The 72,089-nt window shown below is 49.1% G+C and overlaps 1 long non-coding RNA gene across 1 annotated transcript; it reads left to right on the top strand.

Annotated features, from left to right (window-relative positions):
* Nucleotides 1-28,634: 28,634 nt before the first annotated feature.
* LOC141042289 (uncharacterized) lies at nt 28,635-32,220 on the top strand. Its single transcript, XR_012204382.1, has 3 exons — nt 28,635-28,956; nt 30,286-30,360; nt 31,946-32,220. It is a non-coding gene; the product is annotated as an uncharacterized lncRNA (long non-coding RNA).
* Nucleotides 32,221-72,089: the final 39,869 nt, after the last annotated feature.

The following is a 72,089-nucleotide window of genomic DNA, read 5'->3' on the forward strand; positions in this document are numbered from 1 at the left end:
TCTTGTCTGGTACCGGGTTCGACTAATCGGCCCGGGGACTGGCCGCCTCGAGCTATATTGAAAGTTCTACCTGAAGTCAGCAAAGTAGTGCGCCGGCTCCCGAGTCCCCTCTTGTTAAAAGTCGCAGCTCGAAGAAACGACTGTCCGACTAACAAGAGGCAAGGCAGAAAGGATGCCCACACGAAAAATGGCTAAGGAACAACGAACCTATATAGCAAAGAGACGGCCTCCAAACATGCCTGCTGGCTGTCAAAAACAGCCGGCTGGCTGGCTTCCTAAAAACTTAGCTTTAGTCCAGCAAAGCTAAAGTACTTCCCCCCCAATCGGCCAAGCACTCCTCCAGCTTCAGATTGCGGAGCAACTGTTGGACTGGGGAGGCGGCATCCAAGGGAGGGCGGCAAAGGAAACAGCGGAAGGATAAAAAGCAAAGTACAAGGAAAGGCCAAATGCATGCATAAGTTATATATACACATAAAGCCCCCAACGGGTTGGCATCAGACATAAGTTTGAATACACCCAGTGGGTGGAATTGTGCAGACCTAACCAAACATTGTTCCAAAAGAAACTAGACAGGAAAACGAAAGATAACAGACTAAGGCGCGATGCAGAGGCTGAGCTGGTCGGTGAAGGCGGCCTCGCCGGCTGAAGGGGTGGCCGCCTAGCGGGTCTCGGCTAGATCACCTCCTACGGCGGGCGACGCACTCGCACACGACGTGGTGCTGGAGGTGCGGTCAGGCTGAGGCTGGCCGGCTGCTCCACCAGCCGGCTCGGCGTCTTCACCCTCCTCCTCCTCCTCTTCTTCACCCTCGCTGGAGTCAATCTCCTCCGCCGAGTCTTCGCCGTCCGCCGGGTTCAGACCGAACCACTCCTCCGGCTGGGCGACACCGTTGTCGTCCACCTCGGGGGCGAAGACGCTGGTGTCGGTGTAGTCGGCGATTGCCGAAGCCCGCCGGATGATGGCCGGTCGTGCCGGCTCCAGCTCCGTGTCAGCTTGCTGCCGCCAGGTAGCCAGCTGGTCCAGGCTCAGGCCGGGATACCAGGCCTTGACGAACTCCAGCGCCCGCCTGGCACCGGAGCGAGCCGCCGAGGCCTTCCAAGCTTCGAAGCGGCCGACTGCCACCTCCAGCCAGTCGGCAGTCCGACCGGGGGTGCGAGGAACCACTTGGCCGGGCCAGAGGGCGGCCAAGACTTGCGCCCCGGCTCGCTGAAGCCGGCGGAGCAGTCGGTGAACTGGCTGGATACGGGCCTGGATCGCCAGAAGCTGTTCCTCCAGCGAGCGGCCGGCGGTTGGCGAGATTTCAAAGCCAGCCTGCCTTCGCGCTTGACGACGGGCCTCGATGGTCTGGTTGGCGGCAGTAGAATAGCCAGGGAAATACTCTGCGCAAGAAAGAAGAAGAAAGGAAGAAAAGAACACCAAAATCAGAAAACAAGCCAAAGTGGCAGATGGCAAGAAAGGACGAAGAGGTAGGCGGCTTACCGTCAACCAGATCTTCGATCTGGCCATAGCCAGAGATCAGAGTCTGCCTGGCCTCAGCCCAGCCAGCCGCCTCCGTCTCGTACTCGGCCTGGAGGGCGGCTTCGCGGTCCTGCACGGCCTTCAGAGCCGCCTTGTGGCCTTCCTCCTGGTCGGCCAACTTCCTGGCCAGGCTGTCGCGTTCTTGCACCAAGGCGGCGAGCTCGGCGTCCTTGGCACGAAGGGCAGTCTGGGACTCCCCCAGCTGTGCCCTCAGACTGGCGTTGGCCGCTGCAGAGACGGCAGAAGAAGAAAGAACAGTAAGAAGAAGTCGTCAAGGAAGATCCGACCCGACTGCTCAGCAGTCGGCCCGAATCTCGGGGACTACACCCAGTGGGTGCGCTGATGCGCCCCCACGTGAGACAAAGAACTAAGCACGTTCCTCGGCTCTCAGTAAGGTCGGCGGTCTTCTGGGTCAGCTCCCGAGCCTGGGAGTTGAAGGCGGCCGCACGAAGATTGTGGTAGTCCTGCAAGATAGACAGAAGATCGGAGTAAGAACAAGAATAGCAAAGACAAATCCTCCAAGAAGTTCCAAGCCGCCTGCTCAGCAGCCGACTCGGAACTCGGGGACTACACCCAGTGGGTGCGTTGACGTGCCCCCACGGAAGAAATCAAGATCAAGAGAAGCTAGATGGGAAGACTAACCCGGATGGCCGCCCGTGTCGCGAGAAACTCATCGGTGAACTGCCTCAGCGCCGCGGCTTGGCCCTGGAGACGGGTCCGGACATCCTGCGCAGCCACGTTCATCACGGCCGTCCCTCCGCCTGGCGTCCACCCTGAGGTTGCGCTGGCCACCTCCGCATCCTGGGCCGACGAGCTGGAGCCCACGGCTGGCTGTGGCTCCGACGCGGCCTTCTGTGGCTCCGACGCGGCCTTCCCCGCGCGCCGGCTCGGCGGCATCCGGACCGCCAGCTCAGTCCTCACAGCCGGCTCGCCCCCCGCCGACTGTGTAGGCGGCTGATCAGGCCGGCCGCCTTGAGCCGCCCCAGTCGGCGGGGTCGGCACCGGCGCCCTCTCCAGGATGATGACGTCGTCGTCTCTTCCCGGCCCTGGCTGGTCGCCGCTGGCTCCTTCTATCGAGGGCTCCATGGAACCCGGCGCCGCAACGCGCAAAGGGGTGACCATCAAGACCTTCCCCGCCGCTTCTGCAGCTGCAGCCTCCGCTTGGGCCCTGGCAGCGGTGTCGGCGAGTAACTTCGCCGCCTCCTCCTCCAGCGCCGCCTGAGCGGCGGCCGCCTTCCGTGCCTCCGCCTCTCGCGCCTCCCGCGCGTTCCGTTCTGTCGCCTCCTGAAGATCGGCCCGGGGGTCCACACGACGGGTGGTGCTCCCAGACCCCCTCGGCGACTCGACGACGGAGGCAGCAGCCGCCCGCTCAAGCGACAGCGGAGCTCTGATCATTTGAAGAAAGAGACAAGGGTTCAGAAACCACCAAAGAAAAGAAAGAAAAAGAGTATATGAAAGAAAGTGAACTTACGCCGACACGGTCTGCGATTGCTTCACCGCCTTGCGGAAGCGAGCCACCTTCGCGGCCGCCTCCTCCCGCCTGGTGGCGGCCGCCCCGCCCCTGTGTTTTTTCGTCCGACTGCCGAACAGACCCTGGGCGGCGCGACGCTTCTGCCCTCCGCCCCGAGCAGGTGGTGCGGCAGAGGAGCCCGCGCGCCCAGAAGCCGGCTGGCGGCGCGGGGCGACTTCGGCTTCGTCGTCGTCCGGCCAGTCGTCAAAGGTGACTCCGAGCCCGGAGCCGCCTGCTTCGCCGCCGGCTTGGCGGCCACCCGGCTCGATGTTGTCGTCCATGCCGGCCGCCCCCAGGTCGGGGTCCTCCAGATCGTGTTCCGTCCGGTCGGGGACGAATCGACGCTCCGTGTCCTCTTCTCCGGCCGGCCGGAGAAGAGGACTCTGTCAAAAAAACAAGCCGACTAAGTTAGAGTCGGCCAAGAGGAACTCGGCGACGAAGTTAAGAGAAGAAGAAGACACAGGGAGAGCATACCGTGGGCGGTGGATTGGCTCGGCTGTATGGCTCCTTGCCGAACTGCCACTCTTCGGAGAGCTTGCAGTTCGCAAGGTAGTTCACCATATAGGCGACCTCCTCGTGCGGCATGTCCTTGGTGCACATCTGGCTCGGATCGAGTTGGCCGCTCATCTGACAGATCAGATGAGGACGGCTCTGGAGCGGAAGAACCCGGCGCGTGACGAAGGCGGTCAGAAGGTCAGCCCCCGTCAAGCCCTCCGACTGGGTCATCACTCGCACTCGGGCGACGGCTGCGGACCCGGCCGGCGTCAGAGTCACGGCCCGGAAGGACCACTGGGGCCGCCTGCCCGCCGGTGGGCCGGCTACGTAAGCCGGCAGGTTGATGTAGTCGCCTCGTGGGGCGATGTTCCGCACGTAGAAGTATGACTTCTGCCACTTCTTCACCGATTGGATCAGTGGGATGACGGGGAAGGGGTTGTCGGCGACCGACCTCCGCGACGCGATGAAGGCGCCAGTCTGAGCCGGCACGCCCTGCATGCGCGTGCCCAGCTTGGACTGGAAGAACTCCCCCCAGAGCTCGAGGGTGGGGAGGACGCCGAGGTAGCCCTCGCACAGGGTGACGAAGGCCGACAGCAGCACCACCGCATTCGGGGTGAGGTGGTGCGGCTGGAGCTGATAGAATTCAAGCCAGGAGCGGAAGAAGGCGCTCACTGGAAGGCCGATGCCGCCCAAGAAGTGCGAGCGGAAGACCACCCGCTCGCCCTCCTGCGGCTCCGGCGTGATTTCCTTCGCCGGCGCGAGGCGGACCTCCACCTTGTCCGCGCTGGGCAGCCGCCGCGTGTTGCGGAGGAACTCGACGTGATCGTCGTGGACGTTGGAGCCATCCCAATCCCCGCCATGCTGCTCCGTGGCGGGAGGCATGGCGAAAACAAGCGCGGCGGCGGAGGAATGCGTAGTGGAAGAGCTTGGCGGTGAGGCGCTGTCGCAAGAATGGGCGAGCGAAGAAGATGGTGGAGGTAGGAGGAGCGTGCGAGGGCCTGCCGCCCTCCACCTCCCCCTACTTATAGCTTCGCAAGGCAGGACCGGGGAAGCCGAACGTGGGGGGAGTCATGGGATTAACTGCACCAACTCCCCCCACGCCTCGCGATTATTGCGCATAAATGCGAGCCGAAACTGCCGCACGGGACGTGCAGGCGGTTTCGGGATGTAGACAATCCGCGCCTGGGCCAGGGCGCGGACGTGGCGGGCCCCCTCCCTGCGGCGACGTCCCGTCACGCGCGTGGGCTGGCAGGCTTTCCGGCCAAGAAGGGCCACGTGGTTCGCAGATGGCCAGTGGCCGGCCCGCGGCCCGGTGCACGCACTGGCGGGCTCCCGGCCTCCGACTTCGGAAGATTTCGACCCAGGTGGCACGCCTGACCAAGGCCGGCTCCCAGCTGCCGGCTTGCTAAGATGGGAAGCTGATCGAGCTTCTCAACTCCTACTCAACCTCGAAGCCCAATCAGCTTAGGGGACTACTGTCGGAATAAATGGCCATGGGTAGCCTAATCGACTACCCCTGGTTCTTCAGAAAAATTATTAGGCCGTTGGGCCTCCCAACGCTCCAAGCATTGGACCCCCTTCCCTGGCCGGCTACCTCTGAAGCCGACTCACGGAAGGCGGCCCAGCCTCAAGCGACCTCCCTCCCCAAGACAGCCGCGGGGTGGCCGACTCCAAGAAGCCGGCCTCAAAGAGCGCCGACTCCAAGAAGCCGGCCGAGACCACAACCACCCAAGCTACTCCCTCATAACGGTGACAAGACGGGGTGTGGCCACAGTGCGGCCCACTACCCCCGAAGCCCGAGGCGGGCATGGCTACAGGAGGCCGTACGGGACAGCCGCTTCCCGTGCGGCTCGGCACTGTAGCCATGCTGGCCTCAACGTCATCCACGACAGACTCCCGTACGGCCCACGGGCGGCGGGCCCCTTCAGCCAGAGAGAGGCGTGAAGGCGGCCCGGCCTTTCCCAGTCGGCCAAGGGCGTAGCCGGCCCCCAGAAGTCGGCTACTCCCTTCCTCGAAGCAGGAGCCCCATTAAGGAGACAAGACGAGGTGAGGCTACAGTGAGAGCCCCCGAGGCGGCCCACTGTAGCCACGCTTACCTCGACAAAGCCCTCATCATCAGAGGCGAGGCTACAGTAAGCAGCCGCCGACAAGACCCTAGGCGGTGGGGCCGGCCTGTCGACCAAGAAGCCGGCAGCCGGCGGGACCCATCAGTCGGCGGGACCCAACAGCCGGCGGAGAAGCCGGCGAGCGTAGACACTGACGGCTGGGACCAGTACCCAGCCGGATTACCATTGTACCCCCGGGGGGTAGGCCTATATAAACCACCCTGAGCACCCATGCAAAGGGTTGGCTTCTAAGCATAGCACACACACCATAGATAGAGAGAAGAGAGAGCTAGCCTTGTTCTTCTTCTTCCTTGAACCTAACAGCTCTAGGAGCGATTGTAGCTACTTTCACCGATTTAGTGATCATGCGGAGACCCCGCAGAGCAGGACTAGGGGTGTTATCTCCTCGGAGAGCCCCGAACCTGGGTAAGATCCGCCGGCGTGCATGTCTTCGCCTCATCCCGTTTCTAGGCACCGGCGACATTTTATTGGCACCCACAATGATAAGCCTCCCGTTGGCATATGTCGCACCAACCACCCGACAAAGGTCTTACCTTGGCTCACCTCCCCTGCTCTGCTTGGCGTGACCGTAGGCGCGGCTCCGACTGCCCGTGCACAGGTATAGGGGTACAAAAACGCACCCCTCTTTTGGTACACCGACACAACCTTTCAAGTTTAGGGGCATCTTTGATGATGAGCTGCTGTCCTTCAAAACAAATTCCAATGCTTTTAAGGTGAGGCGACTTTATTTGGAGACAACTGATAGGGATTTCTATTCCCAAAACAATCAGCAAGCGCTCCAGGGCAGGGCAACTGGAGTGGATGATGTTGTGCAGTGAGGCCTCCGATAGATAAACCACCACAAGCGAAAGTTTTTTTAGCAGTGGGAGTCGAAGCATTTGTACCAGATCGTCTGGTAGATGGCACCGAGCGAAGGTGGCGGTGTGGAGAGAGGAGGAAAACCGCGAGATGGACAACGGTGGTGTGGGCACGAATTCTTGGTATGTTTGTGGTATGAAACTTTCGTGGTAATGGTAGAACTCAAACTGCTGGAGTTTTCCGAATTCAAGGGATGTCAGCCAAGCGTCCACCGTGCTGGGTATGGATAGCAGGTAGCATGTCAGGATGCAGAGGAGTTGAACGGGGCCCTGCTGGTGAGAGGAGACGATGGCTCTGAGGAGATCAAATTCAGGAAGGACAGATATCTGACGACAGTCGAGATTGAGGACCGCAGTGCACCATAGAGGGCGCCACGGAGTTGACAGGACTTGTGTGCGGCAGCAATCCTTGGTGGGGAGAAGCGGGATCATCTCCTCAAGGATGACGTCCGGGAGATCGCTGATGCGGTCCACCGGAGATTCTACCAGTTCCTCAAATCCGTGGGGGGGGGGGGCTCACCGCTTCTCCCCGCAATGCCGGGTGCGGGATCTACAATCGGCGTCGCCGCTGGCGGGAGCCTCATCTTCTTGGCGCTGGGGCCAGCCGACTCCATTTTCCTTGTGGGTGTCGCGCCGAGCTCACGAGTTTGAGTAGAGTAGCCAGAGACGAGCCTAGTGGCAGTGCGACTGGGGAAGAAGGAGGGCTGGGGTTTTCTGTAGGAGTGGAAGAAGAGGAGCAGGCGTTTTCTGTACGAGTGGAGAAGAAGGTGAGCGGGGTTTTTTGGAAGAGTGAGGAAGATGGGGAGCGGGGTGAATTGGGGCGAGACAGAAGCATAAGTGGAAGCGAGGAGGAAGGAGGGTTTTCCTGGGATCGCCCCCTCTTCAAGAAATATGGGTTTCTCCTCGCAAAAAACAAAAACAAATGGCCTTTAAGATGGATAGGCTTTTGTATCGGCCCAGTCGGCTGCTCGTGTTTCGTACTGGAGGGCCTTGTGCTAGAGGCAGCCCGAGACAGTCTGCAGCTTATTGCCCATTCGAAAGAAAAAAAAGGGACGCCTCCAGCTTATGGATACTCATCGGTAACCTTTTTCAACTTGGCATCCACCAAATTAGAGGATGCGATACTGGATGCAGACACTCACACTGGTCGCGTAGCGCGGCAAAGTGAGGTGTCAAATAACAGGCCTACAATATACTTACTAGATTGTGAAGGTTCACAGGCTAGTCAACATTTACATTAAACTAAGCTTCAAAAGATATGGTATGCATACTAACATTCAGAAGAACAAAAGTTCAGCATGTTTATGCATCTCAATGGTTCACCATACTATAACCAATACAAAGTTGTGAGAAGGTGTGCAAATAAAGAAAATCGGTCGATGCTTCTCTGAGCAAAGGGCCTCCCTGCGCACGCATTAATTTCCTGGGCATGCTTGTTTCTTCTCAATGTTGCGAGCACTTGGAGCATGTTGGCAACTCCACAACTAGCTAGCTGCCTCATCTTGCAATTGATGCTGACACATTTTCAGAAAACACATGAGGCAATAGAGATGACTCAACATGAGTCCATATTGTGTAGTTCCCCTGAAATCATCTTCATTGTCCTGAATCTGAAAAGATAGTAAACAAAAGCTATACTTAAACGGTGTTGCAAAATAGTAGCACATATCAATAGCTCGGCATGACAAAACATGATCATCTGGACGAAGGGGATACTGACCTGCCTGAGGAAGATTATATATAATTTCATAAGTCCTTGGTTGATTTCCACCTTCGGCTGCACTGCTTGTTTGCTAATCCACACATGACAGGATCGTTCCGCACTGCAATCAGTAAGTCAACGTACGAATAAGCTTATTTCATCTTGCGGTGGTGATTGTACCTAGTTATGAATGTAGGAATACCTGGAGCACCATGAGGTTAGCTGACAGCAGGTAGATGCAACATATAAGTTTTGTGCGGTGCTACCAAAATTGAGGTTGGTATCCCTTCCCGTTATGAGAATTCTTCTTGAAGTTGGTAGAATGTGACGGCTTGTTCTTTGCATCAAACTTGCCTTTCCCTTGAGATTTGTTCTTGTTTTTTTGGGGCTGGTTGGGCTAGATGTTCTTCTCCTGTACCATGTGGGCACTAGAAGCTCCCTCAGCGACACAAGCACGTGTGTCTTTTGCTCTCGCCTTCTCTTAAAAATGAAGAGCGCTAATGAGATCCGAAACGGAAAACTCATGTCTCTTGTTTTTCAGAGAAGTAGCAAAATCATTCCACGAAGGTGGAAGCTTGGCAATGATGGTCCCAGCAAAAAAATTGTCTGGCAACACACACTTGAAGTACTCAAGTTCCTTAGCGAGTGACTGTATCTCATGAGTCTGTTGAACAACAGAGCACTCATCAGTCATCTTGTAGTCACAGAATTGCTCCATGACGTACAACTCGTTGCCAGCGCCCGAGGCCCCAAATGTGGCCTCGAGCACAGCCCACATGTCTTTGCTGCTGTCAAACGACATATATGAATCCACAATGGAATCGTCAAGGACACTCAGCAGGGCAGCTTTGAAGAGGGTATCCATGTTCCCAAAAGCTTCCCACTGTGTAGGATTAAGATCACCCTCAGGCTTACCCTTAGTGGCGTCATAGCAGTACATGATCTGAAACCAATATACTGCTCTTGTGCGCCACCTTTTATATTGCACCTCCTTAAAAGCAGGTGGCTTCAAAAGCGCAACAAAACCACTCGGAGTAAATTGCCTATAATTAGGTTTTTGGATTGGATTGTTGAATATATGAGCAATTTACTATGAGATGTAATCCGAATCAAAAGTAAATAGATCATGACGACAATTGCAAAGAAGGATACTATACAGCGGGAGTAGAACCGCTATGGTTGATGTTGTCACTCATGTCGTTGATGAAGAGGTTACCGACGTCGGGGAAGAAGGTTGTCGTTGAGGAAGTCGTCGCTGGCAGCAGTCACAGGAGTGTGCTCCCCAAAAACTTGATCGCCCCTCTCCCGTAAGGGATCACAAAAGGCGGGGTTCGGAGGACTGTTGTCCCTTCTCGCGGTGCACGCCGGAAGGAGGGATGGAGAAGAATTTCGTGGCGGCGCTAAGATCTGGAATGGTGCGAAACCATATGATACATCGGCGGCTAGGGTAGAGCCTGTCAGGTCGGTCGTGCGAGTAAGACCAAGTGCTATAATAGTAGGCCTTTGGCCCAAGCCCCACGTCCAAGTCAATAATAGCCCCACTATCCAAAAGAATCAGAAACGGCTGAGTAATTAAGGTGTCCATTAATTATTAATTAATGACTTAATAAATTTTCCAACTCACACCACACTTAGAGCATGGTTAATAGTATAGCCAACATACGGCTATATGAAGTTGACACATCATCTAGAACCAACCTAATATGTAGCCTGCTTACAATAGTTAGTCCCTTTAGTATAATACTATATCATTAATAATGGACCCACCTTTTGTCTCACAAAGTATGTGTAGTCTGAAATGCCGGGCGTGCAGCGGGCGGTGCCCTTAGTCGGCGTGCCGCTTCAACGGCGGAAGCAGTGAGAGGTCTCGTCGCCCTGACTTGCCATCAATGTGGAGCGGCGGGCGGGAAGGTTCCGATTTTTGATTCAGTTGTTGTGCTACTACCGTCCAATATTCGCGTGTGGTTGTTTCTAGAATAAAAAAAGGAGGTACTCCTACTTATGTTACTCCCACTATGGCTAGCCTTGCGCTTGGCTCTTTGCCCCTTCCGGAAGTCGAACAATAATGGTGGTACTACAGTAGTACTTCTGGCAATCTGACACCAAATGAACTGCTGCACGTCCACCGCTTGTAAGCAAAAGTTTCTCCTCGTGCTGCGAGCCACCGCGCACGCGTTGGCGAGGGAGAAGGCGTAGTAAGCAAGCTTCTCGTCTTCTGCGAGTTGAAGGGACACATCAAAGTTATTTAGTATGTAGTACTCTTTCCAGAAAAGGCCTGACCATGTCATGGCTACAATCCCGTGCTCCGTCGTTGAGTACGTGCACTATTCATGTGCCATCGAGGAGAAAAAATATTGCGTAGTCGGAGTAGGTGCCATCGAAGTGCACGACTCACTTATGCACTGCTTATCTGATTATCTCCATTTTCTTGCATGACACGTGCACCTTGATGCTAGATGTCTCGTGTGTTGCAAAAGGATGAACAAAGCTCACGTAAAAAAAAGAGTGGAAGAACATAGATTCCCGACGACCGAGAAGGAGCAAGGAACCCACTGAAAAAATAGCGTGCTATAGCGCCGCTAATAGCACGCTATAGCATATGCAGAATTGTCTCGCTAAATAAATGAATGTACAATGCCTCGCTAATAGCACGCTATAGCGCGCTATAGCACGCTAATAGCATATTTTCAGGGGCCACGCTATTTTCTATAGCGTGCTATTTTTTTCATTGAAGGAAACTCGCGGTGGAGCGTCTGCAAGGAACCTTGCGCGTTTCCCCCTGTTTTTTGCCGCCTGCCCACCTATAAACAAATAAAAGAACATGAACTCTTCGCTAACCACTAGAGACGATACATCAGGATGCTAAGTTGAAGATATTTTTATTAGTTTATACTCCCTCTGTCTCGGTTTATAGGGCGTGCGCGTAATTCTAGGTCATCAATTTGACTAACTAAATATGAGTTATATGTCACCAAAAGTATATCATTAGATTCTTAAGTGGATGTAGCTTCTAAACATATATTTTTCATCCAATATGATACATATTTAGCTAGTTAAATTGTCAACCAAGAATGACGCGCATGTCTTATAAATCGAGACGGAGGAAGTATTGATAACCATGCAAGAAGCCATGCATGTACAGGACGCATGCAGCGATGCATGTACACACGCCGACGCACTAACTCATGCCGATCCAACTCATGCACAAACGTGCACAGCATGGAGCACACAACGCACGTACACAACACATGCATGCACACACACTCGGCCGCAGAATGCACGTGAATAACACATTCATGCGCACACACGCGGCTGCATGGAGGCATGCGCCATCTGCGGCGACGTCCGGTTCATCGTGCTATGGCAAAGCTCGCACACAACAGCACCTACGCATCTCTTGCAGCACCTCTTTGCCGTCGTTGCTCAACGACTAGCCGGAGACGAAGACGACCGCAGCCTTGGCCTTAGAGCTAGCACCGATGGAAAAGCACGCACGCTGCACGCACACGAGCACGTACGGAATGCCCACGATGTGATGCGTTCCCAGTCGCCTCTATTCCTTCTGCACATGTTGTCTACGAAGGCGGCTGCATGCCTACTGATGATGTGGGTGAGATCTTCTAGGACTCAGATGATGACGGGGGAAATTATGGGGGGGGGGGGTGTGAGGGAGTATTGGATTAGGGGGTCCTCTGGCGTCCGCACTATAGTACGTGGGCTAGACTGATGGGCTGTAAAGATACAAGACCGAAGACTATCTCCCGTGTCCGGATGAAACTCTCCTTGGCGTGGAAGGCAAGCTTGGTGTCCAAATATGAAGATTCCTTTCTCTGTAACCGACTTTGTACAGCCCTAGTCCCCTCCGGTGCCTATATAGACCGAAGGGCTTAGTCCGTAGAGGCGAAGAATCATACTCATAGTCATACAGGCTAGACTCTTAGGATTTTAGCCATTACGATCTCGAGTTAGATCAATCTTGTAATACTCATATTCATCAAGATCAATCAAGCAGGAAGTAGGGTATTACCTCCATAGAGAGGGCCCGAACCTGGGTAAACATCCTGTCCCCCGTCTCCTGTTACCATCGACCTTAGACGCATAGTTCGGGACCCCCTACCCGAGATCCGCCGGTTTTAACACCGACATTGGTGCTTTCATTGAGAGTTCCGCTGTGTCGTCGTCAAGAGGTTCAATGGCCCTGTCAATCATCTACAACAACGCTGTTCAGGGAGAATCCTTCCTCCCCGGACAGATCTTCGTATTCGACGGCTTCGCACTGCGGGCCAACTCGCTTGGCCATCTAGAGCAGATCGATAGCTACGCCCCTAGCCATCAGGTCAGATTCGGAAGCTTGTACTATGTCGCGGACATCCGCGGAGACCTGATCTTTGATGGATTCGAGACCGCGGCAGTAGTCGCTCCCTGTCACCACGATGACCACGACTTAAATCTGTCATCGAACCATACCCAGGAGATAGCGCCTACAACTGCTCCGGCTCTAGATCTGGAGCAGATCACGCCATACGAGGATGGGAGGCTCAACCCCACCACGGAGGCCACAGACTCAGCGGCGTTGGAGCCCCACACAGACCCAACCTCAGTTGAGATATGTGTTACCGGAACCTCAGACACGTTTCAGGCTACAGGTTCCAAAGCATGTGCGTCCACGCACGACGAGCTTGATCGGGCGTCGATCGTCGAATTCAGCTCCGCGGACATCTTCCTGCACTCGCCTTTAGGCGACGTGCTAAACTCATTAAAAACACTCTCCTTAGCGGGGGGCTCACAGCCGAATTATATCTTGTTCAAACTGGAGGCTGATGACGAAGAATTTCGCTTACCACCCGCCGCCCACTTAATAGCCACTATCGAAGACTTAACCGAGAGGCTCGATTACGGCTCCGAAGACATCGACGGTATGGACGACGATGCTAGAGAGGAGCAGGCCGAAAACCCGTTGTTCACCGGACGATGGACAACCACCTCCTCATACAACGTATACATGGTGGATGCACCAAAAGAGAATAGCGGCGATGACAAGGAAGATCCAGTTGAGGATAAGCCTCCTGAGATACAACCAAAGTGCCGGCATCAGCGGCGCCACTCTAAATCACGACGCAGCAAAGACAGCAACACCGACACATGAGAAGATAACACTTCGGACGGTGCCGAAGACAATGAAGACCCCGTTGAAGCAACTTCCGAATAAGATGAACGGGAAGATGGGCAAGTTAGCCCTGATGAACAGGCCACACACACGAAGACTTGGAGGACAGAATTATCTTCCGCTCTCCGAGGATGAGGCAAGCCTCGGCACCGAGGAGTTTATTGTGCCTGAGGAACCTCTCGAGCAGGAGCGCTTTAAGCGCCAGCTAATAGCCACTTCAAGGAGCCTGAAAAAGAAACAACATCTTCAAGATGATCAAGATCTGCTCAATGATAGATGGACTGATGTCCTAGCAGTCGAGGAATACAGCCTAAAGCACCCAGCCAAAAGTTACCCAAAGCGCAAATTGCTACCTCAGTTCGATGATGAGGCGTTGGAGCCCATACCATCATCGCGTAATGCGGGTGACCAACCACCACGTGGTCGGGATAAAGCGGCGACTCTAGCCGAACACTAGCCTGCCCCACCTCACCGTAAAGGCAGAAACAAAACAGCTCGGGGACATCCATATGACATGCGGCAGGACTTGGACAGTAGAGCAGGTCAGAACAGATCGATCTATGGATCACGGGGACGTGCCCCGACACGCGATAACGGCTATCTAGCTGGACGCGATAATCATACTCACGCCCGGGCCGAGAACCGCAGACGGACTCCATCCGAGCTATGTCATGACATGGCTCGATATAGAGGCGTCGCACACCCCCTTTGCTTCACTGACGAGGTAACGGAGCATGAATTCCTAGAAGGGTTTAAACCCGTAAACATCGAATCATACGACGGGACAAGAGACCCCGCGGTATGGATCGAGGATTTTCTTCTTCGCATTCATATGGCCCGTGGCGATGACCTCCATGCCATCAAATACCTCCCACTAAAACTCAAAGGACCAGTCCGGCACCGGTTAAACAGTCTGCCTAAAAACTCCATCGGCAGCTGGCAAGACTTGGAAGAGGCCTTCCTTGACAACGTCCAAGGTACATATGTTCGACCTCCGGACGCCGATGACTTAAGTCACATAATTCAACAGCCCGGAGAGTCAGCTAGGAAACTCTGGACTAGGTTCTTAGCTAAAAAGAACCAGAAAGCCGACTGTCCTGATGCCGAAGCCTTGGCGGCCTTTAAACACAACATCCGGGATGAATGGCTAGCCCGACACCTCGGCCAAGAGAAGCTGAAGTCCATGGCAGCCCTTACGGCACTTATGACCCAGTTTTGCGCGGGCGAAGATAGCTGGCTAGCCCGTAGCAACAACAATGCAAGCGAACCTGGCACTGCGGAAGCCAGAAATAGCAATGACAAGCCCCGACACAACACACACAAGCATCGAAAAAAGGGTGATAATACCGAAGACACGGCGGTCAACGCCGGATTCAGCGGCTCCAAGTCCGGCCAACGGAAGAAGCCGTTCAAAAGGAACAATTCAGGACCATCTAGCTTGGACCGCATACTGGATCGCCCATGCCAGATACACGGCACCCCTGACAAACCAGCCAATCACACCAACAGAGACTGTTGGGTTTTTAAATAGGCCGGCAAGTTAAATGCCGAGAACAAGGAGAAGGGGTCACAAAGCAAGGACGACGACGAGGAGCCCCGGCCACCAAACACTGGGGGACAGAAGAAGTTTCCTCCCAAGTTAAAACGGTGAAAATGATATACGCTACCCACATCCCCAAGAGGGAACACAAGCGCGTGCTGAGGGACATTTATGCGATGGAGCCAGTCGCCCCAAAGTTCAACCCATGGTCTTCCTACCCGATCACTTTTGATCGCAGGGACCATCCGACCAGCATCCGTCATCGTGGCTCAGCCGCACTGGTCCTCGACCCAATCATTGATGGATTCCACCTCATGCGAGTCCTCATGGACGGTGGTAGCAGCCTGGACCTGCTCTATCAGGATACAACGTGCAAAATGGGCATTAATCCATCAAGAATTAAGCCCACAAAGACTACCTTTAAAGGAGTCATACCAGGTGTAGAGGCCCGCTGTACGGGCTCAATCACACTAGAGGTTGTCTTTGGATCTCCGGACAACTTCCGAAGCGAAGAGTTGATCTTTGATATCGTCCCATTTCGCAGTGGCTATCACGCACTGCTTGGACGAACTGTATTTGCGCGCTTCAACGTGGTGCCACACTACGCTTATCTTAAGCTCAAGATGCCCGGGCCACGCGGCATCATAACAGTCAATGGAAACATGGAACGCTCCCTCCGTACCGAGGAGCACACCGCTGCATTAGCAGCAGAAGTACAGAGCGGCCTTCTCAAGCAGAACCTTAGTTCGTCAGCCGAGCTCCCAGACACTGTCAAACGAGTCCGGACTACTCGGCAGCAGGACAACCCATCTCATCAAGAGCTCGACTAGCAATTTGGCCTTCGTCCCAGTCCCAACCAAGTAGCGGCATCCGTACCGCGCGTACACAACTACGCACTCAAAATACCATGGTCATAGACGGAGGCATAACTAGCATGTGATCCATAATACGGCTCGACCGCTCCTGGACACACATACTTTCATTTTTTCTTTTTTATCCTTTTCAGGTCTTTTTTCCGCAGGTTTCTTCTGACGACCTAATCATTGGTCCTCTCGGCAGGATGGATATACCAAGATGGCAAGAAGCACTGGCGTACAAGGGAATTCTTAGATCGTCTCTTTAGCGATCACTATACCTGCTTTCAGGACCCGCACGTGGCTCTCACTTGGTTGTGGCATGTTAAATAGCCCGGTTTCTTATTGCACCACTTGTACAAATACGCTTTGACGTATTAATCAAACTATACTGGAAATAGTTTGCGGCCTAACTTCTGCGGCACTAGCTTACTACCCCTTTTTCCCTGTTCTTTGATAATCTTCTCAAAGTTGCGACCGTACACTTTGGTACGCTTTAATCTGCCAGGGGCTTCATTGCGACCCATAGTATGGCAACAAAGTCCGAACACTTTTTACAACACAGTTCGGCACCCCGAATTTATCATTATATGCATTGGCTCCGAATCATGTCTTTTGTCAATAGTTCGGTTGCCCGGCTCCTGTGCTTACTACCTTATGTTCCGCTATATCGGCTAGGGTAGTAAAGGGAGAACTATTGTGATTGTGTCCTGGTTTATCCGGATGAGCACCTCAGTTGAGAAAGCCGAAAACTGACTGTCATGATGCGGCGAGAGCCGGTCAGCTCTTCGGAGGTTTCAAATCTTTAGTGATTTTTTCCGCATTATGCGATGAATCGGCTCTTACCCGATCAAGCATTTTACAGTACCTTAGTTCGGATACTAGGGGCTGCGCCTAAGTTTTCATTGTAGAAATCCTATGGCTAAGTGAGAGTGATAAAGCCCCATAGTCCGATTGCCTGGTTCGTTGCGCTAAACACCTCCTTTAAGGACCAAACAAATTGGATCAAGAGTGTTTAGATTCCATCCCGAACACCCATGTACTACTTACGTGGGGGCTGAAGCCGACGACTGGCGAACTCTCAAAATTTCATAAAAACGGCCGCTCAGGAGGTAAAATATTAAACAAATATTATATTACATAGCCGAACTTGTTTTTATAATACAGGGCAAGACAATGTAATCGTATTCATTCGAAGATTACATCCTTCGTATACCGCTCCGCCACAATGCGGGATCCCTCCAGGACATCGCTAAAATATCGCTCCGGCGTACGGTGCTCCTTTCCCGCGGGCGGTCCCTCGGTCGCAACCGTGATGGCATTCATCTTCGCCCACTGCATCTTGACACGGGCGAAGGCCATCCGCGCACCTTCGATGCAGACCGACCGCTTGATGGCGGCAAGATGAGGGCTGGCATCGACTAGCCACTTGACGAGACCGAAGTAGCTGCTGGGTATGGCTTTGGCAGGCCACAACCGGATTATTAAGTCCTTCATGGCCAGGTCGGCCACCCTATGCAGTTCGACCAGCTGTTTTAGCTTATCGCTAAAGGGTACCGGATGTTCTGGCGTAAGGTATTGTGACCAGAACAGCTTCTCCGTCGAGCTCCCTTGTTCGGCTCGGAAGAATTCCGCAGCGTCAAAAACACTGCGTGGCAGATCCACAAACGCCCCTGGGGAACTCCAAATCCGGGTTAGTAAGAGGTACCTCTTCTTCACATACTTGCTTTGCATACTAAAGCCTTACCCGCCGCTATTTTCTTGGCCTCCTGGATCTCCTAGAGGGCGCCCTGGGCTTCAACCCGGTACTCTTCCGCGCTTCGGCGGGCCTTGGCGAGTTAGGCCTCTTGTGCAGAAACATCACGCTCCAAGGACTCCCATTTCTTCACGGCATCCTAGAGCTCTTGCTAGATCTCATCAAGCCTGGCCTCGTGCTTCTCACGGGCGGCTTGTTCCTTGGCAGCTTTCTCCTCGGCCTCGTCCAACGCCTTTTTAAGGACCTCAACCTTGGTTGCCACTCCTACAAATATCACGGCACTACGGTCAATACACATCATTCATTCTTTCCGAATATACAGCAAGTCTCCGCATACCTTGCTTGTCCTCCAGCTGCCTGACAGCCTCGTGAACCTCTCCCTGGCCCGGGAAGGTCCTTTGGGATAGCACCTCGTCGTCGCAATGGCCGTGGGAGAGTGTGCGGTCGGCGGCGACTCGCTGGCCATCGCCTTTGAATCCAGCGAACCTCCTGATGAGGATCGCAGGGAGCTGTCGCGGGCCGGACTGCAATTGCAACATATTAAAACTATGAAGAAGAGAGTCCGGATATATGGACGCATCAGGGTTTTTAGTACTTTCGATGCGGCCAGGGGCTTGTTTCGGGGGCGCGGCTCTGGGCTGCTGTCAACATCCCACGCAGAGTTATCCGCGAGGGAACCCTTCCCCCTCTTGGACACTTCTACCTCCAAACTTGTGGAGGCCGCCCTCTTCTTCCTTCCCCCCTCAGGGGGAGAGTTGGTCTCTTCCTCCTCCTCGTTGTCATCTTCGGCGGCGGAGGAGAGAGTCTTGTTGTCTTAGTATGACACGTCCGAAGCTCCCTTACGGCAGAGGCCACTTCTGGCCCCCTTGGCCTTCTTCTCTGGCGCCTGGCAAGGCACCGAGACCAGCATCTTGTTCAACAGCAGGATGGCTGGTTCCTCGGGTAGCGGAGCCGGACACTTAATCCACTCTGCTTTCTCTATCCATACGTGAAAAAATAACCAGTGGAGTTTAGGTATCTCCCTTGAATAAGCAAGTAGAGGATACACCTTGGAACACGGGAGACTTACCACACTGGCGGGATGGGCCAGATCATGCCAGCGGTCCTCGTCCGTCTCCGGTGGCGTCTCGTTGCCCTTGAAGAGCAACTTCCAGATATCTTCGTGCGTGGTTCCGAAGAGCCTTTCCAAGGTCTGGTGCTTCTCCGGATCGAATTCCCATAAAGGGCACGTCTCTCTCTGGCATGGAAGGATCCGGCGAACTAACATCACCTGGATCACGTTGACGAGCTTGATGTTTTTTTCCACCATGCTTTGGATGCGCGTTTGCAGCGCGATCAGCTCGTCCGACGAGGACCAATTCGGGCCCTTCTCTATCCAGGAGGTGAGCCACATTGGAGCTCCGGACATGAATTCGGTAGCCGTGGCCCAGGTGGCGTCGCGGGGCTCTGTGATATAGAACCATAGTTTCTGCCACTCTTTGACGGTCTCCACAAAAGTACCCTTGGGCCATGTGACATTGGGCAGCTTGCTCACCATGGCGCCTCCGCACTCTGCGTGTTGGCCATCCACCACCTTCGGTTTCACGTTGAAGATCTTCATCCACAGTCCGAAGTGGTGGGGAATTCGGGGGAAGGCCTCACACACGACAATGAATGCCGAGATGTTGAGGAAGGAGTTTGGGGCTAGATCATGGAAATCTAGCCCGTAATAGAACATGAGTCCGCGGACGAAAGGGTGAAGAGGAAACCCTAACCCATGGACGAAATGGGGGATGAACACCACCCTCTCATTGGGCTTCGAGGTGGGGACGATTTGCCCCTTGGCCGGAAGCCGGTAGGCGATTTCTTTCGCCAGATACCCGGCCTCCCGAAGCTTGGTGATGTCCTTCTCCTTGACGGAGGAGGCCATCCCACTTGCCTTGCGCTCCAGATCCGGACATGGTCGAGTGCTTTCTTGAGGCGGAAAAGGTGAGGACTTGGGCGCTAGAGCTCGAGAATGGGAGGGCAGAGAGAAAGAGAAGGCGTGGGTGAAAGAAGGGAATCCTTATCTCCTTATGAAGGCATGGGTGAAGCGCCTCCCCACTCGCCTTAAAACTCGCCTGTTCCCAAGGGCTGTGCAAATGGCACGGTTGGACTACCCACGCCCGTATTGATGAGAATCCCGCAATGAGGGGACACGATCTCTTCTTTGAGAAGACGTGCCAATGAGACCGCGTCTCGAAGCGGCAGGCCGAAAAATGGTTCGAAATAATGACCGGGTGATGATGTGGTGTCACAGTACCAAAAGTTGTTAGCGGATTGGACTCGTGAAATATTATAATCTCTGCAGTTGTGTGGGGAATTTGTTTTGCAGATCCGGACATGTCTGTTGCGTTCGAAGACTATGTTGGAATATTCGAAGAAGTAACCCGCCTTGCAATGCCGAAGACAATTTGTGCGCCGGACACCTCGTCATTGAAGCCTGGTTCATGGGCTACTGAGGGAGTCCTAGATTAGGGGGTCCTCGGGCGTCCGGACTATAGTACGTGGGCCGGACTGATGGGCGTCCGGATGGGACTCTCCTTGGCGTGGAAGGCAAGCTTGGTGTCCAAATATGAAGATTCCTTTCTCTGTAACCGACTTTGTACAGCCCTAGTCCCCTCTCCTGTCTATATAAACCGGAAGGCTTAGTCCATGGAGGCAAAGAATCATACTCATAGTCATACAGGATAGACTCTTAGGGTTTCCGCCATTACGATCTCGAGGTAGATCAACTCTTGTAATACTCATATTCATCAAGATCAATCAAGCAGGAAGTAGGGTATTACCTCCATAGAGAGGGCCCGAACCTGGGTAAACATCGCGTCCCCATCTCCTGTTACCATCAACATTAGACGCACAGTTCGGGACTCCCTACCCGAGATCCGCCGGTTTTGACACCGACAGGGTGTCTCCAACAGTGTTCGTCGGCTCGCACCTCTTGCATCACGGTGGTCGAGCTTGGAGTCATTCATCTGGTACACGTGGCATCTCAGATCTGGAGACAAGGTGACGTACACCGTCAAGGTCCATGGTCAAGGGGGTCAGGGCCGACGCGACCTCTCACTGTGTCCGCCATTTGAGCGGCGCGCCGGCCCAGGGCGCCGCCCGCTGCACTCCCAGCTGTGCCCGCCTCCTCGCCGCATTCAAAAACCTACATTTACTAGTATGTATACACGTGCAAGGTACGTCTTAATATAACAGAGTGATTTTGGTAAAAGGGAAAAGAAGTAATATATGTGCTAATAGATTCAAAGAAAAAGAAATTATAGTGATGTATAAATGCTGATCTTAGTTCAATATTGTAAAAGTGGGAAATAGTATTCATGGCATAAAACTGTATGTTCATTTAACAAGAACAACACGTTGCTTCACTTTTTCCACGTGTTCTTTTTTTTTGAGAAATATCCACATTCTCCAACTAAACCATCTCGACTGGGCTCAATCAAACCATCTGGTGGTCATGTGGCAACACAGCCCATTGGAGCTAGTTATGGGCTTCTTTTTATAGATAGGGTACATGATTGTTCTAGAACACATGTGAGGTAGCAGCAGTGTACTCCCTCCATCCAGGTTTATTAGGCCTAAAGACAACTTCTCTTAGACCAAGACCCATAGTAATTTGCTCACATTAATTCTTCCATTCCACTCCCAATGCACTCTTTCACATGCATGCAGCCAATGAAAAATCACGCATGAAGTGTATTAACTTTCCAGCCATGGCACCAACAACAATGGCTTTCAATGCAACCAATGAAATGGTTGCATGCATGCACCTTTCCAAAGCAGGGCCTTATAAAAGGGGACATGCTTGTGATGCTGAGAGGCCTAATAAACCCGGACGGAGGAAGTACCGTTCATGCGAATCCTACTGATATTGGCCATTGGATCTAGAAGATCAATGGTTATGATTGATGTTCTTAGTCCTACTTAAAATTGGTACACTATATATAGAATAGAAGAATAGAAGAAGAAACCCGCGTGGAATGCGAGAAACCAACTCCGGGCACACACATCCGATCAGGAGCACGACGCCGGCAAAGCTACTCCTTCCACCATTTTGTCCACTCTTTTGGCGGCATCCGACGAGCAGGAAGATCAGTTCTCCGGTATAAAAGCCATCTGGGTGGCCCGCTGAGCCCGGCAGCTTGCTTCTCCACCTACTTCGCCTAGCCCGTCGGAGGCAGTTGCCGCACTAAGCCAGCGCGTGGTTCCATAGCTGGCCTCTCCAATACAGCTCGAGGAAGAGTGCCGACTTGCTCCACGCCGGCTTGTTAGGGAGCACGGCGGCACAGGCATCGTCGGTGCCCTCTATGCCGCCGCGTCGTACAGGGCCTCCAGTGTCTGCCACTGAGCCATTCGCCGTCGACGCGCGCGTAACCACGACATGCAGGCAGAGAAAGAAGCCGCCGCAGATGTCGACGAGGTGATGCGGCTACGCGGTTGTGGACGAGGTGACGGGCAGCACATCCCCGCCCGCCGCCATCATCGAGGAAAAGTAGAACACGGGAGGCCACCGCCGATTGTATCCCATGAAGGCCACCGCCGAGGCGACGCCGGTGAATATAGCCGGAGTCTTGCTCGATTCTTCTTCTACCGGATGCTGGAGGAGGACAAAGAGATCCGGCGGCGACCATTTAGATTAGGTATTTTAATTCTACCAAGCTGGTTGTAATGGGAGTATTATAGGTAGTATCATGCATGCCAACTACTCCCTCCGTTCCTAAATATAGGAGTATTATAAGAGCATGGTTAATAGTATAACCAGCTGATGGCTACATGACACTGCCACGACATCTATAGCCAACCTTGTAGCCTTCATGTATAATACACCCTCCGTCTAGGTGTCATCTTACGAAAACCAAATAATCCCAAAATACTAGGCGCGGTGCATTAACTTCTACCTTGTTTCTTGTTTCTTGACATATCAACCAATAAGAGATGTGGGTGTGCATGCTTTTAATGACTTGAGACAAGCAAACACGACATGCATTGCTTAGTTCATTGCATGCAATGCTATTAATTAGCAAATAAACATTAAGTTCTCTTGTTTTCCCCTCCTCCTTGGTCACGGTGCACAACCTAAGATACCAAGATGTGCTTTCATCAATACAGGGCCCACCTTCCACTCTCACATCCTACCTCCGTCTTGGTTTATAGGCCACCTTTGTAGTTCTTGCCAAATTTTGACCAAATATTTAGCTAACAAAATGTTAATGCATGTCAACAAAAATTATATCGCTGGATTCGTATTTCAACATAGTTTTCAATGATATAATTTTTGGTAACATGCACAAACGTTTTGTTAGTTTAATCTATAGTCAAAATTTGACACAATATACAATGGGGACCAATAAACCAGGACGGAGGAATCGATGCCACGTCAATGTACCCACTAGAAACAAGTTAGACTTGTTCGGTTCAACTACCTCCCTAGGTGTTCGGAGAGGAATTGGCCAGCGCGAGGCGGTTCTATAGGTTGGCAGGCGGCTTAAAACAAGGGAAAACGCGCGAACTAGCTAAGACGAGGGATGGAAGCTTCTACATTCGCAGGGTACATGGCATTGGTTATTGGGCGGCAACATGCGAGTAGATGTACACTCTTCACCGGACGGAGGGAGTAAGTCATCTTTGGTTGTGCACCGTAACCAAGGAGGGAAAAACAAGAGAACTTAATGTTTATTTGCTAATTAATAGCATTGCATGCAATGAACTAACCACTGCATGTCGTGTTTGGTAGTCTTGAGTCATTGAAAACATGCACACCCACATCTCTTATTGGTTGATATGTCAAGAAACAAGAAACGAGGTGGGAGTTAATGCACCGCGCCTAAGGGTTTTGGGATTATTTGGGTTTCGTAAAGTGACTTATACACCTAGATGGAGGGAGTACCTTGCTCATGCAAATATTAAATGCTTAGAGCCAACCTAATAGCCATTCTAAGAGCCAACCTATTATATGAGTATTTTTTGAACACATGTTAATCGAAGGTCTATTGTGTTACTTTTTAATAATTTTTATTTTTTGAACACATGCTAATTGACTTGAAAGAAGGTCTATCACTGCATTTCTCTTCACGGCATGCAGTGGTTAGTTCATTGCATGCAATGCTATTAATTAGTAAATAAACATTAAGTTCTCTTGTTTTTCCCTCCTTGGTCACGGTGCACAACCAAAGATGACTTACTCCCTCCATTCGGTGAAGAGTGTACATCTACTCGCATGTTGCCGCCCAATAGCCAATGCCATGCCCCCTACGAATGTAGAAGCTTCCCTCCCTCATCTAGCTAGTTTGCGCATTTTCCCCTATTTTTTGTCGCCTGCCCACCTATAGAACCACCTCGCGCTGGCCAATTCCTCTCCAAACACCTAGGGAGGTGGTTGAACCGAACAAGTATAACTTGTTTCTAGTGGGTACATTGACGTGGCATCGAAAGGGTGTGATAGCTGACTCTTGCAAAATAATTAACTACCACGTTGGCATACATGAGCATTGGGCCCACTTGTCAGTGTGCTGGACGGAGGAAGGAACGCAAGACAAAATGGAGCGTGGAAGGGTGCGAATCGATTGGCTCACGTGTGATGACCACTGGAGCAATACACTCAGGTACTACGTTAAAAAATTAGTGCAAACACGGCCGGTTATACTGTGTGTAGGTGACCGTGCGCTTGGCTCTTCGCCTCTTCCGAAAGTCGAACAATGATGATGGTACTACAGTCGATAGTGTACTACTAGTAAGCAAATCTTCTCCTCGTTTGCGAGTAGACCGGACACATCAAAAGTACAAAAAGGGTTGACCATGTCCATGGCTACCATCCTGTGCTTCATTATTCAGTGTGTGCTTCTCATCATTCTGCGAGTTGACGGGACACATCAAATTTAATACATATTTAGTACTCTCTCTCCAAGAAGGGCCGACCATGTCCATGGCTACCATCCCGTGCTCCGTCATTGAGTACATGCACTATTCACGTGCCATCGAGGAGGAAAAATATTACATAGTACTAGGTGCCCTCGTAGTGCACGACTCACTTACGCACTGCTTATCTCCATTTTCTTGCATGACACGTGCACCTTGATGCTAGATGTCCCGTGTGTTGGCAAAAGGATGAACAAAGCTCATGTCAAAAAAGAGAGTGGAAGAACATAGATTCCCGACGACCGAGAAGGAGCAAGGAACCTCGTGGTGGAGCGTCTGCACTCATAATATTTTACATTATTTAGTGATATAAAATCAACCAATCATCTCCACAGTAGACCGGAAGAGTACGAAACACGGCAGCCCAGTGTAGTTACATCATACTGTACGTGGCCAACCCACGCTATCACCATATTTCTTGGCCTCCGTGCGACACCTAGCTCTAGTAATCCACCAGCCCGTATCGCTTCTCGCTCCTCGTCTCTCTCAAAGTGCGGCAGGCTGGCGTTTTTGCCATCTATTGAGGTCGGTTAACTCATCACATGTTAGTGACATGCCAAGAGCATTCTAAAAAAATTATTGTACTCTATTGTTATTCCGAGAAGAGGAAGCGCTTTGACCGACGGACCAAACGAGACAGGCATGTTGTGCCGTGAGTGGGTCCAGTTTCTTGTTTTGAACTTGTTTGGTGTAGTAGTAACACTTGGTTTTGACTATTGGTAAGATTTTATATACTCCCTCCGTCTAGTGAATAAGTCATCTTAGATTGTGCACCGTGACCAAGGAAGAGGGAAAAACGAGAGAAATTAGTATTTATTTGCTAATTAATAGCATTGCATGCAATGAACTAACCATTGCATGTCGTGTTTAGTAGTTTAAGTCATTGAAAACATGCACGCCCCACATCTCTTATTGGTGGATATGTTAAGAAAGAAGAAACAAGGTGGGAGTTAATGCACCACGCCTAAGTATTTTGGGATTATTTGATTTTCGTAAGGTGACTTATACACCTAGACGGAGGGAGTAGGGCCTAATGTATTCTTCGAGGATGCCTTTGACTATTGATAAGTTTTTATATAATTTGAAAATCATATCATTCGAAGATCCTTTCACATTCTGTTTTCAAAAAGAAAAAAAGATCCTTTAACGTACGAATTTGACTGTATGCTTTGAGCAACTTGCATGTCCTATACTGCTCCCGTTTGGATACTCTAACTTAGCTAGAGGTTAGACTAACCTTGAACTAACTGTAGCCAAAGAGGTGTTTCGGTGACAGGGTTAGATGGACAGTAAATGCACTTGATGGAGAGAGAAAAGTGATTTTTCAGTGGGCCCAAGGAGGTACTTACTGTGGGAATGGTGAAGTGATGGTTGCTTCGCCCGAGCAACTTATTACTCTGGGAATATGGGAGTACCGGCAGATTCAAGGAACAGAGAAATGATGGTTGCTTCATCCGAGCAACTTACTATGGCGAAGGTGGGACTCTATGATTTGACTGCTCACTAGTCATTACTAATGCGGCGCAACGACCAGGGTGAATCTTTCCCTACAGCTGTGCACTCAATATTTCTGCACAGCAGGTGGAGCCGGATGAAGGATGTCCCACATGTTGGAGAAACTAAATTGAATTGTTTCTGGCATTGCTATCAATCCTTCAGGATTTGTTTATATGTACGCATAATTTTAATGAAATTGTACTATGATGATATGAAGGTTTCAACTTTGGTTCCCGCAGGAAAAAAGGTTTCAACTTAGGATTCATGTGTCCTCTTGCCTCAAGATTATCTCATTACAACATTCCATCAAATACAAATGAAACTACCATGGCTGCTAATGCATCTCAATGGTTCGCAGATCAGCGCCAATATTCACATCACAATTGAAGACAAAGTTGTGAGAACGTGTACAAATAAAGAAAAATATATAATTGATCGATGTTGTTCGTAGGCATGGGTCCATTTCCTGGGCACATTGTTCATTACTTGGCAGCTAGTTTCACCCAGCGCTGTAGCCAAAAAGGGGGTGTACGGAGGACACCACAATCCGATCATTTTGTGCAGATCCACTAAAATCGAGCTGACCATCCCTGTTTGCAAAGATATCCAGTCAGCGTGATTACAATAATAGTGGAACTAGATGATGAAACATAACACACACAAATAGAAGTCGATCACCTCTACGATCTCTCTTTAGGACTAACTACTTGTTGGAGAAGATTAGGCACGGAGTTGGATGAGGAGGATAGCAAAACCAATCTCCCTTTCTGCAGTCCCATAGAAATGTAAAAAGTTGCCCGTGTGACATTTTGGCGGAAGTGCACAAAACACTCTTAAGAAAAAAAAGTAATTTGTGCAGTTCACCAAAAGGTCGCAATAGCAACGAGGTGAAATGGATAGCCCTGTTTGCAAAAAAGAGGTAGAAAGGAAACAATTACTGGTGAATAACACGAGTTGAAGACACATACGCCGACAAAAAAAAGCATATTCCATGTAATAAGGGAGAGATACCAGCATGGTGGTTTATCAAAAATGGTTTGAGGACAAGATTGCAAGATGGAAAGTACGCCGGCCGAGATACGTTTTAAGCAAACAACTAAAGAAGATCCACATGCAGCAACGTGGGAAGATGGGCAGTGGAGCAAGGCCAGAGGAAGCTGTACCTGAGGGACGTCGGGATGTTACTAGGAGGGCGCCGGCGGCCGGGATCTGCCCATCCTGCGGCAGCGAGCAAGTGGCGAAGGCCCTACCGCGCCGGAGCTTGGTCAGAGAGAACGTCGGGTACTGCTGATCGGGACGTGCTGCCTCAACGCTGTCGATGGAGAAACGATGCACATCCTCCCTTTCCGCCGGCCGACGGGATGCGGCCGGATCACTAACCAACGGTGAGAGAGAGGCCACCGCCGCCTTGTGTGAGATGGTGTGACGAGAGACTAACCCCGGCAGGCAGGCTCCGTTGTATATAGTGGAGCGGATTTTTCCATTTTCCCCACGGTAATCGTTTTATATTCTGTACTATGCGCCATTGAGGAGGAATATATAACTTTATTTAATACTAACGCGTCAAGTCGAACTTTGTTCCTTCTAGGCGTGGTACCCGACCCTCCTTCGAGTAAACAACTGCTACACGCGTCAAATTATCACGTGGGCTGCCTTTTCGTACAGAAACGAACTCCACCGTGTACCCGCGCGGGTGTGGCCGGGAACGAGTGTGAGTACGCGCGTCCTGTGTGCACCTCTTCTTTTGGTGCAGGTACGTACGTGGGTCGGTGTGAGAGAGATGGTTTGTGCGAAACCGAGGCAATGTCTCAATGATATCTCAAACAAAAAACGTAACATATGCAATGTGTGTGAAACCGAGTCATGGACATATCATATAAAGAGGAAGCGATCCATGAGAAGAGAGTGGAGGGATCATCAGCGTGAGATATTGATAGAATCGGAAATAGGGATGAAGTGTGTGGCTGCGCGATTGATAAAGAGTGACATCAAATTTGTGTTTGCCCACGTCAAATATATAGGGTGGCTGGTGTAACACCCCTAGTGTCATGCTACAGTAACCCTCTGTGATTAAGATAATCACTTTGCTAAGCAGTGCATGATCACCTTTGACTCAAATATCATTTGAAATCCCACTTTGGAATCTAATTCAAATTGCAAGTGAAATTTGAAGTTGCACAAAAGTTGTTGCAAAATAGTTCATCTTTTAGCAAAAATTCCATAACAAATGATTGTTAAGGAAAACAACATCACCTCCTTGCCAAGATGTACTATAGAAATTTAAAATAGTACCAAGTCAGCAAATTAATTGCTTTTCCATTTATGCAAAATTCTAACAACTTCAGTTAGATTCCAAACTTTTTGTGGCAGTGCGCAATATTTCTTTGAATTTGTTTTTGCCAGTGGCATATTTTTGCAAAGTCATTTGTGGCTAAAAGAAAATGCAAAAAACTACTGGCAAAGGAAAAAACAGAAAAGAAAAGACAAAAGGCTAGAATCTACTATGCACTTTAGCCCAGCTAGCCAAAGAAGCCGGCCCAACCCATCTAGGCCCCCTTTCGCCTTCTTCCTGTTCACGAGGGGTCGTGGCAGAGATCCCCCGACCATGGCCCCGCCATGCCGCCGTGGCGGCCATCTGCTGCCTCCCCGCGCGTATAAGGTTCCCCTCTCGTCCCCTGGCAAACCCTAGAACACTCCCCCTCTCTCCGTTCCTCCCTCGACCGCCTCTCTCTCGATCTGGATCGAAGTCGAGCGCCGCGGTCGCCGTGGCTCCGAAATCGTCGTGAACATCCTCCTCCCCGAGTAGTGCCAAGGCATCTAGGAGGTCCGGCGCCCTCGTCCTCATCCGTCTCAAGCACCAGGACGAGCCGGACCGCCCCGCAGCTCACCGTCACCGTCGTCCTTCTCCGCGCACGCTCCTCTGCTTCGCCATCTCCCTCGAAGCTCCCGACGCCCCTGGTCCACCCCGGCCTCCCTGACCTCGTCCCCGGCACCGCTGTGAGCCACTCTTCCCAAACTCCCTCTCCCTGTTGTCGATTTGTTGCCGTAGTCGCCGTCACCGAGCTCGTCCAAGCTCCCGTGTACGCGTATGTACGTGCGTGCGGCTGTAGCGTGTTGTGCTGCTCCGGAGCCGCTGCGGCCTCTCGCTACTTGCTGTTGTGCCGCTGGCCGCCCTTGCCTCGCTCCCGTCTCCAGCCCCCATCGCCTCCCCCCGCGCCCCACCTGTCGCGGACCGCGCCTGGTCACCCGGCCTCGCAGGCTCCGCCCTGCCACTCTAGTCTGCCGCGCCCGCCATCGGGCCGTCCCTGCTGCTCTCACCGGGCCGCGCCCACCTCGCCTCTCCGCGCCCTGTGGTTGCTCTCGCCGTACCACGCGCACAGCCCGAGGCCAGCTGCTCCCGCCCATTGCTCCTGCTGCTGACGCCGTCCACAGCCCGCCCCGCCGTCGTGCCAGCCTCCGCTACAGCCTACAGGCCCGCGCGCCCCGCGCCGCTGCCAGCCACCGCTAGCCGCTGCTTGCTCGCTGCTGGCCGCGCTGGTCATGCCCGCCGCCGGCGCCTCTGCGCACGCGCGCACAGCCGCGGCCAGGCAAGCTGGTTCCTGTCTAATTAGGGGAGTAATCCCTTTTTACATTAAACCCCCCTGTTTAACTACGCTAATTAAACCCATGTTTAGTTAAATAGGTCAATGACAGTAGGCCCCTCCATTATTTAAGCTAAATAAATCTTTCTGTTAAATAAGTGACCCTATGACAGGTGGGACCCCCTCACGTACTATTTTTATGGATAAGATCTATTTAGCCCCTCTCTATGACATGTAGTCCCCACCAGTTGGTTGGACTAGTCAACCCAGTCAACTTTGACTGTTGACTGCTGACTGGGCTTTGACTGGCCCCACCTGTCATACAAAGTGGCTAGTTGCTGATTTGTATAAAAGGGTATTGCATTGTTTTGGATAATTCGAATATCATAATTAAAGTAATTCAGAATTGTTTTAAACTTCGAAAAATCAGTAGAAATTAAACCGTAGCTCAGATCGAAAAACTTTGTATATGAAAGTTGCTCAGAAAAATCCAACGAATTCGAATACGTGGTCCATTCATCTGTCACATGCCCTTAGCATGCGGAACATGGAACTTTCCCCTCTCTTTCCCTTTGTCCGGAATCCGCCTAACGCCGGGAATTCATCCTCGAATGTTTATCCCTCTCCATCTGCAACGTCTAGCACTGCGTTAGTTCATCCCTAACACCGTGTATTACCATGTTATGCTTTGTGATGCTTTGTTTGCTTTATATTTATTGTTTCTTCCCCCTCTTCTCTCCGGTAGACCCCGAGACCGATGATGCCCCCATGATCGACTACATCACCGACGACTCTTCTTCCTTTGCAGCAGAGCTTCCAGGCAAGCCCCTCCTTTGATCATCCCGATATTGCCCATTCTATTCTCTCATGCTTGCATTAGATTTTGCTATTGTATTTGATTGCTCCTATTCCGATGCATAGCCTGCTTTTGTAACCTGCTTATTCTTACCTACCTGCTTATCCTAAACTGCTTAGTATAGGTTGGTTAGTGATCCATCAGTGACCCCCACCTGGTCCTTGTTGCCCCTGCTTCATCCTCGACGACTTGATCAACGTGATCGATGACCTGAGCCCGACACCTCACATCACATCACGCCCCTTTTGTTGCTCGACTCTGTAGAGTTACCATCGAGTGTCGAGGGTGGAACCTCATACATCACTCCTGATGAGATCTCTGTAGTGTAGCTATTTGGTCATGGTCATCGAAGGTGATTTCCTCTTTAACCACTTCCGATATGACTCTGTTGTGCAACCCCTCAACTGTGAACCTCGAGGGTGGTTCCTCTTACGTTCACCTTGATGATTACATCGAATGGAATTCACCGGGGGTGATTCGTCGGGTTTTCACCTTGATGTTTGGACACACGGATACTTGGACTTTACAACTGTGACTTGGAAAGGTGGGTCGACCCTGAGGGGTATCCGCGAGTGATGTGGAGACGGGTTGACCTGGAGGGTACCCGAGAGTTGAATACGAGGCGTGGCCGGGCATTCTTAGACCTTGCCGCAAGTCCTCGAGACGGGGCGACGGGGTCACATATTTCATGAGTCTCTGCTCGTGACCGCACTACCAACACACTAACGGTTTGGATATTTGTTCTGAGGGGCCTCTGGCCTGATAGCACTAACCATCACGTGGGCATAGTATGGGCGTTCTGCGTCGTATGCATCAGCCGAAGCTTAATAGACATCAGTGACTGAGCGGCGCGCGCCGGGTTGGACTGCGTAAGCACCTACCTTGTTAAAGGAGGTAGCTAGGTCTGCTCACGGGCCGCCCACGCAACATGCAGGAGTTCCCGGGGCGATGGCCCATGACCCCTGGGGGCATAGGTTTAGTCCGGCGTGCTGATCTCTCTATTAAGCCTAGGTCGGGTTGCGGCGTATTGTTTGGCTGAGGCCGGGCATGACCCAGGAAAGTGTGTCCGGCCGGAGTTAATCGAGCGTGGTGGGTAAGTTGGTGCACCCCTGCAGGGAAGAAAACATCTATCGATAGCCTGTCCTACGGTAACAGACACTTGGAGTTGTATCCCAATCGATACAACTAGAACTGGATACTTGAGGTGATAACTGGATAGTATGGCTCTGGGATTGCTTTCTCGCAGGGAGTCGAGAAAGGATCTCTGGCCGAGGTTGATAACACTATTACTACTTTACTTTATGCTACTCTTATCTCTTCTGATGCTGCAAGATGCTTGGAGCTGCTTGAAGATGCTAGTCTTCGATAGGCTAGGCTTTCCCCTTCTCTTCTGGCATCCTGCAGTTCAGCCCACAGATGCTATCCATTTCATTGACACCGATGCATATGTAGTGTAGATCATTGCTTGCGAGTACTTTGGATGAGTACTCACGGTTTCTTTGCTCCCCCTTTTTCCCCCTTTTCCATTCTTCTCGGATGTCACAACCAGATGGTGGAGCCCAGGATCCAGACGCCACCTTCGACGACGACTGCTACTACACTGACGGTACCTACTACTACGCGGAGGCCGCCGTCGACCAGGAGTAGTTAGGAGGCTCCCAGGTAGGAGGCCTTGCCTTTTCAATCAATGTTGCTTTCGTGCTAGCCTTCTTAAGGCAAACTTGTTTAACTCATGTCTGTACTCAGATATTGTTGCTTCCGCTAACTCTTGTGTATTCGAGCCCTCGAGGCCCCTGGCTTGTAATATAAAGTTTGTATTTTTTATTTGTGTCTAGAGTTGTGTTGTGATATCTTCCCGTGAGTCCTTGATCTTGATCGTACACATTTGCGTGTATGATTAGTGTACAATTGAATCGAGGGCGTCACAGCTGGCCTAATGGAATTTGAGAGGGCAGAGGTGCAGTTTTTCTCTGTGGCATGGATACCTACCTACAACGTTCAACTATCGATGGGGGGGAGGGGGCAGAGACCTAACTATAGAGATGTAGATCGACTAGTATATGTGTGGAGAAGGAGAGAGACCTAGCTATGTATAGAGGAGATCAATCGGCATCCATGGATATGTGTAGTAGAGGAATAAGGTTGGGAGAAGACAAAGGTAGAGTGTCGGAGGGTTGGTGGTGGAGTGGCGTCTCACAAATGGTGGGAGAGGCCTGCTAGACAAACGGAGGGTACGAGTGCAATATCAATAAGAGAGGGCGGGGATGTCTGTCTGTCTATGCACGTGCGTGTGAGAGACGGGTCGGGAGGTATGCAAGGATTATGAGGGGAGACGATATGGTTGTGGTAAGCATACGTAACTACATTGGAAGATCAACCGTCGTGTGTCTGAGAAAGGGAGAGACATAACTAGTGAGGTAAGTCTATCGGTGCGTGGGGAAAAAGAATTAGAGTCGACCTAGCTATATGTAGGGAGATCAGTACGTATACATGCATGCATGTGTTAGAAGCAAATAATGTCCGGAGAGACAGACAGGGGGAGAGGGGTGCGGCTAGGAGGTGGTGCGAGAGGCCTACTATGTCGAGGGGGAGGAGTGTGCGAGTATGAGAACGATGAAAAGAGGGGCGGGAGTGTGCGCCTGCGTGGAGCCGTATTGGACATAGGGGGCATGGACGGTGAGAAGAGAAGAGGAGATGTATGTGTCTGTGGTAGGCACACTTGGGTAGAGAGGTACATCGACCGGTGTGTGCCGGAAAGAAGGAGTCGGGGGGCATATACACACCGCGGGTGAACGACCTAAAGAGAAATAACGAACATGCGCGATGGAGGGGACGCTGAGGGAGGGTGAGAGGAGGGCGGGCGTGTGCATGCACGATAGAAAATTAGCGCTAGCTAGCTACAAAGAGAAGAGGATCCTGAAGGTGTTAAAGACGAACATAGATCATAATTCATTATAAAAAAGTGGATACAGATACTTGAAGAAGATATCATAATGTGGAACATTGATTATAATTTGGGCAAATGTGTGGCTTTTGCAGCTCAGGGCTAAATACCTGTCATAATGTAGGGGGCGGGGCACTATACTTTGTGTGATAAACACGGTGTACGTATGGAACATGGTTTAGATTATGAATATCTAGTTAGTACATCAAATGTACTATTATTTGGAATCAACATCAAGTGTATTCAAAAAATTGAACTCGAGTTCATATAGTACACATAGTTCATATCTATCTCTATAGTAATCATCTGGTGTGTTGTTAAGGTAATACACGAATGATGGTTGAAGTTGGCAACAATCATGATTGCAGATTCTTATTGAAATAGAGAAATGAATTCAAATTCAGTTCGAATTGCAGCGGTAGTATAAACATTTGGAATGCACTAAAATGTTGGCATGAGTAGGTTACATGCATTATACAGCCAGCGAAAAAATTTAATTGGACATAACATGGATCCATACTCCCTCCTTCCATCTATATAGGGCCTAATGCATTTTTTAAGACCGCCTTTGACTATTGACAAGATTAATAGTACATGACATGCACAATGTGAAAATTATATCATTGAAAGCTCCTTTGACACACGAATTTAACGGTGTGCTTTGTGTAAGTTGCATGTCATATATCATTGCTCTAATATTTGGTTCATCAAATTTAGCCTCGAAAAACGCATTAGGCCCTATATAGATGTAAGGAGGGTGTAGCTTTGAATAGCATTTGTATAGTAAAACGGGACAAGACTCTCTTTGTGTGGTGTGAATAGTTTTATTTTTTCGTTTTTTTTCGTTGAGGGAAGTGCAAATTGATCTGGTACGTACTACAAGTACAATATTACACATTAGGCTTGTCCCTAAAATTCAACCCGTCCCTTGTTATATCCTGAAAATTCAGATATCGTGCTCCAAAAACTGGCGCCTTCACAACCCGCGCCATGCTATCCCGAAATTACAACGCGCGCAAAAACTCCCTCCAGCTGCCAAATCCCGACATGCAAAATCCCCCTTCTAACCCTGAGCCGAAAGGGCCACTAGTTCGAATCGGTGGGGGTACTTTTGTAACACACCCTACATTTTGGACAAGCGCATCCCTAAGTCATGGTTCCCCCTCCCATCGCCTCCTTTTTGCCATTCGAAATCTGACCGCCATAACCTCTCCACTCCAGCCGCGAAACCCCACCCTCCTCCATCCGCCACCTCACCGTTGCCCAGCCGGAGCCTCTTCCCCGACGATGTCGTCCACCACAAAAGGTCGACGTCCCTCATCCGCCTCCCCGGATGAGGATCCGTCGTCCATCCCGTCGTCCCGATGGTTCAGCCGCCCCGTCCTCCACCTCCAAGGAGCTGCTCCGACGATCGCCTCGTCTATCGCGGCTGCTCCATCCCCACAGCGCCACCTTAACCTGCTCCACCGGAACCGCAACATCCTCACCGACTCCTCGGACGAAGCCGAGGCCTACTCGGTGCCACCAAAGAGGTTGTACACTCATCACATCGCACCTTCTCCTTAACTCGACCTCCCGGCGCCAACGGTGCTCCATCCCGCACCCCCATGGAGCGGCTACCTTGAAGCCGGCGCCACGGGCGACATCTCCACGGCGGCTCTCCCCAGTGCGAGGCCCCTTCGGCGGCGGCATCCTTACCAGGCGGATCTGCTGCTGCTGCTCCGGCTGTCGCTCTATCGCTCGCGCTGCTGCCGTTGCTCTGGCTCTCGCTCTCTCACTCGCGCTGCTGCTGCTCCGGCTCTTGCTCACGCTGCTGCTGCTACTCCGGCTCTCACTCGCTCACGCTGCTGCTGCTGCTCTCACTCGCGCTGCTATTGCTGCTCTGCCCCTCACTCGTGTTGCTGCTCTGCTCCGATTTAGCTACACTTCAGTTGACTGGATCGACTTTTGGGCCAGTCGATTTTCAGGGGGTGGTGGGTCTCGCCGGAGTTAAGGAAGAACCACCCGCAACGGGGAGGGGGGCTCGCCAGGGAGGTACCCCACTACCTATCTTAGGGTTCTTGGTGGGGTGCTGCTCGCCGGTGGTGGGGGTCGGTGGTGGGGTGGTGGTGTGGGGATCGCCGGAGAAAAAGCTTGGTGCTGGGGGGGGGGGGGCTAGAGGGCTGGCCGGGGCGGCGGTGGACCGACGGTGGGGAGTTGTTTCGGGGCGGCGAGGCGTCGGTGGGGAGTTGTTTCGGGGCGGCGAGGCGACGGCTGACCAGCGGTGGGGAGTTGTTTCGGGGCGGCGAGGCGGCGCGGGGTTCGGCCGGTGGTGGCTGGCGGCTCAGGGGGGGTGCATGTTGAAGATGAACTGTAGGCCCTCCCTAAACTATCCCATGTGAAGTGCCTCTCTGCTACCATTGAGTTCAGTTTCGATAGTAACATTCAGATTCCACAGTAAATTTCAGTTTCGACAGTTAAGTTCATAGTCAATAGTTTTTACCTCATATGTTGTATGTAACACCCCGCATGTAACTTGCCATATTTGTAACTCCGACTCTTGCCATTTTCGGCTTTGTGTTATGAGCTCCCTCCATGGTCGGGTTTTGTTTTTCGTTTTGCATTTTTTCATGTCATGCATTTTCATATCATGTCATCATGTGCATTGCATTTGCATACGTGTTCGTCTCTTGCATCCGAACATTTTTCCCGTTGTCAGTTTTGCAATCCGGCGCTCCTATCTTCTCTGGCGCATCCCTCTTGTTTTCTTTCGTGAGCGGGTGTCAAACTTTCTCGGAATGGACCGAGGCTTGCCAAGTGGCCTTATTATACCACCCGGAGACCACCGGTCAAGTTTCGTTCCATTTGGAGGTCGTTTGGTACTCCAACGGTTAACCGGGCATCCGCAAAGTCCATTTGTGTGTGCAGCAAAACCCCCCTAAAACCAGCCCAAAACCCACCAAACTCTCTTCCATGCTCTAGGTCATTCGATCACGATCGTGTGGGCGAAAACCGCACCTCATTTGGAGCCTCCTAGCTCCCTCTACCTATAAATAGGTGCTCCCCTCCGAAAACATTCGCAGTCCCCGAAACCCTAAAAATCTCCTCTCCGCGGGCGGACGCGTCCAGCCGCCGCCGGACGAAGCCGCAGTGAACCAGCGCCCGCCACGTGGCAGCCGCGCCGCCGCCCGTACCCCGCGCCGCCGCGGCCCGCCGAGGCCCGGGGCCGGCCCCCGCGGGCCCGCGCGCCTCTGCGCCGCCCCGCGCCGCCGCAGTGCGCCGCCGCCTCCACCGGCCGACGCCGCCTCGCCGCCTTTCTTCGCCGCCGCCGCCGCGTCGCCTCCTCCCGCCGGCGACGAACTCCGGCGAGCCCGCCGCCCCGTGCCGCCGCGCCCCGCCGTCCTTCCCCGCGCCAGAGTGCCCGCTCCGGCCGCCTTCCATCGCCTCCCTCGCCCGAGCTCCGGCGAGCTCGAGGAGCAGCTCGGCCAAGCCCTCGATCGGATCTGGTGAGGATGAGGCGAACGTTGACTTTTCCCGAAACCCTAATTTCCTCCAAGTCCTTTTTTTCTCACAATATATACCCTGTTCATAGCTCCATAACTCCTTGCATGTAGCTCCGATTCGCGCGTGTAATATGTCAAATTATTCGTCTTGTGATGCTCCACATTTTGTTAAATTGCACCATGTTTATTAGAGGACATTTAGATGCCCAAATCTCTGTTGCAAGAGGGCTAGTTGCTGTTATCTGCTGGTTCTTAACAGAACTTGGAGATTTGTCATTTTTGTATCTTTTAATCTGTGCATCTTATGAGCATGAGCTCTACATGTGTTTTGTTGTATGCCATGCCACCTTTCCAAGGGTGTATGCCATGTATATTTGTGATCTCTGTGGTGACTAGCACAAGCATGCAAATTAGGCTCCGTAATGTTTCTGATTTCAGGGACTTGGTGATTTCTCAAAGTCCTTGTCTGCTGTTATTTTGTTGCCATGTAAACTTGATGCTACAGAGAGATCCATGCGTATTTTGGAGATGTTCAGTAAGGATGTTTTGTAGCTATAGTTGTAGTGACCCATTCCTTCCCTTGTTTGCAATTATGGAGTTCCATAGCATGACTCAATCTTGCTCTACTTTTGCTATAAAATATTTCTGGCAGATTCTTAACATGATATGCAATTTTGCCAAGCTTATTGTAGTTGATCCATACATGCTATGCTTGTATTCTTGCCATGGATAGCTTCATAAACATGCGATCTTGCTTTAGGTGTGCTTTTTTTGTCATGAATTACTATGTAGTGAGTGCATCAAGCTCACAAAGAGGCCTTCATATTATTATTTTTGCCATGCTCCGTTTTCTGCAAAGTCTGGAACCTGATAACGAAACTTGCTATGTTCACATGCTTGCCATCATATCTTCTGGTCCTTTTTGGCTTAGGGTCATCAAGGGACTTTTGTCATACGCATTTAGTAGAATACTGCCATGTCTTGTTTTGCTATGTTAAGTTTCTGTAGCATATTGGTTTCATGCTCTGAACATTGCTACCTGATGCTGTTTTCTGCCATGTCCAGTTTTTCACCAAGTCTGTGATCCTGTTATCTTTTGCACTTTTTCCATGCATGTTTGAGCTTGATATGTTGTGATCTAGCCGTAGCTCAGTGTTCATCTTTTCTCAAGCATCTCCTGTAGTTTACTGACATGTGCTTTGTTGCTATGTTGGAGTGCTGTAGCATTGTTACTTGTTGCATTTTAAGTGCTATCATGCTGTTGATCGCAGATTCGTGTCATTCTTGTTTTGCTTGCCATTTGCAAACCGTGCATCCGTTTCCGGTGATCTTTATATCGATTTCGACCGAAATCATCTCATCTTTCCAGTGGCATGCTTGGTTTGCCAAGTTACTGCCTTGTTCATCTTTTTCCTTCCGGAGCACGCATATGCATCGCATATCATATCTCGCATATCATACATGTTTTGCATCATGTTGCTTGTGCATTTCTCGTGATTGATTGTGGTTCCGCTTGCTTGTGTTCTTGTCTTGGGTAGAGCCGCGAGACGAGTTCATGAACGAGGAACCTGTTGAGTACGCTTACGAGGATCAAGCTTTCGACAACTCTGAGAACCTTGCAGGCAAGATGACCACCCCTCGAAATCACTTCTATCTTTGCTATGCTAGTTGTTCGTTCTATTGCCATGCTGCACTACCTATCACTTGCTATATCATGCCTCCCATATTGCCATGTTTAGCCCCTAACCATCCTTTCCTAGCAAACCGTTGTTTGGCTAAGTTACCGCTTTTGCTCAGCCCCTCTTATAGCGTTGCTAGTTGCAGGTGAAGTTGAAGTTTGTTCCATGTCGGAACATGGATATGTTGGGATATCACAATATCTCTTATTTAATTAATGCATCTATATATATTTGGTTAAGGGTGGAAGGCTCGGCCTTATGCCTGGTGTTTTGTTCCACTCTTGCCGCCCTAGTTTCTGTGATACCGGGATTATGTTCCTTGAGTTTGCGTTCCTTATGCGGTCGGGTGATTTATGGGACCCCCTTGATAGTTCGCCTTGAATAAAACTCCTCCAGCAAGGCCCAACCTTGGTTTACCATTTGCGACCGATGCCTTTTTCCCCGGGTTTTCTAGAGCCCGAGGGCCAACTTTATTTTAAACCCCAGGGCCAGTGCTCCTCTGAGTATTGGTCCAAACTGTCAGTCGCCGGTGGCCACCAGGGGCAACTCTGGGCTGGCCTATCGGAAGCTTGGACAATCTGGTGTGCCCTGAGAACGAGATATGTGCAGCTCCTATCGGGATTTGTCGGCACATTCGGGCGGCTTTGCTGGTCTTGTTTTACCATTGTCGAAATGTCTTGTAAACTGGGATTCCGAGACTGATCGGGTCTTTCCGGGAGAAGGTTTATCCTTCGCTGACCGTGAGAGCTTATGATGGGCTAAGTTGGGACACCCTGCAGGGTATTATCTTTCGAAAGCCGTGCCCGCGGTTATGAGGCAGATGGGAATTTGTTAATGTCCGGTTGTAGAGAACTTGTCACTTGACCCAATTAAAATGCATCAACTGCGTGTGTAGCCGTGATGGTCTCTTCTCGGCGGAGTCCGGGAAGTGAACACGGTCTGAGTTATGTATGACGTAAGTAGGAGTTCAGGATCACTTCTTGGTCATTGCTAGATGACGACCGCTCCGTTGCTTCTCTTCTCGTTCTCTCTTGCGTATGTTAGCCACCATATATGCTTATTGCCGCTGCAGCTCCACCTCATTACACCGTCCTTTCCTATAAGCTTAAATAGTCTTGATCCTGCGGGTGTGAGATTGCTGAGTCCTCGTGACTCACAGATTCTACCAAAACAGTTGCAGGTGCCGACGATGCCAGTGCAGGTGATGGGATCGATCTCAAGTGGGAGTTCAACGAGGAACGTGGTCGTTATTATGTGTCTTTTCCTGATGATCAGTAGTGGAGCCCAGTTGGGACGATCGGGGATCTAGCATTTGGGGTTGTCTTATTTTCATCTGGATTTTGACCGTAGTCGGTCTATATGTTTGTATTTTGGATGATGTATGAATTATATTTATGTATTGTGTGAAGTGGCAATTGTAAGCCAACTCTTTATCCCGTTCTTGTTCTTTACATGGGATTGTGTGAAGATGACCCTTCTTGCGACAAAACCACTATGCGGTTATGCCTCTAAGTCGTGCCTCGACACGTGGGAGATATAGCCGCATCGTGGGCGTTACAAGTTGGTAATCAGAGCCATCCCCGACTTAGGAGCCCCCTGCTTAATCGAATCGCTGGCGTTGTTGAGTCTAGAACAAAAATGTTTGGAGTCTTAGGATTATATATATCGGAGAGTAGGATTCTTTATACTTCGCAGTCCCTTCGTCGCTCTGGTGAGGTCTCCTGACGTAGAAGTTTTGACTATTCTCTCCTCAAATTTCACTAAAAAAATTTAGGATCACGCGGGTATCTTGGAATCGTTCCGATGGTTTTGTGACGAGAACATTGTTCTTGGTGCCTCCTGACATTTAGGGGTTGTGGTAGTGTCCCGGGGAGTTGAGCTCCGAGGTGTTGTCGTCACAATTTTATCGTTGCAGTTCTGGAATACCTGAGTTTCGCCGACATCGAAATCTCTTTTATGCAGTTGTTGGTGAGATCACCTCGACGCCACCCAGTACTGGGGCAGGAGTTCGGGAGTATTGCCATAACTTGTATAACGGATGTTTTTTGAAGGTTGAGGTAAACGATTTCCGAAGGTTTCTTGGTTATGTGTTGACGGGTGGATATAGCTGGATCTAGGGATTGTTAGTTTGGGTGATATATTTTGTGTCCCCTGTATCCCCAACACCAGATTCCATAACCAGAAAGTTTCGGGAGTTTATAAGTGGGAATTCAAGTAGCCTTAGGATATCTTTCCGACAGACGCATGATATGAGATTGGGTTTCGACGTCTAGTGGTCCGCCTGTACACAGTTGGTTTTACAGTGGTCTCGTAGTGTCTTAAAGAGTCCATGGCTATGCCGACTCGGGGACGCTTCGTATGTCATGTGCACAGCCTTGTACATGATGGTGCTGTACGATTGAGCCCGTGTGGGCCCCACCATGAAAACTTCGGACGAAATCTCTACCCTATGTTTGTTCCGGCTTATTCTTCAAGCCAATACTTTGTTTTGTTTTGTATTGTGATATTCGAGTTGCTTCGAAGTCATATGTTGATTCCATATCTTTTTCTAAGTGGCTTCTCAACTTATGGAAGTGTGATGATTTACTATGGAATTCATTCGTTCATCTTCGTTCGAATGTTTATTGTGAAGACTATATGTTGCAATTTCTATCCGTTGATTCTACTTATCTATTTGTCTATCAAGATGCTAACGGATGTCACCCTCTTCAGGATGGCTCCGCGAACGCGTCAGAATTCGGATCGCAATGAAGGGAGTCAAGCGAACCCTCCGCCACCACCTCCGCCTCCGGAGGCATGGCAAGCTATCATGGCAGCCACCAACGCCAATGCTCAGATGATTCTGCAACTCTTGCAAGAACGTACTCAAGGGCAAGGCAATCAAGGCAATCAAGGTCAATGCAACAATCAGCCTAACTTCGCTACACTCAACCAGTTTCTCGCAAATCAGCCCAAGTCCTTCAGCTACTGTGCCGAGGCCACGGATGCCGATGATTGGCTCGTGGACATCAACAAGCATTTTGAATGTAGCAATGTCAGGCCTGAGGACTATGTCAAGTTCGCTTCTTTCCAGCTCAAGGACCAAGCTGCTGATTGGTTTCAGCAATACAAAGATTCCAGAGGAGGTCGTGTGATCACTTGGACTGACTTCTGTCGGGACTTCAAAGCGCACCGCATTCCACAAAGTGTTGTTGAGAGCAAGCGTGAGGAGTTCCGCAATCTCAAGCAAGGCAACATGTCTGTGTATCAATACAACATCCAGTTTCAGAAACTTGCTCGCTTCGCTAAACAAGACGTTCCTGATGAAAAGAGCATGATCTATCACTTCAGAGGTGGCCTTAAAGAGGATCTGCAGTTAGCTCTCGTTCTTGTTGAGCCTACTCAGTTTGATCAATTCTACAATATGGCACTGAAGCAAGAGGCTGCTCAGCTCAAGTGTGAGGCTTCTAAGAAGAGAGTCAGAGACGCAGTTCAGTCTTCTTCTTCCTCACTTGTGGCAGCTAAGCAACAGAAGTTCTGGTTGCCTCCTCCTCCTCCGTTTCGTCAGCCTTACCAGCAGAAGAACAAAGGTGGTCATGGTTCTTCCAACTCTTCCAACTCTGGCTATCAGAATCAAGCTCCAAAGTCCAATGCTCCTTATCACCGTCCACTCTCAGAGGTGACTTGCAACAAATGTTAGCAGAAAGGTCACTATGCTAACAAGTGCTTCAACCAAAGGCGTCTGCCTCCTCCTCCTCCTGTCAGATCTTCCAGCAATGCAGTGGTCAAGCATAATCCAAAGTCTGCAAAGGTGAACATGATGAATGCAGCTCAAGCGGAGGAATCTACTGATGTGATAATGGGTAATGTTCCTGTTAATGATATTCCTGCAAAAGTTCTTTTTTATACTGGTGCATCGCATTCTTTCATTTCTAGACCTTTTGTGGCTATGCATGATCTGGTTACTGAAGTATTGCCGAGTCCTCTGTCTATTGTTTCTCCGGCTCGACAACTGACTTCTCGAGCATTCGTTTGGGATTCCGCAATCAAGATGGGCGACTATGAATTTCTGTCTTCTCCAATTGTTCTTGGTGACTCGGATATTGATCTTATTCTCGGGATGGACTGGCTTTCTAAGCACAAGGCTCAACTTGATTGTGCTGCCAGGGAAATTCAATTGACACACTCTTCTGAGGATGTGATTATTTATGCCGCTCGTGATGAAACCATTCGGTTATTTTCTCTCAATGAGAAGGGCGAATTGAATGCCATCTCTCAAATTCCAGTCTTTTGTGAGTATCAAGATGTCTTTCCAGAAGAGCTTCCGGGTATGCCTCCTCATCGGCCAGTTGAGTTCGTTATCGAACTAGAGCCAGGCACTGAACCCATTTGCAAGCGTCCATACAAGCTTGGACCCAACGAGCTGAAGGAATTGAAGAAACAGCTCAATGAACAAGAGCGTCTGGGTTTGATCAGACCGAGTTCTTCTCCATGGGGTTGTGGTGTTCTTTTTGTCAAGAAGAAGGATGGCACGGACCGACTTTGTGTCGACTACCGTCCATTGAACAAGAAGACAATCAAGAACAAGTATCCACTTCCCAACATCAATGAGCTATTTGAGCAACTCAAAGGTGCTAAAGTATTCTCGAAGCTTGACCTTCGTATGGGTTATCATCAGATTTGCATTCGTGAAGAAGATATTCCCAAGACAGCATTCAGAACAAGCTTTGGTTCTTATGAATATACTGTCGTGTCTTTCGGCCTTGTCAATGCTCCTCCAGTGTTCTCTTGGATGATGAATTTCATCTTCAACCCCTATACCAATGAATTCGTCCTAGTGTATCTCGATGATATCTTAGTCTTCTCCAAGAATAAGAAGGATCATGCCAAACATTTGCGATTGGTGCTCGACAAGCTCAGAGAGTATCAATTCTATGCGAAGTTCTCTAAATGTGAGTTTTGGCTCGATGAAGTTCTTTTCCTTGGTCACATCATCTCTGCCAAGGGCATCGCTGTTAACCCTGAGAAGGTGTCCGCAATTGTGAATTGGGAACCTCCTCAGAATGTCAAGCAGCTCCGCTGTTTTCTTGGTCTTGCAAGCTATTGCCGAAGATTCGTTGAGAATTTCTCTAAGATTGCAAAGCCTCTTTCCAACCTCCTCCAGAAGCATGTGAAGTATGTCTGGTCTCCTGAGTGTGACGTTGCTTTGAACACTCTCAAAGAGAAACTAGTCACAGCTCCTGTCTTGACTCCTCTTGATGAATCCAAGCCATTTGAAGTTTTCTGTGATGCTTCTCTCCAAGGTCTCGGTGCTATGTTAATGCAAGAGAAGAAAGTTGTGGCCTATACCTCTCGTCAGTTGAAGCCCAACGAGAAGAACTACCCCACTCACGATCTTGAGTTGGCGGCAGTTGTCCATGCATTAATAACGTGGAGACACCTCTTGTTGGGAAGACAAGTGGACATTTTCACTGATCACAAGAGTCTCAAGTATATCTTCACTCAACCCAACCTCAACCTCAGGCAGACTCGATGGGTCGAAATGATTCAAGAGTACAATCCGAGTATTGAGTATACTCCAGGCAAGGCTAATGTCATTGCAGATGCTTTAAGCAGGAAGGCTTATTGCAACAGCTTAATCCTCAAGCCTTTCCAACCGGATCTTTGTGAAGCTTTCCGCAAGCTGAATCTCCAAGTTGTTCCTCAAGGCTTTCTTGCCAACCTCATAGTATCTCCTACTTTGGAAGATCAAATTCGTGAGGCACAACTCCTTGATGCCATGGTGAAGAAGGTGAAACGTGGTATCGACAAGGGTCTTCCCAAATACAAGTGCTATCGCATTGATGACAGAGACACTTTATTCTTCGAGGACCGGATTGTGGTTCCTAAAGGTGATCTAAGGAAAGTCATAATGAACGAGGCGCACAATTCTCTCCTTTCCATTCATCCTGGAAGTACGAAGCTGTACCATGACCTCAAGCAGTCGTATTGGTGGACTCGAATGAAGCGAGAAATTGCTCAATTCGTGAATGAATGTGATGTCTGTCGAAGAGTGAAAGCAGAACACCAACGACCAGCTGGTCTCCTCCAACCTCTTGCTATCCCAGAATGGAAGTTTGATCATATCGAAATGGACTTCGTGACTGGTTTTCCAAAGTCCAAGCGTGGAAATGATGCTATCTTCGTTGTCATCGACAAGCTCTCTAAAGTGACCCATTTCCTTCCAATCAAAGAATCCATCGCAGCAGCTCAGTTGGCAGAGCTATACACCCTCCAGAATTGTCTCCTTGCACGGCATTCCACAATTGATTTCTTCAGATCGTGGAAGCATCTTCACCTCTAAGTTCTGGGACTCCTTCCAGAAGGCCATGGGCACAAACATTCGCTTCAGCACAGCTTTCCATCCTCAAACTAGTGGCCAAGTCGAGCGAGTCAATCAAATTCTTGAAGATATGCTCAGGGCTTGTGTCATTTCCTTTGGCATGAAATGGGAAGATTGTCTTCCATATGCTGAATTCTCCTACAACAACAGTTTCCAAGCAAGTTCGGGCAAGGCCCCATTCGAGATTCTATATGGCAGAAAGTGTCGTACTCCTCTCAATTGGTCAGAGACTGGTGAACGCCAACTTCTTGGGAATGACTTAATCACTGAAGCTGAAGAAATGTGTAAAGTCATTCGTGATAATCTCAAAGCCGCGCAATCGCGCCAGAAGAGTTACTATGATAGTAAGCACTGTGATTTGGCTTTCAAGATCGGAGACCATGTCTACCTCCGCGTCTCTCGAATGAAAGGCACTCGTCGCTTCGGTATCAAAGGGAAGCTTGCACCTAGATACGTGGGTCCTTTCAAGATCACTGGCAAAAGAGGCGACCTCGCCTATCAACTTGAGCTTCCTTCCAACTTCGCGAATGTGCACGATGTGTTCCACGTGTCACAGCTCCGCAAGTGCTTCAAGACGCCTGAGCGCACTATCAACTTCGAAGAGATTGACCTCCAAGAAGATTTGTCTTATCATGAGCACCCCGTTGCTATTCTTGAAGAAACTGAGCACAAGACTCGCAACAAGTCAATCAAATTTCTGAAAGTGAAGTGGTCGCACCATTCCGACCGGGAAGCCACCTGGGAACGCGAGGACCATCTCCGTTCTGAATATCCGGAGTTCTTTCAGTGCTAGATCTCGGGACGAGATCCTCTCGTAGTGGTGGAGTGTTGTAACACCCCGCATGTAACTTGCCATATTTGTAACTCCGACTCTTGCCATTTTCAGCTTTGTGTTATGAGATTCCCTCCGTGGCCGGGTTTTGTTTTTCGTTTTGCATTTTTTCATGTCATGCATTTTCATATCATGTCATCATGTGCATTGCATTTGCATACGTGTTCGTCTCTTGCATCCGACTCTTCCCCGTTGTCCGTTTTGCAATCCGGCGCTCCTATCTCCTCCGGCGCATCCCTCTTGTTTTCTTTCATGAGCGGTGTCAAACTTTCTCGGAATGGACCGAGGCTTGCCAAGGGGCCTTATTATACCACCCGGAGACCACCGGTCAAGTTTCGTTCCATTTGGAGGTCGTTTGGTACTCCAACGGTTAACCGAGCATCCGCAAAGTCCATTTGTGTGTGCAGCAAAACCCCCTAAAACCAGCCCAAAACCCACCAAACTCTCTTCCATGCTCTAGGTCGTTCGATCATGATCGTGTGGGCGAAAACCGCACCTCATTTGGAGCCTCCTAGCTCCCTCTACCTATAAATAGGTGCTCCCCTCCGAAAACATTCGCAGTCCCCGAAACCCTAAAAATCTCCTCTCCGCGGGCGGACGCGTCCAGCCGCCGCCGGACGAAGCCGCAGTGAACCAGCGCCCGCCACGTGGCAGCCGCGCCGCCGCCCGTACCCCGCGCCGCCGCGGCCCGCCGAGGCCCAGGGCCGGCCCCCGCGGGCCCGCGCGCCTCCGCCGCCCGCGCGCGCCTCCGCCTCGCCGCCTTTCTTCGCCGCCGCCGCCGCGTCGCCTCCTCCCGCCGGCGACGAACTCCGGCGAGCCCGCCGCCCCGTGCCGCCGCGCCCCGCCGTCCTTCCCCGCGCCGGAGTGCCCGCTCCGGCCGCCTTCCATCGCCTCCCTCGCCCGAGCTCCGGTGAGCTCGAGGAGCAGCTCGGCCAAGCCCTCGATCGGATCTGGTGAGGATGAGGCGAACGTTGACTTTTCCCGAAACCCTAATTTCCTCCAAGTCCTTTTTTTTCTCACAATATATACCCCTGTTCATAGCTCCATAACTCCTTGCATGTAGCTCCGATTCGCGCGTGTATTATGTCAAATTATTCGTCTTGTGATGCTCTACATTTTGTTCAATTGCACCATGTTCATTAGAGGACATTTAGATGCCCAAATCTCTGTTGCAAGAGGGCTAGTTGCTGTTATCTGCTGGTTCTTAACAGAACTTGGAGATTTGTCATTTTTGTATCATTTAATCTGTGCATCTTATGAGCATAAGCTCTACATGTGTTTTGTTGTATGCCATGCCACCTTTCCAAGGGTGTATGCCATGTAGAACAAGGGCTTAAACCTGAAGAACAACTGTTCTCATTTAAGATTCCGTTTTTATCGTGCATACTGTTTTGCTCTTGTATCACTGTATTTACTCATACAAACTTATTTTTAAATTGAACTATCCAATGGAAACTCCAATGGCACAACATGTATGTTTACGCATGTTTCTTTAACAGGTTTGCTCTTATAAATGGCTCTGTTGATTTGAATTTCAATTGTGTATACAGTTGACTTCTCATATCATGCACATCACTAGCATCATAACAGGGCCAATAGTGTTGTTGTACATGTAGACCCGTGGTACCCATCTGAAATCTTGTTGTGCCGTTTAGTTTCCCACGTTTTGTATTCTTTTAGTGCTGCTTTCTCTTGAACTGATATGATTTGAACCGTGTCTCTATTTTGATTTGTCAAGACAATGCAGTGACCATAGGACATATATATATATATATGTTTTTTTGATGCTTTTATTATGTACTACTTGGCAATAGAAGACTTGGTAGTTTAATCTTGTCCACCTTACTAATGAACTGGTTCACCGAAGTGAGTTTCATATACTAGTACATGCTAAACCTGTTATGTGTCTGCTTGTTTCTTCTTTTAGAATGCTGACAGAATATTGGGGCAGAGTGCCTTATTAAGCAATGATAAAGGAAGTAATGCAGATAAGGTTCAGGATCGTGAGACATCCTTGTTGGTCTCCAACAAAGCTAATAAAACGGCTAAGGAAAACTATCTTGAAGACAGTGAGGCAACCCCAAAGTCCTGTCTTGGTTTACTGTTCGAGTTATTGGCCACTACCACTTGCAGAAGCTATTCAAAATCACTGTCTGAATCAGTTAGTTTTCTTGAGTCTCAACTACAAGCTGAAAGACATCGATCAGTTGTGCTGCGACAAGAAGCGGAAGGACTCCGGAAGTCCCTGGAGCATTCAGATGCATACTTTCTGGTGCAACAGCAAGCGTTGGAGGATTTTAGCGCCAAACAGGACAAAGCTAATAAGCTTGCTAAGCTTATTGCCAGCATGGTGGATACCCAAGATAACGTCTCTTGAGCTCTTCTGAAGTTGTTTCAGTTATGGACTTGTTTTGCTTCCGCGTTTATTTGCACTGGTGGCCAATTTTGACGGCCAGTGTATGTAATATGCTGCTTTGTTCCCAATATTTGCACTGGTGGCGAACTTTGATGCCCAGTGGATGTAATATGTGTAATAGCTGTAATAGGCTAGCGTTAGTTGCTTGCTTATTTATTTCCTTATTGTCTTGTTTAGTTGTTTGCTTGTAGTCACTGCAGTTCTTTTTCCGAGTTTTTCTAGTGGCCACAATAACCTATTTTTGGTAACTAGGCCACAATAATGATGGCAACACACGGACTATTGTAACCATGGGCCTCCTGCGGGCCGTAGGATCTGTGGGCCTTATACGGGCCGTAGGATCCATGGGCCTTTTATGGGCCATAGGATCCATGGACTTTCTACGGGCTGTATGATCCATGGGCCTTCTACGGGCCGTAGGATCCATTGGTCTTCTATGGGCAATAGGATCCATGGGCCTTCTACGGGGCGTATAATCATTTCGCCAAACATGGGTCGTACTATTCGTGGACCATAACGGGCCGTTAATAGGCCGTATTTGATAACGCTACGAAAACAGCCCAACGGGTTAACGGGCCACAAACGGGCCGAATGCAACCACGGGCTGTATTTGGCCCAGAAACGGAACAGGCCAGTAACGGACCGTATCTAACCGAATTCTAGAAATGAGCCCAAGAATAAATGGGCCCTTAGAAGGCCGAAAGTTAACACGGGCTGGAAAAGGCCGACGGAATAATGGGCCATTATTGGGTATAAAGCGATACAATGTTCATTATGGGCCAATTTCATCTCGGGCCTTTAATGGGCCGAGAGTTACAAAGGGCCTTATATGGGCCGAAAGACATCATGGCCGTACATGGGCCGAAAGTTACAACGGCCTAGAATCATATTGGATGGCCCAGATGAAGCTACTGGGCTTAATTCCGATAGGCCGTAACGGGCCGGTAGTTAGCGGGCCGTAAATGGGCTATATACGAACAGGCCGTTAACAGGCTTTCCGTGGGCCGGCCCGTTACCTTTTCACCAAGTCAAATGGGCCGGCCTTTTCACCGGAATGGGCCTCTGTTGGGCCGTGCCACATGTCGACGTATCATAGGCGCCTCCTGTCCAATGAGTGGATAACATCTGTCCCAACGGTGAGCCAACATGTGTTTCCTCTGGCCAATGAGAATTTTACACGTGGAAAATCCCCATTGGTCCGGGCTGTTAACGAGTTATCGGATCCGAATCCGGACCCGATAGCTTAACCGCGACCTGTTACAGTGGATGCCACGTGTCGGTCACCCTTGACGAAAGCACTTCTATGACGCGTGATTTATCGTCATGGAAGTGGACACTTTCATGATGATAATTTTGGTAATGTCATGGAACACTTCTACGACATCACAGGTATGACTATCTTGATTCTGTCATAAAATCGTCATGGATGTACATGCATGACAGAAAACGTAACCTACTGTGACAAACACGTATCATCACGGAAGTGTATTTTTTTGTAGTGGGAGGTAACAAACGTTCTTGCTGGAAACCCATAGCAGCCACGTAAAACATGCAACAACAATTAGAGGACGTCTAACTTGTTTTTGCAGGGTATGCTATGTGATGTGATATGGCCAAAAGGATGTGATGAATTATATATGTGATGTATGAGATTGATCATGTTCTTGTAATAGGAATCACGACTTGCATGTCGATGAGTATGACAACCGGTAGGAGCCATAGGAGTTGTCTTAATTTATTGTATGACCCACGAGTCAATATAAACGCCATGTAATTACTTTAGTTTTTGCTAACCGTTAGCCATAGTAGTAGAAGTAATAGTTGGCGAGACAACTTCATGAAGACACGATGATGGAGATCATGGTGTCATGCCGCGGCTCGAAGATGGAGATCAAAAGCGCAAGATGATATTGGCCATATCATGTCACTTTATGATTTGCATGTGATGTTTATCCTGTTTACGTATTATTTGCTTAGAACGACGGTAGTATAAATAAGATGATCCCTCACTAAAATTTCAAGAAATGTGTTCCCCCTAAGTGTGCACTGTTTTTTGTTGTTTCGAAGCACCACATGATGATCGAGTGTGATAGATTCTGACGTTCGAATACAACGTGTGTAAGCACGATTTACACACACAAAACACTTAGGTTGACTTGATGAGCCTAGCATGTACAGACATGGCCTCAGAACACGATAGACTGAAAGGTCGAACATGAGTCATATAGTAGATGCGATCAACATGGAGATGTTCACTGTTTATGACTAGTCCGTCTCACGTGTTGATCGGACACGGCCTAGTCGATTCGGATCATGTATCACTTAGATGACTAGAGGGATGTCTATCTGAGTGGGAGTTCATTAAATAATTTGATCAGATGAACTTAATTATCCTGAACTTCGTCTAAAATTGTCTTTACAATCTATCATGTAGATCCAATGGCCCACGCTAATGCTGCCCTCAACTTTAACACGCACCTAGAGAAAACCAAGCTGAAAGATGATGGTAGCAACTATACGGATTGGGTCCGTAACTTGAGGATCATCCTCATAGCTGCCAAGAAAGCATATGTCCTTGAAGCACCGCTAGGTGACGCACCCATTTTCCAAGCAACTCAAGACGTTATGAACGCTTGGCAGTCGCGTAGTGATGATTACTCCCTGGTTCAGTGCGGCATGCTTTACAGCATAGAACCGGGGCTCCAAAAGCGTTCTGAGCAACACGGAGCATATGAGATGTTCCAAGAGTTGAAAATGGTTTTCCAAGCTCATGCCCGGGTCGAGAGATATGAAGTCTCTGACAAGTTCTATAGTTGTAAGATGGAGGAAAATAGTTCTGTCAGCGAGCATATACTCAAAATGTCTGGGTTGCACGACCGCTTGTCTCAGCTGGGAGTTAATCTTCCAGATGACTCGGTCATTGACAGAATCCTCTAGTCGCTTCCACCTAGCTACAAGATCTTTGTGATGAACTACAATATGAAAGGGATGGAGAAGTCCATTCCTGAGTTATATTCAATGTTAAAATCAGCGGAGGTGGAAATCAAAAAGGAACATCAAGTGTTGATGGTGAATAAGACCACTAGTTTCAAGAAAGGCAAGGGTAAGAAGAACTTCAAGTAGGACGGCAAGGGAGTTGCAGCGCCCAGTAAGTCAGTTGCCGGGAAGAAGAATCCAAAGAATGGACCCAAGCCTGAGAATGAGTGCTTTTATTGCAAGGGAAATGGTCACTGGAAGAGGAACTGCCCCAAGTATTTAGCGGATAAGAAGGCCGGCAACGCCAAAGGTATATATGATATACATGTTATTTATGTGTACCTTACTAGCGCTCGTAGTAGCTCCTGGGTATTTATACTAGTGCGGTTGCTCACATTTGTAACTCAAAACGGGAGTTGCGGAATAAGCGGAGACTGGCGAAGGACGAGGTGACGATGCGCGTCGAGGATGGTTCCAAGGTCGATGTGATCGATGTCGGCACACTACCTCTACATTTACCTTCGGGATTAGTTTTAAACCTCAACAATTGTTATTTAATGCCAGCTTTGAGCATGAACATTGTATCTAGATCTCGTTTAAATGCGAGATGGCTACTCATTTAAATCCGAGAATAATGGTTGTTCTATTTATATGAGAAATATGTTTTATGGTCATGCCCTGCTGGTCAATGGTTTATTTTTATTGAATCCCGAATGTGATGTTACACATATTCATAGTGTGAATGCCAAAAGATGTAACGTTGATAATGATAGTCCCACATACTTGTGGCACTGCCGCCTTGGTCACATTGGTGTTAAACGCATGAAGAAACTCCATGCATATGGACTTTTGGAGTCTCTTGATTATGAATCATTTGACATGTGCGAACCATGCCTCGTGGGCAAAATGACCAAGACTTCGTTCTCCGGAACAATGGAGCGAGCAACCAACTTATTGGAAATAATACATACTGATATATGTGGTCAAATGAGCACTGAGGCTCGCGGTGGCTATTGTTATGTTCTCACCCTCACTGATGACTTAAGCGGACATGGGTATGTCTACTTAATAAAAGACAAGTCTGAGACCTTTGAAAAGTTCAAGGAATTTCAGAGTGAGGTAGAGAATCAACGTGACAGGAAAATAAAATTATTACGATCAGATCATGGAGGAGAATACTTGAGTCACGAGTTTGGCACACACTTAAGGAATTGTGGAATTGTTTCACAACACACGCCGCCTGGAACACCTCACCGTAATGGAGTGTCCGAACGTCATAATCGCACTCTATTGGATATGGTGCGATCTATGATGTCTCTTATTGATCTACCGCTATCATTTTGGGGTTATGCTTTAGAGACAGCCGCATTCACTTTAAATAGGGCACCGTCTAAATCCGTTGAGACGACACCATATGAATTATGGTTTGGGAAGAAGCCTAAGTTGTCATTTCTGAAAGTTTGGGAATGCGATGCTTATGTCAAGAAACTTCAACCTGAAAAGCTCGAACCCAAATCAGAAAAGTGTGTCTTCATAGGATAACCTAAGGAAACTATTGGTTATACCTTGTACCTCAGATCCGAAGGCAAGATCTTTGTTGCCAAGAATGGATCATTTCTGGAGAAAGAGTTTCTCTCGAAAGAAGTAAGTGGGAGGAAAGTAGAACTTGACGAGGTACCCACTCTTCAACCGGAGAGTAGCGCATCTCAGGAAGAAGTTTCTGTAGTGAGTGCACCGACTAGAGAGGAAGTTAATGATGATGATAATGAAACTTCGGGTCAAGTTGCTACTGAACTTCATAGGTCCATGAGGACACGTTCTGCACCAGAGTGGTACGGCAACCCTGTCCTAGAGACCATGTTGTTAGACAGCGGTGAACCTTCAAACTATGAAGAAGCGATGGCGGGCCCGGATTCCAACAAATGGCTTGAAGCCATGAAATCCGAGATAGGACCCATGTATGAAAACAAAGTATGGACTTTGGTGGACTTGCCCGATGATCGGGAAGCCATAGAGAATAAGTGGATCTTTAAGAACAAGACTGACGCGGATGGTAATGTGACCGTCTATAAGGCTCGGCTTGTCGCTAAGGGTTATCGACAAGTTCAAGGGGTTGACTACGATGAGACCTTCTCACCTGTAGCGAAGCTGAAGTCCGTCCGAATCATGTTAGCAATGGCCGCATTCTATGATTATGTGATCTGGCAAATGGACGTCAAAACGGCATTCCTTAACGGTTTACTTAAGGAAGAATTGTATATGATGCAACCGGAAGGTTTTGACGATCCTAAGAATGCTGACAAGGTATGCAAGCTTCAGCGCTCCATCTATGGGCTGGTGCAAGCATCTCGGAGTTGGAACATTCGCTTTGATGAAATGATCAAAGCGTTTTGGTTTATACAGACTTGTGGAGAAGCCTGTATTTACAAGAAAGTGAGTGGGAGCTCTGTAGCATTTCTCATATTATATGTGGATGACATACTGTTGATGGGAAAAGATATAGAACTTTTGGAAAGCATAGAGGCCTACTTGAATAAGTGTTTTTCAATGAAGGACCTTGGAGAAGCTGCTTACATATTAGGCATCAAGATCTATAGAGATAGATCGAGATGCCTCATTGGTCTTTATCAAAGCACATACTTTGACAAGATATTGAAGAAGTTCAATATGGATCAGTCCAAGAAGGGGTTCTTGCCTGTATTGCAAGGTGTGAGATTGAGCACAGCTCAGTGCCCGACCTCGGCAGAAGAAAGAGAAAAGATGAGTGTCATCCCCTATGCCTCAGCCATAGGATCTATTATGTATGCCATGCTGTGTACCAGACCTGATGTGAACCTTGCCATTAGTTTGGTAGGGAGGTACCAAAGTGATCCCGGAATGGAACACTTGACAACGGTCAAGAATATCCTGAAGTGCCTGAGAAGGAGTAATGATATGTTTATCGTTTATGGAGGTGCCGAAGAGCTCGTCGTAAAGGGTTACGTTGATGCTAGCTTCGACACAGATCCGGATGACTCCAAGTCACAAACCGGATACATGTATATTTTGAATGGTGGGGCAGTCAGCTGGTAGCAAGCAATGCGTCGTGGCGGCATCTACATGTGACATAGATATTTGTAGAGTACATACGGATCTGAATGTCGCAGATCCATTGACTAAACCTCTTCCACGGGCAAAACATGATCAGCACCAGAACTCTATGGGTGTTCGATTCATCACAATGTAACTAGATTATTGACTCTAGTGCAAGTAGGAGACTGTTGGAAATATGCCCTAGAGGCAATAATGAAATAGTTATTATTATATTTCCTTGTTCATGATAATTGTGTATTGTTCATGCTATAATTGTATTAACCGAAAACCGTAATACATGTGTGAATGCATAGACCATAACATGTCCCTAGTGAGCCTCTAGTTGCCTAGCTCGTTGATCAATATATGGTTGTGGTTTCCTTACCATGGACATTGGATGTCGTTGATACCGGGATCACATCATTAGGAGAATGATGTGATGTACAAGAACCAATACTAAGCATAGAACAAGATCGCGTAGTTCATTTGCTAGAGCTTTTCTAATGTCAAGTATCATTTCCTTAGACCATGAGATTGTGCTACTACCGGATGCCGTAGGAATGCTTTGGGTGTATCAGACGTCACAACATAACTGGGTGGCTATCAAGGTGCACTACAGGTATCTCCGAAAGTGTCTGTTGGGTTGGCACGAAACGAGACTGGGATTTGTCACTCCGTATGACAGAGAGGTATCTCTGGGCCAGTAATGCATCATCATAATGAGCTCAATGTGACTAAGGAGTTAGCCACGGGATCATGTGTTGCGGAACGAGTAAAGATACTTGCCAGTAACGAGATTGAACAAGGTATAGGGATACCAACGATCGAATCTCAGGCAAGTAACATACCAATGGACAAAGGGAATTGTATACGGAATTGTTTGAATCCCCTACATCGTGGTTCATTCCATGAGATCATCGTGGAACATGTGGGAGCCAATATGGTTATCCAGATCCCACTATTGGTTATTGGCGGGAGAGGCATCTCGGTCATGTCTGCATGGTTCCCGAACCCGTCGGGTCTACACACTTAAGGTTTGGTGGCGCTAGAGTTGTAATGCGAATTGTATGTGGTTACCGAAAGTTGTTCGGAGTCTCGGATGAGGTCCCGGATGTGACGTGGAGTTTCGGAATGGTCCAGAGGTAAAGATTTATATATGGGAAGTCCTATTTTGGCCGCCGGAAAATGTTTGCGATTTTTCGGTATTGTATAGGGAAGGTTCTAGAAGGTTCCAGAGGGGGGCCCTCCTGCATGGGGGACCCATATGAACGTGGGTAGTGGGGGCAAGGCCCCACACCCCTGGACAAGGCGCACCAAGATCCCCCCTTAGAAGGAATAAGATCATATCCCGAAGGGATAAGATCAAGATCCCTAAAAAGGGGGGATAACAATCGGTGGGGAAGGGAAAGGATGGGATTTCTTTCCTCCCACCTTTGCCAACGCCCCAATGGACTTGGAGGGCAAGAAACCAGCCCCCTCCACCCCTATATATAGTGGGGAGCTGCATGGGAGCTGCACCCCTTGCCATTGGTGCAACCCTCCCCCTCCAACTCCTCCTTCTCCGTTGAGCGTAGCGAAGCTCTGCCGGAGAACCACGAGCTCCACCACCACGCGTTGTGCTGCCGGAGTTCTCCCTCAACTTCTCCTCTCCCCTTGCTGGATCAAGAAGGAGGAGACGTCTCCAGGCTGTACATGTGTTGAACATGGAGGTGCCGTCCGTTCGGCGCTTGGATCGGATCTTCCGCGATTTGAATCGCCGCGAGTACGACTCCATCAACCGATTTCTTGTAACGCTTCCGCTTAGCGATCTTCAAGGGTATGAAGATGCACTCCCTCTATCTCACTGCTAGCTTCTCCTAGATTAATCTTGCTGACACGTAGGAAAATTTTGAATTATTACTACGTTCCCCAACAAGGGGCGCCTTTATATGAGTGCAAACTGCATTGCATTCACATCGTGCTGCCTCTTTTCCCCGTCCTCCTCCCATTACTTCCCTCATGCATTCAGGATGCTAATTGAAGGAGGATGCATCATTGGCCGTTCAACATTTCGGGAACCGCTACCCTCTCCCTCATCTGCACTAAAGCCGTATTGAGAATTGTCCTAGTTTACTAGTAGCTATCAAATCGAATAGTACTGCGCCACCCGCTGCACGCCAGGCTGAACACACCTCCTCGCATCCATCAAACGTTGTTAAATCCACATGCAAACCGAGAAACCTACTCCGGCCACACGTCCATTCATGAGCGGGCCGGAATTAAACGCAACGCCGGCCGAGCTCCTCCCGTCTGCCCTCAGTTTAAATGAGGCCAGACGCCGGCCAAGCTCCTACTGTCCGCCCTCTATTTAAACGAGGCCAGACAGATAGCGGGCAAGAATCGTACGCCTCCGCCGCTCCCCCAAATCCTCCTTCGCCATTTTCTCCACTCATCCGATGGCTTCCGAGGAGCCGTTCTTCGGCATACTACCCGGATGGGTGGCCCGCCGAGCCCTCTGGATACGAGCGAGGCCGCTCAGTGCTTCACCAACCTCGCTTGGCCCGACGGAGCCAGTTGCCGCCCCAAGCCGTCGCGTGGTTCCGCAACTCGCCGCCCCAGTTCAACTCAGTGAGGAGTGGCGAGTTGCTCCACGCCGGCACGGCGACACGGGCGTCGTCGCTGCCGTGTCGTACCGCGCCACCAGTGTCTGCGGTTGCCGCGCCTCCCGTGTCTATGGGCGAGCCTCCCGTGTCTATGGGCGAGCCTCCCATGCTTGCGGCAGCGCCATGCAGGTAGAGACAGAAGCTGGGTGCATGGAGAGCGACGAGTCAGTGGCCAGCTTCGCCGTGTCCGCTGCCATCATCGAGGAGAAGTAGAACATGGGAGGCCGCCGCCACTTGGGTCCCATGAAGGCCACCGCCGAGGAGACGACTACATATTCAGGTGGTTTCTTTGCTGCTTCGTCTCTTCCGAGGACCTTCGTCGACCCCACAAGTGTCTGCCGGACATGAGGAAGACAAAGGGATCCGCAGGCGGCCATTTATATTAGGTATTAATTATACCATGAGAGCCGGATTAGCACCGGTTAGTTCATGTAAATGTAATGAAATCCATCATGTTTATATGAATATCCGCCTTTTTTATACGAAATCAGTCTGTGTTTGCACGAATTTCCTCTGGTTGGTTAGAGTTGTGAAAAAGCATGTCGTAGGCGTTGGATGTCGCGGAAGGATGCGGGAGGAAATTTGCCGGCTGCCATTGGAGATGCTCTTATGCTGGATATAATAGAGTCACATCCAATGCATTTGAGTTAATTGCGTGTATGATTCTCCCTTTATAAATAGTTAATTGCATGTACAGTGCACACATGACTTGCAGGGTGGCTACAACTTCGTACAGAAAGTTAAAAGAAACAAATCCATCCTTAATCTTGTAATCTAAGTACTCTGTGGGTTCCACTTTCAGTACACTAGCAAAAGAAGTATATATTAAATAATATATAATATAAAAATCTAAAGTCAAAGACAAAATTCGAACTCAGGTCATCGCGTTGCGAGCATCCGGCGCTAACCAGTCCAGCACATTTTCGTTGTGGACGATGTTGGAGATATATCTCTATGTGTACTCTTATACTCCCTCCGTTCCTAAATATTTGTCTTTTTCAGATTTCAAATGGACTACCACATACAAATGTGTATATGGACATATTTTAGAGTGTAGATTCACTCATTTTGCTCCATATGTAGTCACTTGTTGAAATATCTAAAAAGACAAATATTTAGAAACGGAGGGAGTAGAAAACAGAGTTAGTGATGATGGTGTGCCTGCCATCCTGCAATATAGGCCGTCAGATTTATATCTAACGGATAGGAAGGAAACTATGGCAATTTTGCAAAAAGATACCCACACCCCTCTCCACATTTGCAAATAAGGCCTTCCCTCGTTCATCATTTTCTCTCACAAGATAAACTACTCATACAAATGCATCTTGATGTTCCGTGCAATGCACGGGCATCTAGCTAGTTTCTTTTAAAATAGTTACTACAATAATTGGGTTGAAGTGATATATTTTATGTCTGCCCTGAATGATTTCAGATTCACTAATAGTAACAAAGAAAAGGTTGCCTTGCTAATCAACAGAAAACAGGGTGAAAACTATCACATGAGGCCGATAAAAACAAGGCACACTGGGTTCAGCGTCATCGTCACTATAGCTGTGCGCGCGCGAGAAGTCTACATATCGAGGGGGCTACAGAGAGAAAGACGTATCGAGTGCGTGTGAGCGAGGCACAGAGACACAACTAGTGTGTGTGTATGTGTGTGTTTGAGAGAGAAACCAATTGATAGATTAAGATCAAGATCGAGTTATCACCCTTCTGGTGTCATTATTGGGGGGTGGGGAGGGGGAGGTGATAAAGACGTATCGAGTGTGTGCGTGCGGTAGGCACAGAGGCACAACTAGCGAGTGTGTGTGTTTGAGAGAGGAGCCAGTAGATAGATTACTACCAAAATCAAGGTGCCATCCTACTCCTTCGGTGTCGAGTAGTGTGTGTGTGTGTGTGTCTGAGAGAGAAGCCGGTAGATAGATTACTATCAAGATCGAGGTATCACCCTACTCCTTCGGTGTCAGGAAGTGTGTGTGTGTGGGTGTGGCGGGGGGGGGGGTAGTGACACTTAGATATAGGGAGAAGGAGTTTGTGTGACACATATCTATATTAAGGGATAGGTAGATAACATGTGTGTGAGGCATACTTAAAGCACCACGGAGATAAACAAGTGGTGTGCATGCAAGTGCCGGAAAAAATGAAGAGAGAAACAATGTCTACGCGTGCGTGTGTGTGAGAGAGAGAGAGAGAGAGAGAGGGAGAAATCTCAAAAAAGGTGCTCTGCTGGAATCCCATTGTATGTATTCATATGGTTCCGGGACTCGAGTTAACCTTAGGCATATGTGTGAGAGACATAATTATAATTTGAGACATTAGTGGCGGTGGGTGGGCGGAATTAAAGGGGTGGGCATGTTCGACAGAGAGAGTGTGTGTGTTTCTATGTGAGAGACTTGTAGGACGGGGTAGAAAGACGAATTCTAACCTTGACGGAGGGAGAGAAATATATGAAGTGCGCATGTCTGATTCTGATGCTCACGGAGAAATGAGATATGTATGCGTGTAAGAGAGATTGCACAATTCATTCACGTACCACTATCTAGCGATCGTGGACGTGCATCGCTTGAACATAAATCAATATCTACTTCGTATCGTGGCCAAAGATACAATATCGATCCAACGCTATAAAGATTGGACCTCACATATCACATTTTTTTTCTAAATAATCCTTTTCAATTGTGCATGCCAAAGTTACAGTGATGTTTCTTCAAATAAGCAATGTAGCAATCATGCACATGCACCATTGTTAGTCTTGCATTAAAATTCATTAGTCTTGGATGATTTAAGGTTCTATTATGAAGTAATATATGTAATATTCATATATGAATCCAACGAGTACACAATTTATGAAATGGAGGCTATGTAATAATATGAGGTAACACTTTTAAGTAGCGGTCTACAATATCAATTTCTTTTGTGGGACTACAATATCAATTTATTTTTGTGCGCCTCTATAGTAACATGTCAATGCATTATGTTTAAACTAAATAACCAATGACACTAAATTATTCTATTTACACAGGAAATACATGGGCTGAGCATTTGATCCCTTTTTTTGTGAACGCGCCTCTACACCCGTACGATTGGCCGGGCCCGTGTGAACGTCCAAGTTATCGGTGCATCATCCCGATTTATTGTCTTGTTTTCTGGGGTAGACTTCACACCAGTTACTAAGTGCTGAAGTGTGCCCCGTGTACACAGTCTTGCATGACCTTCCCGCTAGCACTGTCCAAAATTAGTTGAAACTGGATACGAATGATCCCGTGGGCGGCAAAATCTCCCGCCTCCTTCTAAAATTGCTGCCACCTAGTCTTTAGCATGCGAAATTCCCCTTTTTTCCTTGGTGCACGGAGAACAACAATTACAATGCCGCCTTCATTTACATAATAGGTTGGGGCTGCTTTGGTAACTTCCGGTTCTCCCCACCACACGGCACCCCCATTCCTCTCCCCCTCCTGCAAAAACGAATAACTCCACAGCACGAGAGCATCTTACATTACGACGTCCATACTTCATCGGCCTTTCTACCCCTCCCCTCTCGAAACCCTAGACTGCTCATCCACCGGCGTACCAGAGCCCATTCACTGCTAGCAGCATCCACCTCGCCGGATCTGCTTCTGCGGCCGCATCTACCCCTCCCACCTCCCCTAGAAACAAGTAGACTGCTCATCCACCACTGTACCATAGCCCATTTAGTGTTGGCCTTGTCCATGGTGCCGAATCTGCTTCGCCGGTACTCTCATCAACCGCAGCGCATCTGCAGCGGCTCCTTCGTACTCCCCACCGGAGACGCTTCGTCCACACCCCCCGGAGCCGCCCCACCGATGCCCCCGTCGACGGCCTGTGATCCTCTTCGCCGACACCTTCCTCAACCCTACCGGAGCCGCTTCACCGACACCATCGTCAACCCTACCAGAGTAGCTTCGCCTATACCATTCTCAACCCTGTCGGGGCCGCTTTGCCAACTCACAAGTCCACGGCCTCAGATCCGCTTCGTCACACCCTCGTCCAACCTACCGGAGCAGCTTTTGATGCCCCTTCCACAGTCGCAGATCCGCATCGTCGACACCATCCTGAACCCAACCACCGGAGCAGCTTCACCGACGCCCTTGTCCACGGCCCTAGATCCGCTTCGCTCACACCGTAGTCCACCCTACTGGAGCCGCTCCACAAACACCCTACTCGACGGTTCTAGATCTCCTTACTGGACCCCGATAGCTAGCACAGCGTCATCAGCCTTGATGTTTCTAAACTGATTCCCACCGTCTGTAAAGATGCCAAGCACCCGCCACGGCCTAGGTACTTGTCACCTTTAAACCCGTCCAGCATCACCTGCCCGATGTACTTCAAATATACTAACAGGTCACCGTTACATGTTATGCAGCTGGCAAAAACAACAAGGACGGTGTTTCTTCTGGATCTAACAGCTTGGCCAACTAAGATCCTGGACTAAGGCATTGCAATGATCTTGTAAGTGTGTCTCTCTCTCTCTTATATTGTTGTGCGCCTGCCAGCGTGCTTTGCTAGGATTTTCGACCAGTAATCCCTTTGTGCAGACAATGATTTCTACTATAGGCTGCTAAATTAGATATGTAGATGTCATACGTGATACTCCCTCCGTTCCTAAATATAAGTCTTTCTAGAGATTCCACTATAGGCTACATACAGAGCAAAATGAGTGAATCTACACTCGAAATGCATCTATATACATCTGTATGTGGTCCATACTGGAATCTCTACAAAGACATATATTTAGGAACAGAGGTAGTACATTACACAAAATCGTAGGTGACATGTAGGAATTCCAGTGCACTACATTAGGCTCTCTTAGAGTGCCTGCTAGTCCAGCACACAGAGTCATGGCTAGTTCATGCTATGCACACAATCGTTAATTGGTGGTTTAAATATGCGCAAGGGATATGCAATGTATTGTCATGTAGAGATGTCTAAAATTAGCCGCGTCAACTTGCAGATAGGGTTACGCAATGAAAAAGTACAAGATGTATGTGGCAATTTCATGGAACGTCGCAACAAAAGGAGAGGCAACGGTGAGCCTATACAGTGTGCCATGGTAGGTCACTCCGGCCCAGTTCTTTTGCAGGATTCTCCCAGAATCTTCCCCTCTCTAGCTTCTCCTAGAATCTTTGACCCCCTTTTTGTTTTACAATCCTACCTAATTAGACCCTAACTAGATAGGATTGTAAAACAAATGGGGCTGAAAGATTCTGGGAGAATCTGGGTAGGGGTCAGATTCTGGGAGAATCTGGCAAAAGAACTGGGCCTCCATTGCAATCATCGTGACATGTTATTTGTATGTCAGTTCTATTGGCCAAGTTTCTTAGGGACAGTTCTTACGAGTTATCCTAAGAAAATAAGCACCTTTGAATATAAGCTCCAGGTAATAAGCCAACCAGTTCTTTTCATTGCCTGCCTTTTCAGCTTATCTTTGGTATGATCAGTGAAAAGTCTAGATTGCATTATATTTTGTCATTTTGCTACCCATATGAAAATGAATTTGACTTGCAAACATCACAAATTGAACCCAGTGCAGTAATTAATATGATAGGAAAATAGACCATCAATATTTGTTCAAAATGCAAATACAAAGATACCATCTACTTGGCATAATCTATTTTGGTCGATGTCTTCCATAGAGATCCCATTGCCTAATTTAAACGAAGAACGCATGGCCCAAATTTAAATGAACAACAATTATTTATCAAAATTTGATGGTCCAAGTGGCTGGTTATTATCATATAGCAGCATCACCTGAAAGCATCATATAGCAGCAGCAGCTCATAGCAACTTATCATACAGCAGCAGCAGTGTGCAATTCATCATATACCAGCAACAGCTCATAGCAATTCATCATATATCAGCAGCAGGAGCAGCTCATAGCAATTCATCATATAGCAGCAGCAGGAGCAGCTCATAGCAATTCATCATATAGCAGCAGTAGGAGCAGCTTATAGCAGCTCATCATATAGCAGCAACAGCTCATAGCAATCCGTCATATAGCAGCAGCAGCTCATAGCAATTCATCATATAGTAGCAGCAGGAGCAGCTCATAGCAATGCATCATATAGCAGCAGCAGCTCATAGCAATTCATCGTATAGCAGATCAGAATGAAAATTTGGCAAAAAATCAGAGGAGATCCTCACCTTGTTGGATGAGCTCATCCTTCAAAAGCACCTCAAGGCCACGGCCTGGGAGGAGGGGAGGGGGAACGAGGTGCCTTCTTCCGCAGTGTGGCATCGGCCATAGTTGTGCAGCGCCCGCCGGAGTAGTGCGTTGGACGGACCACAACGGAGCAGCTGCTGGAGACCATGAGAATGAGGGGCCGCGCCAGAGGGAGGAGCAGCCAGGGAGATTTGGCCCTACCCTCCGGCCATGTAGCCTAGCTGGACAGAGCATCATCGAGGACCAGGACAGATGGGACCAGTGGCGACGGCTTGCTGGAGGAACCCTAGCGCTGCAGGCAGGGGATCGAGGTAGAGGGAAAGGGGAGAGGAGATGCAAGCGGACAGGGCAATGAACGCTTGCGTGTTTGTTTTTACTTGAGGGTCAGGTGTGATGCGGGCGTGAGCAGTGGCATTTTGAGTGTAATATTGGCAGATAACAGATTCATTTCAGTATTCCCGTTCCCTTCAATTTTTAGTGAGCTTCTACCCAAAAGACCCCCCTCCAAAGCGAAATAAGTTAACCCCAAGCCCATAACTCAAAAATGACTTCTTTACATCTTTTATGACTTATTTTTACAATAAGCTCTGAAAAGGTGGAATAGAACTGGCCCTTAACCTGCAATTCAATTGTGCGTGCAATGATGAATCACTCCTGCCTGCTATAGTGTACATTTAGGCGTCACCATACTGGGCATAACCTAATACATGTGCATTTCATTATAGAATCTGAAGTATGCAATGTTTATGTTAGTTCATACGTTGCACATGATGTTTAAATGACCCTTAAATCTGGTCAGTCAAGTGATGGTCTTTAAGCCTCCTTCTTTGCTTCTTTTCTTGATATGTAAGATTTGCTCACACATCTGTTCAACTGCTTGTTTGTATCAGCCAACCATACTAGGACTGTTTGCTTTGATTAGTTGATGTTCTTGACCTAACACTCTAATAGAGCTTGTCAACGATTTAAACACTAAGGGCTGCTGTAGTGGGGGCTTGTCTAACTCATAGGTGACATAAAGGTTTGGCTATACACTAAAGTAGGCTCTCCAAGAGTACCTGGAGATCCAGTTCGAAGGTATGCCTAGTTTTTAGATAGTGCACACATAGTAAATGCTCATTTCATTGTGCGCAAGAGATGTGGCATGTTTCCTTATGTGGTGTTGTTTTGTTATAATCTCATCCTTTTGTGTTATTCACAGACTAGAAAGTATGCATATTTATCTTCCAAGGAGACCAGTAACTAGTTTATGTCACCTTGCAGAGGGGGTGCAATGAAGATAAGATTGAGGATTTCCAAGTACAAGATGTTAGGAAGGAGCCTTGCCATAGAAGGAGGAGCAGCGCTGAGCCTGTTCAACCAGTTAAGGTAAGTCACTGTATTACAATTACCAGGACATCCTATTTGTCTGACATTGTGCTTGCGTAGGATTCTTCACCCGTAACCCAGTCATTGGGCCATTGATTAAAACCCCCTCCACTCACTACTATATGATGTTCTAAATTTTTTGTAAATCAGATGTATGTAAACACATTTTAATGTTTCTGTTCACTCATTATGGATGTAGTCTACTTTTAAATATCTAAAACATCTTATAGTAGTGAACAGTGTGAAACTGCTTCCTGCCATGGTAGAGTTGTCGACGTCATAAATGTCATAAACAAACACATATTCACATCATTACTAGGATATTGATTACATACTAGTCGAGATACTTCATAGAGGGCAAACAATATTACATTACTTGTTCCTTTATATAGTAAATATAACTAGGCCATGGATGTTATTGAGGCGTGCATGTATGCATGCTGCTAACTGAACAGTTCAACTGCTTGTTTGTTTCAATCATAGTTAAATTGCTTTTTTCAATTGCTTTATTTGTCCTCAGTTAATGAGATTCCCAAACAATGATGCCTGATGTTGGGTACTTCTATAACTATTAGTTGACATATTAAAGGCCTTACTATTTAATTACTCTGGCGAAGTGTGCCTGAAGCTTTGAAGTCTATTAACCAACTCTTACTGCATGAGGCTCACAATCTAGTTTATACTAGGCTAATGATTGCATAGTTTTGCTTGCTGTTGTAGGTTTGTATGAATCCCTCTGTTGTTCATTATGCTCCCTAAGACTTTAGTTGAGCTACAGAATGGCCAACTGCTTGCTTACTTATATGCAATGTGATGTCTAAATTTGTAACTTGTCTGTGTTTTGGATTTGGCCCCAACATCAGGTTCCTCGCGTGAGCTAAGAGAGATTTCTGTATGCGGGCTGCACAGACTACCATTTTTAATTATTTTTTTAAATATCACCTGCTTATGCTTCATGATGTGTAACATTATTGTTAGTCCTGTTTTGCCATGTACAAAATAGTCTGTCTTGCTTGCTTCACTGTTGTAACTATATTTTTGCCCTAGTCATGTGTACTTACAGAAACATTTCAGGATGAAGTGACATCAACACAAAGATCCGCGAGTAGTGCAGCATGGCCATTGCCAAATGATTATGGATTGGAATTGGAATGTGCTGATGTTCTCGAGCATCAACTAGAGGTGGCAAGACAACGTGTACATGATTCTCAATGTGCAATCAACAAGTTGACACTGGACTTGCAGGTATTAGATGCAGGAGTCAAAAAAATGAAACGAGGCACTGAGGTAACCACGAAGGAATTGGAGATTTTGCAGACTGAAATTTGTGATATGTGAATCCGGCCAATCCTATTTTCTGAAGAGATTATAGTTCAAATGGTAAGTTCTGTAGATGCGTGTCCATGATGTATGAGCTTTATTTGCCCAGTGTATGTAATTTGCTATTTGTGTACGCTTTATTATCACTGGTGCCGAACTATAATGCCTAGTGGGTATAATCGGCTGTAATTTCTTTATTGTATAGTGTAGGATTATTCTGCGTTTCTATGCCTTAGTCTTTTTATTGTATAGTGTATGTTTTTAGAGGCGATAGTATATAGTAGGATAATTCTTTGAATATACTATATCGTTGAAACTGGGGCCAACGCGCCCAAACATTTCCTGGACACCATACAAATGAACAAACATGTGTAGTCAAAGCGGGCCTTAATAGGGTTGGTCAAAATAATATTTAGTGGATCCCAAATGATGTTGCCCACCGTAACAACGGGTCTTAGCAGGTCGTTAACAGGCCGAAAGCTGGATAGGGCCGTATAAATGGAAATAGCCCGCGGGCCTCTAGCAGGACGAAATAAATGTCAATTTTTCTCAGCCCTTTTACTTTACGGGCCAGTAAGAGGCCGAAAGTGTTATGGTCCAGAGGAGGCCCAATTTGCAAACTAGGCTTTTAACAGGCCGAAAGTCGTGTCGGGCTGAAATTTTGCCGTGCGGAACGTGGGCCCCTAATGGACCCAAAGTCAAAGGCCCAACTGTTGTGAGGGCCACTAACAGGCCGAAAGACAAAATGGGCTAGGAATTGGCCCATTCACCGAATGGGCCGAGGACAGGCCTAAAGTCACAACATGCTAGAATTGGCCCAACTGCATAATGGGCCGAGAAAAGGCCGAAAGACGTTCTAGGCCTTTAACGGGCTAGAACTGACGATGGGCTGCTAATAGGCCAAAAGAAGCTCGGGCCGTAATTGGGCCCAAAGATGTAGCGGGCCGTTAACAGGCTGAAACTGACGATGGGCTGGAAATTGTCAAATCTGGAATGGGCCTTTGATGGGCCGATTCTGTGTAACTTGTATGGGTCATGCTTGCGAATGGGCCTGACTCAAGTAGGCCGCTAATGGGCCGACCCACTTATTTTGACAGGCCCGACCTTTTAACCTGAATGGGCCACTGTTGGGCCGAGACACGTATTGACATATCATAGCCGCGTCCCGTCCATTCACTGGATGGCAACTGTCCGAACGCCGGGCCGACACGTGGATTTGCTGGCGAATGAGAATTTTACATGTGGAAAATCCCCATTGGTCCGGGCTGATAACGGGTTATCGGATCCAAACCGGAACCCGATAGCTTAACGATGACCCATTATGGTGGATGCCATGTGTCGGTTACCCTTGATGAAAGCACTTCTATGACGCGCAATTTATCGTCATGGAAGTGGACACTTCTGTGATGATAATTTTGGTAATGTCATGGAACACTTCTATGACAACATAGGTATGACTTTCTGGATTCTATAATAAAATCGTCATGGATGTACATGCATGACAGAAAACATGACCTACTGTGACAAACACGTATCATCACGGAAGTGTTTTTTTTGTAGTGGTAGATATGGGTATATTTACTTAATGAAACACAAGTCTGAAACATTTGAAAAGTTCAAGGAATTTTAGAGTGAAGTGGAAAATCATCGTAACAACAAAATAAAGTTTCTACGGTTTGATCGTGGAGGTGAATATTTGAGTTACGAGTTTGGTATGCTTTTAAGACAATGTGGAATTGTTTCACAGCTCACGCCACCTGGAACACCAAAGTGTAATGGTGTGTACGAATGTCTTTATCGTACTCTATTGGATATGGTGCATTCTATGATGTCTCTTACCGATTTGCCACTATCATTTTGGGGTTATGCATTAGAGATAGTCGCATTCAATTTAAATAGGGCACCGTCTAAATCCATTGAGACGACATCGTGTAAGTTATGGTTCAGCAAGAAACCTAAGCTGTCGTTTCTTAAAGTTTGGGGGTGCGACATTTATGTCAAGAGGCTTCAGCCTGATAAGCTCTAACCCAAAGCGGAGAAGTGCATCTTCATAGGATATCCTAAAGAGACCATTGGGTTACCTTCTACCACAGATCCAAGGGAAAGATCTTTGTCGCCAAGAATGGGTCCTTTCTAGAGAAGGAGTTTCTCTCGAAAAAAGTGAGTGGGAGGAAAGTAGAACTTGATGAGGTAATCTTACCTTCTCTCGAATTCGAAGGTAGGGCATCACACAAAGTAGTTCCCATGATGCCTACAACAACCGAAGAGGAAGCTAATGATGATGATGATCATGAAACTTCGGATCAAGTTACTACTAAACTTCATAGGTCGACCAGGGTACGTTCCGCACCAGAGTGGTACGGTAATCCAATCCTGGAAATTATGTTGTTAGATAACGGCGGACCTACAAACTATGAAGAAGCTATACTGAGCCCAGACTTGAACAAATGGCTTCGGGCCATGAAATCCGAGATAGCATCCATGTATGAGAACAAAGTATGGACTTTGGTGGACTAGCCTGATGATCGACAAGCCATTGAGAATAAATGGATCTTTAAGAAGAAGGCAGACACTGATGGTAATGTCACTGTCTATAAAGCTCGACTTGTCACAGAAGGTTTCCGACAAGTTCAAGCGGTTGACTACGATGAGACTTTATCACCCTAGCGATGCTTAAGTCTGTTTGAATTATGTTAGCTATTGTCACATTTTATGATTATGAGATCTGGCAAATGGACGTCAGAATGGCATTACTTAACGGGTTTCTTAAGGAAGAGTTATATATGATGCAACCAGAAGGTTTTGTAGATCCTAAGGCTACTAACAAAGCATGCAACTGCTACCTCTTGAGCATGCGTTGGTTTTTCCCTTGAAGAGGAAAGGGTGATGCAGCAAAGTAGCGTAAGTATTTCCCTCAGTTTTTAAGAACCAAGGTATCAATCCAGTAGGAGGCCACACGGAAGTCCCTCGTACCTACACAAACAAATAAGAACCTTGCAACCAACGCGATAAAGGGGTTGTCAATCCCGTCACGGCGACTTGCAAAAGTGAGATCTGATAGAGATGATAATATTTTTGGTATTTTTATGATAAAGATTGAAAGTAAAGATTGCAAAGTAAAAATAGATTGGAAACTAATATGATGGAAAATAGACCCGAGGGCCATAGGTTTCACTAGTGGCTTCTCTCAAGATAGCATAAGTATTAGGGTGGGTGAACAAATTACTGTCGAGCAATTGATAGAAAAGTGCATAATTATGAGAATATCTAGGCATGATCATGTATATAGGCATCACGTCCATGACAAGTAGACCGACTCCTACCTGTATCTACTACTATTACTCCACACATCGACCTCTATCCAGCATGCATCTAGAGTATTAAGTTCATAAGAACAGAGTAACGCATTAGGTAAGATGACATCATGTAGAGGGATAAACTCAAGCAATATGATATAAACCCCATCTTTTTATCCTCGATGGCAACAATACAATACGTGTCGTTTCCCCTACTGTCACTGGGATCGAGCACCGCATGATTGAACCCAAAGCTAAGCACTTCTCCCATTGCAAGAAACATCAATCTAGTAGGCCAAACCAAACTGATAGTTCGAAGAGACTTGCAAAGATAACCAATCATACATAAAAGAATTCAGAGAAGATTCAAATATTGTTCATAGATAATCTTGATCATAAACCCACAATTCATCGGATCTCGACTGTCGGATCTCAGGTTTCGGCAAAACCCTCAAGGTTCGAACACTGGGGTGCGCACGAAGATCTCCCCCTACCGATCCACGCCCTAACCTCGCTAAGATCTCAAAGACTAACTCGATGAACTCGCAACACAAAGTACACAAGATTTATACTGGTTCGGGCCACCGTTGTGGTGTAATACCCTACTCCAGTGTGGTGGTGGTGGATTGCCTCTTGGGCTGAGGATGAACAGTACAAGGGGAAGAACAGCCTCCTGAGGTGAGGTGTTCTTGTGCGTGGCGAACTTGTGTGGGTGAGGATTACTCAAGATGAGATGCCTCGTACTATGGTGGCTAGTCCTATTTATAGAGGCCCTGGTCCTCTCCCCAAATATTGAGCGGGAAGGGAGCCAACAACGGCCAATTTGAAAGGGGACAGCTAGTACAAGCTATCCTGACAAAAGCAGTCTTCGCCTGCAAAAGGCTCTGGCGGTGACGCCGCCTTGGGCTCCATGGTGACCTCCGTTTTGCCGTCCTGCTGGTCTTGGTCTCGTTGCATGGATATGGAAACCTTTGCTTGACACCTCGGTACTCCTCGCTTGCGCTTGCCTCCTTAGCACCAAAGGGGAAACAAGGACACTATGCGCTCGCCTGGCGCCCGCCCGATCTCGATCGTCATGGCTCACGTCACGAGAACCTCGCGAGGTTTGCCTTGCCTTGATCTCTCCGCCCATCGCGAGCCAGGCTGGTGAGGCCGCTCCCGAGGAGGTCTTGAGTCATCCGCCTCGCGAGGCTTGGCCCCTCGCGAGGGTCTTGAATGCTTGCTGGTGAAGATGGGTCGTACGGGCCCGCTGGCAGAGCCACGCCATGGGCTGCATGCAGGAAAGTCTAGGGACCCCCGTTCCCAGAACGCCGACTGTAGCCCCCGGGCCCAAGGCGCACTCGGGCTTGGCTTCGAGGCGAAGCGAAAGGGCAAGTGCGGAGCGCCGCGGGCCCCCACAGCCTGTGGCCTTGGTCGACGCATGGCGGTTGATTGGATGTGTGCGTCTCCGCTTCCCCATGCAGCCTTGGAATCCGCCTGGCTATGCGGCCACCGGAACCTACACAGTTATTCTTCCATCGCCAGCGCCATACTCCCCCAATTCCTCTACTTCCCCGGGACTCTACTCCTCTTTCCAATCTGACCTGAGCTCTGCCCACTCCATCGCCATGGCGCCGAAACAAGTGGATAAGGGGAAGAAATCTCTGTCTTTGGCCAGTGCGCCCCCGGCCGTCGAGCCCGCAGTTGGCCGATCGCTGGTGCTCAACAATGAGGCCATGGGCAAGGTGCATCCCATGCTCGCCTCCAGTTTCAATGAGTTGGGAAAGACGGTGGCTTGGCCTGCGTCTCGTGCTCGCATTGACCGAACAGCCACCGAGGTCCCATTCTTCATCGACGCCCTTTGGGCCGGCCTGGTCCCTCCTTTCTCCGCCTTCTTCGACGCAGTGCTTGAACACTATCAGATCCACATGCTGCATCTTGATCCCCAATCCGTGACCCTTCTTGCCGTCTTCACCTTTGTGTGTGAGGCCATGGTGGGCATTGCCCCTTCCGTAGCCCTTCTCCGCCACTTCTTCTCGTTGCATCTGATTGACTCCCGGCAGAGCTCGGGATGCCTGAGCTTCCAGGCTGTGGCTGCGACGGCAGGCGCGGGGATCGACTTCGAGCTTCCTCCATCCACGAGCGAGTTTCGGACACGGTGGGTACTTGTTGATGTCGGAGTGCTCAGCCCTCTGCTCCATCCTCCGTCGGCGCCTACCGTTCCCAAATCCGGTTGGGGCCACGAGAAGCTCGCGAGCCCTTGCCTTGTCTCCGTCTGGCTCAGGCTGAAGAGGCTGAAAGACCGTGGCGTGACTGCGCCTATGGTGGTGAAGGAGTTCGTCCGACGCCGAGTCGCTCCGCTTCAGCGCCATTCTCGGCCGATGTGGGCCTTGCTCAACAGCCAGGACCATATGAGACTTCAGGAGTCCGGGATCCCTCTTGAGACACGGCAAACGGTGCTTGAGGTCCTGGCGGGCGTTCCGTTGCCGGACGACATGCCTGGAAAGAGTTGCATGTTGTACCGTTGCTCGAACAAGGAGGAATTCTTGGAGCACATGCCTTGTTTTGACGAGTGGGGGCTGCGCCCAGATGGCCTGGTGGGGCCCCGCGAGAACCCCGTCAACGTGGTTCCCCTCTTGGGTGTTGGCGCTGAGCTCACCCCGAGTGTGGATGCAGGGATGCGAGCACCGCTGGAGGCCGGTGGCTCGAGTGCCGAGGTGCTGATGCTGCCTGGGGCTCCCGAGGCGTCGTCCTCGGGAACCCATGATTCTTCTCCTGGGGCGGCAGCTGCGGGGGCGACGTAGCGCGCGACTCCTGAGGCCGAAGTTCTTGAGACCTCGGCAGATCGCTGCGAGATGGCGCCCGATGACTCTCCTCGACAAGGCGCCCCTGAGGCTGTCCCTTCAAGCGCTTCTCCTGCTGCACCTCGTGATGGCCGCCATGTCCAACGCTTTGGTCGGATTTGCATGGACTTCGAGGAGCTCCGCAAGAGGAAGGGATCCCCGGGCGGTAGGGGTGGTATCTTTGGGCTGTTGAAGCGGAGGAAGTACCTCGCCATTGACGAGTAAGTACTGAATCTTTGTGGCTTCTTGTGTGCTTCTTTCCCCCCTAACGTTGGTCCTTCAGGATTCCTTCCACCAAAGCC

The sequence above is a fragment of the Aegilops tauschii genome, chromosome 3 (genome assembly GCF_002575655.3).
Source record: "Aegilops tauschii subsp. strangulata cultivar AL8/78 chromosome 3, Aet v6.0, whole genome shotgun sequence".
NCBI classification, from domain to species: Eukaryota; Viridiplantae; Streptophyta; class Magnoliopsida; order Poales; family Poaceae; genus Aegilops; species Aegilops tauschii.